Consider the following 55,169-nt stretch of genomic DNA (forward strand, 5'->3'; position numbering starts at 1 on the left):
TAATTTAAATATATTATTATATATGTAATTTTATGTCGGTTTATTATTTTTCACATATTATTCTAAAACAAGACTGATTAATAGATTTAATGGCTATCATTTGCCATGATAATAAAATTTCGACTTTCGAAAAGTATAAAAACTAAAATGATCAAATCGAGAAAATAGACTAAATCTACAAGTTTACAAATAGTACCACAGGACCACTAATGAATTTAACTAAACATATTTAATCGCTACGATTGAATCAAGATTGAAAATTTAAATTTTAAAAATATAAAGACTAAAATTAACCAAATTAAAGTACAAACCCTAAATCCATAACTTACACAAAATAGATGGACTAATAGCAATATTTAGCCTTTTCATTTTATGTCTTTATTCCATTTGATAAATAAAATGAATTTAGATCTATCAAATTATATCGTTTTTATTGCTTAGATTCTCAAAGTGTGTTTTTCTTTTCAAATGAAATATCTAATTATAAATTCCGTTTCTTTTTATACAATTTTAAGTAAAATGAGACAAAATCGATAACTTAAATATAACTTTTGACAAGAAAAACTCCAAGTCTTTGAGTAGAAAAGTTAGTATAGTTTGAAAGTTGATATTATTGTTAAGCCAGAATAAAATGGGTTAATATGCAAATTTACCACTATGTTTTAGATAAAATTAAAAATTGTCACTATATTTTACTTTTGTTAATTCTTGCCATTCTACTTTTTGAACTAAAGGTAAATTCACCATTCAACTTCAACTCAATATTGAAATTCACCACCTCACTTTTCTTTGTTTGAATTTTAAAACTAAAGGATGGTTTTTATTATTATTAGAATTTACTGTTTAATTCAAATTCAAATTAACTTGAAGTTAAATTTAACAAAAACAATTAAAATATTTTATTTAAATAAATAAAACAATTAATTAACATGACATTCATCAAATTTAGTCTCTGTATTTTTGAATTAGTTAATTTTAACCTTTATACTTTTCAAAATTAAAATTTTAGTCATAACCCAAACAAGTAGTAGTTAAATTCAATGATTAGTCTTATACTATGTGTACAATTGTAGACGTAGTCCATATTCTCCAACTGGATCATTCTCAGTCCTTCTACTTTTCAATATTTGAAATTTCAATTTTGGTGCAAATGATAGTTGTCAATTTATTAACTGGATTTAAGTGAGTAATATATGAAAATAACAAGTTAAAATGCATTTTACATATGATCATATATTTGTCCAATCATATTTTGAAAATAGCAGAACCCAACTTAACAAATTTAATGGTTGTTGTTTAATGAGGACTGAAATTTTTAAAAATTAAAAAGTATAGAGACTAAAAATCACCAAAATAAAGTGCAACGGCTAAATCCACAACTTTTGTAAAGTACAGGGACTAATATCAGAATTTAACCTAAAATCTCGTACAAGGACAATCCAAACTGTAGGATACAATTATCCTATCAACCAAACACAACCTAAAAAATACATCCCCTTTATCTACCCAAAACCCTAGTCAATATTCTTCTTCATTTCAGCTTCAGCGCCGGCGCCTTCCACTATCCCCCCCCACAAGCGGAGCGGCGCTCAAAGAGTATCAGCACCTTCAAAGAACCACAACTCAAGTAAGCCCTTAGTGCTCTTCTCCTTTTAATAAACTATTATATGCGTATATAACTACGTATAGTAATGTCTGGCTCTGTTTACTTTTTTGTGCATGCAGAGCAATGGCGGACAAGGCTGTTACCATAAGAACTCGGAAGTTCATGACCAACAGGCTCCTTTCAAGGAAACAATTCGTGGGTTATTTTTTATTTTTTATTTATTTCATTATGACAAGTTCTAGCTTTCATTCGTTTTTTTTTCTCTTTCTTAGATTGCTTTATATTGTTTGTTTACTGAGAAATGTAGGAAGAGATTTGACTAAATGGGGTTTCGGTAAAAACTTGAAAGCTATCTTTTTTTTTTTTTTTTTGCCACAGATCATAGATGTTCTTCATCCTGGAAGACCAAATGTTTCAAAGGTATTTTAATAAGTTATTTCTGTTTTTAAGGTTCGAAGGTTATTTGTGTTTAACTAGCTTAAGTATGAACTGGAACGTAGGCTGAGTTGAAGGAGAAATTGGCTAGGATGTATGAAGTAAAAGACCAAAATTCCATTTTTGTATTCAAGTTCCGTACTCACTTTGGAGGAGGGAAGTCAACTGGTTTTGGGCTTATTTATGACTCAGTTGAGAATGCAAAGAAGTATGAGCCTAAGTACCGCTTGATCAGGGTAAAATCACTGCCTTTTTTCAAAGTTTAAGCATTATCAGTTAGATTAATGACCATTTATTATTCATTTGAAGTTCTTTATACTTACTGTGGCATTTGATTTGTCTAGTTGAACAATTACTTGGTATTATTTAGGTCTTCAAAAGTTCAAGTTTATGTATCTCATTTAATTGGAAACATTGCATTTGTTTTAGAACTTCTACGATTTGGTACCCTTAGTTTTAGATTATTCTTTTCAATTCAAAATATTCAGATTCTTAGTAGTTTGATGGATGACATGAACTTACTCCATAAGTGTGGTTCATTCTTTCATATACATCTTAGAATATGAGTAATGTATGTTGGGAAGCAATAATTTGCTTATCATGAATAACTTTGCTAGAGATAAGGTGCCAAGAATTCATGATAGATGGCATGGCATCACTATGCTATTGGATTTTGGTTATTTTGGCTTATTGCTTGAGTCTAGTTGTTATCTCATGGATTGATAGTTATACTTTCGGTCAAGTTCGTAGTGTAGAAATAAGTTAAGAGAAGTCATTAAAACAAGCTGAATTTCCTATATCATTGGGGTCTTTACTTTTGTATGAAGAATGCTCCTTTGTTTCAGACGGGAATGCAATGCATGCAACCTTTCTCTCTTTACCTCCATTCCCTTCTTGCTTACACAAGTTGAGTGCATGTGCTAATGCACATACACAGTTTGTGCATTGATTCTGAAGTTCTTTTCTTCCAATGATAGAACGGACTTGATACCAAGGTTGAAAAGTCTAGAAAGCAGATGAAGGAAAGGAAAAACAGGGCTAAAAAAGTCAGAGGTGTTAAGAAGGTAATTGGGGTGTTTGTTTTTTCAACTGTTCTTTCTTGAATTTATTTTGTCTATTATTTGTGACTTTTCCCACATTGCAGACCAAGGCTGGAGAGGCTGCCAAGAAGAAGTGAGATCCCCATAGATATGAACTAAGTTTCATGCAGCAATACAATCAAGCCCCTACTTATTTACCTCCATTTATATTGTTTGCCATTGAACTTCAAACGTGTAATGCTGAGTTCATTCTTCTTTTGAATATCCATTTGGATTTTTGTATTATGGACCTACTTTACCTGTTCCTATGGAGATTTTAACTTGAAATGAATTTTTGGGGTTGGAAATTGAAATCTGAATCAGTACCATGTTATGTTACCTAATGCTTTGGAAATTGCTTTTACCAATTATTGGTCCTTTCTTTTTCTTTGAAAGAAATATTAAAAATTAAGGTGATGTTAGAATTATGTGTATGGTTTTTTATCTTTTGTAAAAGAATTGTTTTAATTGATAACCAAATGTAATTAAGTAATTTTAAAAAATTGTATTGGACACTTTATAAAAGATATTTCTTCTTGAAAATGTTTCATTAATGTTGGTGTTATAGTGCATTAACACAATCTCAATTCTTACATAAATAATTGTTCTAACATAAAGATTTAGTATAAATTTAAATATGAAATTAATAAAATTAATAAAAATATTTTTTCAAAATAAGTAAAATTGTTTTTCCTTTGGATGAAAATAAATCATATGATTAAAATTACAGAGCAAAATTAATTTATCCCTTCAAATGGGGCTTTCTATTTGGTTTTATCCTCCGAAGATAATTTTGGAATATTAATTTAGGCATAATTTTGCTAATTTAACTCTTATTCCATTTTTGGAGTTAAATTTGACATTCAACTTTTAAAAATTAAATTTAACCATCAAATTTTAAATACAACAACTTACAGGATAATTTACTTGTGCTCCATGCTAATCTTTTTATGAATTTTTATTTTTATTTTTGATTTTTATAAATTTTGATATTATGTTAGTATGATATGCACATAAACTGTTATACACGTTGTCATGCCAACAACATTAAAAATTAATATTTTAGTCGTAATTTCTATTAGAAAAAGCGATTTAACTATTTTTTGAAAGGTTAAAAGCTAAATTTAGCTTAAAAAAAATAATTGTCAAATTAATAAAAAATATAAATATTGAAACCTAAAATAATAAAGAGTTGGTGAGTTTGAATGTAGAATAATAGATGTTCTAATAGTGTATCAGGCAGGCTTATAAACTACGAAAGAGGGAACAATCCCAAGTTTTGCTGTATCAGCCAACCACACATCATCCTTGGCGGTGTCATAAGGAGTAAAGCTTCTAGTCTCCATATTATATACACCCACATTTTTGGTACTCTTCAATGCATACGAACCATTTGGAGCCATTGATGCATATAAAAAGGCCTCGTAGTCATCTATTAAGTATATGCAATTTGGTTGACATCCACAAAAATCGGATGCCACCACAGATAATGAGCTGCTGTCACCCACAAACAAAGCACAGTCTTCTATGCTTTTCATCTCCCTCCATTCCCATTCTTCTGAATCTAACTTCAGATTGCAAACTCCGACTCCTCTTGTGTAATTATATCCCCCATGCCAATCCCACCTCTTTATTACTTCAACCAGCAATAGTTCCCCTGTAGGTGACTCCACAATATATTTTGTTTCGAAATTTTCTAGTTCTACCGTGTGATTTATAGGCAAATATTTGGAAAACGATCCATCAACCTCGTTAAAATAAATAACTTCACCCTTATAATCAACTGCACAAAAGTTATCCCGGTAGTATATAAGATCATGAAGTACGCCCCAATTATGGTTAACGTAAGTCCATTTTTTTTCTTTGCTTGGTTTAATATATGCTACGTGATGATCGGCACGAAATATGGCCATGACCATGTAATCGTCGGGGCTTGATGTTGGATTAGCAGAAAGTACAACCTTGCGAATGTAATCAAAATTACTACATGGTGGATCCAACGGTGGAAGAGTAATGTAAGTATTTGGATCACAACCAATTTGTTTCCCGGGGACCAAACACAGTGGGTTGAGTAAACGAACAACTAAATCGTCGTCCACGGTGACTAACCATCCGTTGGAAGAGCCGACAAATCGGTCAACAGATGGTACTTGAAATGGCAAGGGAAGAAGCTTGTTGTCTTTGATGCTATATAGGTTCCAAACATCTTGGGCATTGAGGGACAATGAGCATGGGATGCTTTAGGGACAACAAGTAGTTGATGTTCTCCGTCGCAACATCGTGCCACGCCGTGCATGTTGCACCGAATCGGAAATAGTCCGACACCGAAGCCAACCTTTGTAATATCAAATCAACAAGCTCATTAGGTAGTCCTGCCCAATCTGTAAGTAACAAAACCAAACATTATTCAAGTTACAAAGTTGCTTCTTTAAAATAATTAATAGTTTAAGAATACAATAACTCACCTGAATTCATGCTTATCTACTTTAATGAAAACTACGATAATATATGCTTTCCGCCGTAGAGAGAATTTAGTTTCGTGAGATAGCAGCTCAAGTTCTTAATTATGTGTTAATACATATGCATATATATAAGTTGGAAAGAAGCGTAATTAGATCCAAACTTCAAATCTGTGTTCAATTAGGATTCATTGAAACCCAATTCGAATTTATAAACAAGAGTAATTAGACCCAAACTCCATTACTTATTGAATTAGGATTCACTGAAACCCAATTCGAATTTATAAACAAGAGTAATTAGACCCAAACTCCATTACGTTATTGAATTAGGATTTTTGAAACCTAATTTGAATTTATAAAATATTATATGAAATCCAACGAAAATCCTTACACAAATCTGATTTCATTAGAACAAAATTGACTAGACTAATATTACATATATAATAAAATTAAATATAATAATATAATATAATTGTTTAAATTTAATTTTTAATAAAAGTCTAAAATATTAAACTAAAAGTAATATATATTTTAAAAATATTATAGACAAGTTTAAAACATGTTTGAATTAGTCATTTATAAATATAAAAGAATTTGTGTAATATTTAGTTAAATGATTATAATTATTTATTTTAATAAGGGCTGATATTATCCTAAACTATAATGTAATCTTGAAAAGGAAAATCAACCTCAGAAATCAAGTGTCGATAATAATAAAATTAACAATTAATTTAATATTTTGAGTTACAATCTCAATGGTAATTATAATATATATAAATTATTGAAAATTTAAATATAATATTTATAATAAAACTCGAAAAAATTAAAGTTCTAAACATAGAGAAAGTGCAGTAATCATTTCTTGTTTAACTTAAATCCACAGCAAGATCTCCCACCCGCTATTTCCACGCGCTTATCCTCACGTTCGGAAGTCACTCCCCTCGCTAATCATTCTATTTAATTTTGAAGAATTAAAAAAGTAAAAAAGCCGATTAGAAAAAAAAGCGAGTCAAACGGTAAAAACAACCACTAAGGAACCAGGGCTAATGAGAGATTGCCACGTAAACAAGCGACAATGAAAATCGTGGGCCAGGCCTGACGTGCAAGATCCAAACGGCGTCGTTTCGTCCTGCTCCCGGCTTTGTAACAGCAAGATTTGGAGGGAAAAACGATAACGACAGATTAATTAATCAATCAACCAAAAGGAAATGCATAAGAAATAAATAAATAAAAACTAATATTAATTAATTAATTAATTTCACAAATAAAAATTGCTTTGCTTTGTTTTTGTTTTTTTTTTCAATTTTATATATACAACGCCGAAATTTCTATCTCTCGTTCTCTCTCTTCCTCTTCGTTTCTCTCTCTTTTTCTCCTGTCGCTTTTTCGCCGGAAAATTGCGTCAGCGATCGCCGGTGAATCGCCGTCCTTAAAGAAAACGTTTTTATCTACAGCAAGGTATCATTTTTGTTCCAAGCTATTATCTCGTTTAAAAAATCTGAAATTTGTTTCTTTTTTAAAATTCATTTTGGTTTTCTGTTTCTTTGTCCTGGGAATTCTTTATAGATCTGGCGGATGGGAGGGATTTAGTTTTGTTATGTTGATTTTACGGATATTGTTTTGAATTTGTGATGAATTTGTGGGAAAGGAGAGGAATTTAGGGTTCTGTTTTTATTTTGATGGAAGAGCGGATGAGATCTGGTGAGCATTCTGGGATTATGGTAAAGAATAGGAGCCAATCAGGATGTTTGATTGTAAGGAAGAAAGGTGATGGTTTGGGTGGGGGCGGTTCTGTGGGGACCCGAAAGGTTTATAAATCTAAAAAGGAGAAGAAGAGGCCTAGGATGATTATGAGTGATTCGGGTTCTAGTGATGAACTAGTGATGCCACCTCGAAGGAGGGCTGGGCCGAAATCTCCTCAATTTTGTAATGGTTTAGCTGTTTATGAAGAAAGTGAAATTGGTAGGAAGAGGAATAGAGAGGAGAAAATAAGGCTTAGTGAGGATGGTTTTATTGGGAGGAATGGGGAGGATTTGAGTGAGAGTGAGAGTAAGAGGAATAGATTAGATGTGTTTGACTTTGATGAGTATGACAGACTTGAAGAGGAGATGATTATGAGGAGGAACCGATTTAATTATGGTGCAGAAGAGATTGGAGATAGGAGATTGTTTGGTTCAATGCCTGCAGTTGCTCGGAGGAGTATTGAGAGAGAATGTGAGAGTGGTCCGAGCAATAATGCCTTTCTTGAGAAGAAGAAGAAGAAGAAGAAGAAAAAAAATGATTTGTACTTTGATAAGAGTGATGGGATGAGCTGGGGTGATCATGATGATATTAGGAACAAGTTTAGGAAGGATAGGGATGGTGGTCGGCTGCATTACCCCTTGTTGAGGGAGAGGTATATGGCTGATTCAGATGAAGCTATCAGGGTTCAAGGAAAAAATGGTGTTTTGAAGGTAATTGTGAACAAGAAAAAGAAGGTGGGTGAACCTCTGAAGAATTTTGATCGCTTGGAAGCTGAGGAAGCCCGCAGTGGTTCAAGGATTGGTGATACAGTTAGGATGAACTTGCATGTTCATCCGTCCTTGTACTCTGAGTTGAAAGTTCTTGAGGAACCTGTTTCACTTGCTAGGAAAGAGAAAAAGAAAATGAATTTACTAAAGACACCGGCAACTGGGAAGAATAAGGTTTCTGAATGGGATTCAGATGATAACAATACATCTCTGCAGCTAGGATCAAAGAATATGGAAGCTTCTAACTCAAAAAAGAGGGTAAGTAGAAAAGAGGAAAAAACACAAATAGAGTCGCTTCTGCCTACCAGAAACAAAGAAGGAAAAATTAGGCGAGGATGTGGCACAGAGAAACAGAAATTACGTGAACGAATAAGGGGGATGCTCCAGGAAGCAGGCTGGACAATAGATTATAGACCAAGGAGAAACAGGGACTACTTGGATGCGGTGTACATCAATCCTGCTGGAACTGCCTACTGGTCCATCATCAAGGCATATGATGCACTTCTAAAGCAGCTAGATGAGGAAGACGAGGGCAAACCTGGTGGAGATAGTTCTGCATTTACCCCATTATCAGATGAAGTACTCAACCAATTAACCAGGAAAACACGAAAGAAGATGGAAAGGGAAATGAAAAAGAAGCAAAGATATGACAGTGAGAGTGAGAATGCACAAGAAGCTGTTGCTCGAAAATCTTCAAGTACCAGGCATGAAGATGAGAGTATGGATAGTGCAATTCATGAAGAGAAACTAAGTTCCTTCTTTAAACCTGGTAAGTCATCCAAAAATGGTGCCTTAAGTGCAACCACAAAAGGTCAAAGTTCTCTTCATGTGCCTGATAGTTATGAAAACCCATCCTCTACATCCAATTCTCATCTTATTCGTGGAAGAAAAAGTAGAAAACTTGGCAGATGCACATTGTTGGTACGTGGTTCCAATGCAGCTCTGAGTTCAGAGGGGGATGACTTTGTTCCATATTCTGGGAAAAGAACACTGCTTTCCTCACTAATTGATTCTGGAGAAGTGGAGTTGAGCCAAAAGGTGCAGTATATGAACCGTAGGAGAACAAAAGTTTTGCTAGAGGGATGGATCGCTAGGGATGGTATCCATTGTGGTTGTTGTAGTAAAATCCTCTCAGTTTCAAAATTTGAGATTCATGCTGGAAGCAAATTGCGCCAGCCATTTCAGAATATATACTTGGGCTCTGGTGTTTCTCTACTTCAGTGCCAAGTAGATGCCTGGAACAGACAAGAGGAGTCTGAGCAGATTGGTTTCCATTCTGTTGACGTTGATGGTGATGACCCCAATGATGATACTTGTGGCATTTGTGGAGATGGTGGGGATCTAATCTGTTGCGACAGTTGCCCCTCAACATTTCATCAGAGCTGCTTAAATATAGAGGTATTTCTGCATTGTTTGTGCATCTGCTATACAGTGTTTTAATTTACAAATGGCGGTTGTTCCTTTGTTTTTATTTTTTCCTAGAAGTTTTACTTGTAAGCTTCTGGGTCAATGCGTGCCTTGGAGTTGAAGAGATTTTTGTGAGTGTTGAATATAGGGGATACATGAGGCCAGGGTCAACAGAACTCCAGTTCAAGGATCTTGGGCACTCAAGTTTAAGTAGACAAATTATTCATTTTCTCCTTCCCTCCCCCCTCCCTGGCCCATGTCCAACCCTCTTCTTGCTCCCTCTTGAGAAACAGCGGCTGTGTTACTTGAATAGAGTCAATTACTCAAGTTAGATCTAGTATCCTGGTGTTAATACAATTTCTTTCTTTAAATATAATTGTTACATTCATTTTTAAGGTTTTAGTTACTGAGCTTATGGTTAGGGTCCTAAATATTTTTAGTGTCAAACAAAATTTAAGGATATTCTTAAACTTCCTTTGATTGACATTGGACATGTAATTTTAGGCAGACACATGAAGGCTTGTCTTTTTTCCTTTTCTTTTTTTTTTTTAACTTTAGAAGCGCACCTTTTCTTGAATTTTTTTCTGGCTGACTGTTATTAAGACGTTCCTGAGTTGATATCAGCAATGTTTTGGTTCTTATGCTAGAAATGCTTGTCAGTGGCTTAATGCTGTTCCCAGAAATGATTGTGCTGTTAAAACATAGTTGTAATGTTGTATACATAACTTGTTTTTATCCTATTATTTAAAAAGCGTTGGCTTTTAGTTGTTTTCCAAAAAATGAAGTGAAAAATGACTTCTCCTGCTCATATTATTTGCTTCTTTTTTCTTTTTTTTTTGAATCAGTTCTCCTAGTAGAAAGCTTGCTCTTTTGGACCTTTTGTGCTTGTTGACTGATACTGTTTAGTAGTTGTCACAAACTTAGCTTCTTCATGTTAACTTATACTGCTTAGCAATTGAATACAAACTTAGCTTAACTTGCTTTTTATACACATACACTTGTGCAGTTTTTACCAGCGGGTGATTGGCACTGTCCAAATTGCACATGCAAATTTTGTGGTAATGGCAGTGACATTGCTCAAGAGGATAATTTAATTGATTATGCAATTCTCTCTTGCAGCCTGTGCGAGAAAAAATGTACTGTTTTCTTGTTTTTGTTTTTCTCAACTCTTGAAGTTTCAAGTTTCTGCATGGTTTACTCAATTTCTTTTCAGTAATGTTTTGATCATTTGCACTATTGCAGACCACGAATCATGCATGGAATTGACAGAGGAGCATCATATTGATTCCAACAGTTTAGTTCTTCCTTTTTGTGGGCAGACATGCAGAGAGGTAATATGCTTTTCTTCTGTTGGCATTGTGATGCTGAATATTTTGTTTACAAGTTAAACCAAAAATTAGGGGAAATCTATCAGAGAAGTGAACATGCCCTTTAGAAACCATCTTTAAAAGATGTTAAACCTGTTTTATATCTTGCATTATATTGTAGAGAAGGCAGAATGTTCGTCAGAAAGTATTTTGGTTTTATTCATGACATGATGATATTGACACATTGTTGATATGCTTGTGGCTAACCAAAAATTTTATTATGAACTCTATTGAGGATCAAATGTTCTTTGCATGTTATGTTCACTTTTTCGGTAATATTTTTTAACAGAAACGGTTCGTCTAGGGTTGTAATGTGTTTTCTGGTATTGTATATTATGGCATTTGACATTTGACGTTGGATTTTGTTTTTCTATTTTGCCCCTTAATCTTTTTATGTCTCTGAATCCCTCCTCTGTATTTGGGTATCATTAGTTGTTCTTACAAATGTACAATGTTGGTAAGACAACGATATTCCTGTGTCACTGTAGGTAACTGTAGAGTTGTTGTCATGAAGTGTAGCAATAAATTTTCTATATTTTGTATGTGGTGCTTCGTTTTTGTTATAGTATTATTAAAACAGAAAGGTTGTGTTTCAGGTGTGTAATATATGTTAATCTGGTAGATTTATCTTATGTTATATCATTTGATTAGGAATTTGTTTTCTAGGTTTTTTCCCTGACTGATTTGATGCATTCTGAAGGCCTAGTTTCTATCTCCTCTTCTTCTATAGGGTTTGTTCTAGTTTGTGTTGTCTATTTTTTTTTTCTATTATATTATGAAGGGATGTCAGATATGTGAAGGCAAATGTTCAGAAATGTGTTTGTTGTTCCTACAGCTGTTTGAGCATTTACAGAAGTATCTAGGGGTCAAACATGAGCTAGAAGCAGGATTTTCATGGTCTCTTCTTCAAAGAACAAATGCAGATTCTGATACAATTGCCAGGGGACTTCCACAGAGGGTGGAATGCAATTCTAAACTAGCTGTTGCACTGAATGTGATGGATGAATGCTTTTTGCCCATTGTTGACAGGAGGAGTGGGATCAACTTAATCAATAATGTTGTTTATAACTGTGGGTAAGCATTTGATACTGATTTTAAAGTGGTATTTGTTTCATTAGTTTTTTCCTTAATATTGGCATATTTCTAGTAGCTGATTGCACTTGAATTATTTTGTCTTTTAGATTAATTTTTATTCATAAGTATGAACATTGTATTATGTGTTTGCATGCAAATTTATGATCCATTTATTGCATTTCTCGTCAGATTATGGATGTACTTCCAGCAAACTGTCTGATGGTTATACTTTGACGGTATCCCGTGTTTTTCTGTATTATAACAATTTAGGATCCTAGGGATAAATCTCATACTTAACTGGTTTTTGAACTGTAGTTTACAGTTTAAAATTACATCGAGTTCTTGTTTCTGTTATGATTTCAGTTAATATTTCTATCCAGTATCACTTTCTGCTTGGATCACATATCGAGTATTCTTCTGTACTCTGTTTGTATTTTTTGTCTTGCACATCAATTTTCTAACCATTTGCAAATGCTACTTTTTATCTTTAAAGGTCCAACTTCAACCGACTGAACTATAGCGGCTTCTACACTGCTATTCTGGAGAGAGGTGATGAAATAATTTCTGCAGCATCAATCAGGTACACGATTTTTTGGCATACTATGCTACTCTTTTCTCTCCTTGCAGCTATTTATCTTTGGTTGGGTGGATAAACATGGTGAGGACCAGAACCGCCTAACATGACATAAGACCCTGACTCCTGGAGTAGATATATCCTTGGATATATCCGGTTCAGTGGGTTTTGATGCAAACATCTTGGTTATATCCTTCATATAAATGCTTACCAATTTGATGTCTTATTGGCCTATTTAGGTTCCATGGAACTAAGCTAGCAGAGATGCCATTCATTGGCACTCGCCATATATATAGGCGCCAGGGAATGTGTCGTCGTCTTTTCTCAGCTATTGAGATGGTAAGCTGTGAGGAGTACTTTATATAACGTATTATATTTCTGTATTATTTATTTCTTATTATCCTTTAGCTTAAATTTGTCGTCATCTTTTCGTGTTTGAAGGCTCTCTGCTCTCTCAGGGTTGAGAAACTAGTCATTCCTGCAATTGCTGAACTTACACATACATGGACTTCAGTTTTTGGTTTCAGTCCTATAGAGGAATCACTCAAGCAAGATATGAGATCCATGAATATGCTGGTTTTCCCTGGTATAGATATGCTGCAGAAGCTACTTCTGGAGCAAGGAAACACGAAAACAAGCTTGACTGCTGCTACAGGTTTTTAGTTAATGCAACCGTTGCCATTGTTTTAAGTTATGTTTATTCATTGCTCTTTAACTTGTCAAATTTTCATGTAGTTAAGAAGCAAACTGAATCAGGATCTACGGAATGTATCACACCTGAGGTGGCTAACAAATTTAAACCCGGTTCCTTGTTTGGGCATGATACTGAATCTGCAGCTGCAGATTCAGATTCCCAGTGTCCGAATGTTTCTATCAATGATACTTGTGGGACTAGTGGTTCCTTGGACGCATCAGTCGAACCTAATGAATCTGCGATGAACAGTATACCTGATGTTAACCCTAGCTCAATCCACGATGCCAACGAGACAGAAATTAAGGCAGGATTGGATTCTCCAGCAGAAAATAATACTCAGTCTTGTATGGAGGGTATGGATGATACAAGCGTACGTGTTATTGAAACTCAAGTCACAACCTCTGATAACGGAACTGATTCACTGTCAGGGGACAAGGCAACTGAGTCTGCTTCGGAGAACAAAAACCATGCGACCTCCTCTACAGACGATAGTGCAGTAGACATGGGAAATCAAGCAGTATTAGACTCTCCAATCCCAAAAATTACTCCATCCTGTGAAGAGGTGGATACGGATGCAGCTGCCCTAGCTTCTACTTCTGATGTCAAAACTGAGCTCATGGTTGATGAGACTATTTGTACCAATTCTGAATCAGGGGAATAATCTGTCTTCTTGTTTTATGATGAAAGTCGTGACGCTCAATAGAGAGACGGAAAAGAAGATAGAATTAGATCCTTTTCCTGATGAAGATGACATTCAATCTTCAAAATGAAGTGAGAACAGTAATGTTCATCCGGTCGATAACGTAGCTGTTTCTGATGAACTCGAAGTCCGAGTTTGAGTTGAGAAAACCACCACGCTTGCTGATGATACCGAGCAGAGTCTGCTTCCCCTGAGAAAATCATTAATCTCTGGAGCAAGTACACCCCAAGTTCTGATCCATCAGGTATGGCAAATAAATCAGCATTGGGTCTCTGGCAATCAAGATTCTACTTTCTGAGGAGCGTGATGTGTGTAATTTTTTTTTATAATGGGGGCAGCTCAGCCCCCCACTGAAAATCATTTTTAACTTTTGGGGTCTAAAATGTAATTTCCACAAGTTTTAGAAAATAATTTTAACTTTTTTTTCTCCCACAAATTTTAAATTCCATAAGACTTTTGGAAAATTCTGTCACGGGAGGAGGTGCCAAGACTTTGATTTGTTGGAATGTCTTCTTTATAAATTAATTCAGTAATTTCATTAATTAAGTTCCAATTAAGTCCAATATTAATTCACTCTCTTAATAGCTCGATAACTACTTAACCAACTTTATCTGAATTGTTTGATTTAGGTTATTTTATTTATTACTCCATTTAACTATTACAATCATTTATCTTCAATTTGATTCAATATAAAATCAAATAATCCTTCCATCTATGTTTGATAAATTATATTAATATTAAAATGTGTATCTTTTATTTTTATTTTTGGAATTCAATTAGATTTTAAAATTCAAGTTCAATGTTCATCATAACATTTTTTAATTACATGCGTATTTCTTTTAAATGTCACAAAAAATTAATAAAAAATTAACAATCTCATACAATTGAAAATGAATTTTAAAATCTAAAAAGTAAATTACTAAATTTAAAATATATATATATATATATAAGAATTAAATTCTAAAAATTTTAAATATTTTAACCTAAAAACAAATATTAAGTTTTAGTTTGAAAAATCATAATTAACGACGCCGTATCTGTTTTCGCCCTGCCATCCGTCTCTGTTTGTATTTTCTTCCCACTCCCCCTCTCTCTCAGAGCATCCACAAATGGAGCTTTCCATTTCTTCTCGCCTACTCAACACCTCCTCCGCCGCCGCCGCAACTGCGCTACTAAAGTCCAAGCCCAGAGTTCATAATAGACATACCTCAATCCCTCTTCTCCCTCTCAAACACCCATTCTCCCCTCTCACTTTGAAACAAATGAGTAACAATTCCCAGTCAACGCTTTCTTGTTCCTCTCTTCCCCAAAACAACACCCCTCCTGCCCCATCTTCCCCTTCAACCGCATCAGGTAAATGAAACCCAAATCCAAAATACCATAAAGATCATTGCTTTTAATTTATCTCATCATTTTTTTATTAAATCTCTTGGGGAGTGGATTAGGTCGGATTGGAGAAGTGAAAAGGGTAACGAAAGAGACGAATGTGTGGGTTAAGATAAACTTGGATGGCACCGGAGTTGCTAATTCTAGTACAAGTATTCCCTTTCTCGATCATATGTTGGATGTATGCTTCTTTGTTTTTTCCTATTTGCCCTTTTTTGGATTGAATTTTTTTTTCATGAGCTACTAATTGATTTACTTTCGTGGTTTTTCTAATCTTAGCAATTAGCCTCTCATGGTCTGTTCGATGTGCACGTCAAGGCTACTGGCGATATTCATATTGATGATCATCACACCAATGAAGATGTTGCCCTTGCTCTTGGGACGGTGTGGTTTCCCCGCATTTTACATGAATTTTATTACTGAAATCATCCAGGAAGAATGGACACCTTAATTTCTTGCAAGTTTTATGAATATCATATTAGTTTATGTCAGTAGTTCAAGATTTTGATTTGCATTGCTTAGTGAGTTATCTGTCTCCTTTCAGGCATTGCTTCAGTCACTTGGTGATCGTAAAGGGATTAACCGGTTTGGTGATTTTTCAGCTCCTCTCGATGAAGCATTGATACATGTTTCACTGGTATGACATTGTATTGCATGGTTATTTCTTAAGCATGATCTTATGGTACTATTTGAAACTCGAAACTGTTGATTTCTGTTTTGATTCCAATATATTTCCTGATATTAGATGTATAGGTTCAGTGCTTAATCCTAAGGCTTAATCCTTGAACTTTATAATGTGGCATGATAATATGATGGTTCTATGAAATAGTATTGAATTTATGCGAATGTAATTCTTCAGAAAACCATGTTTCATAGTGAATGTTCGAATTCATAACGATGCTAATTTCTGTATTGTTTTTGTCCTAGGATTTATCTGGCCGACCGCATTTAAGTTATGATTTAAACATTCCCACTGCAAGAGTTGGAACATATGACACTCAGGTAATACCTCGTTCTTCATATTCTTCTGGTACAATAATATCTGTTTTGTCTACTACAGGGGAAACTTGTCAATGGGGTTTCATCGTTTTATATTGCTGTCTTAAGCGGGTAGCTTCTGTATTATTGCTTGTTTTCGAAGTATATTAATGCTGAATTTCACCGACACATTCTTAAAATCTAATATTCACAGTTAGTGGAGCATTTTTTCCAGTCATTGGTCAATACTTCTGGCATGACACTACACATAAGGCAGGTAGTAATACGCTCATCCTTAAAGGAACTCTTGTTCCTACTAAATTCATGCTTGTACAAGTTCTTTTTCAGAGCATTAATTGCCCTTTTATAGTACTGCTAAGAAATTTTGCAAGTAATTGAGCCTAAGCACATATGTTAGCTTATCAATCAGCCATATCGTTCTTTTCATATTTACAGCTTGCTGGAAAAAATTCGCATCATATAATCGAGGCAACCTTTAAGGCTTTCGCTAGGGCTCTTAGGCAGGCAACAGAGTATGATCCACGTCGCCTTGGGACTATACCGAGGTTCGGTTCCCTGCTATTCTGATCAACTAAATGCTGATCCTTATACTTATCATACCCTTTCTAAAGTAGATGTCCAGTTTTTTAATAGTTAAGATAGTCATTATGTTGCATTAGTTTTTTGTTGTACTAATCATATAGATTATAGGGGCATATTTGATTGATTTCAAAAGTAAATTTCTTGATTAAATGAGTTCATTGGTTTCAAGGACGAATCCAAAGGGGCAGGCAGGGCTTCGTCCCCCTTGGATAAGATGGTGAAATTGTGTTTCTGGACCCTCTTGAAAATTAGCAATTTGATTTTTATCCTGACCCCACCCAAGAATTTCTGGCTTTGCCCCCGCTTGGTTTTCTTTAATTTATTCATAATTTCATAATCACATCCCATTTCATGTTACAAATGTGCTTCCATTATTCTAAAGTTGTGAGCCATTTGCCTTATGCAGCTCAAAAGGAGTTCTATCAAGATCTTGATGTTTTCCTTGGATGTTTATTTTAGTTTGAAGCTTTGGGTATTTGAGAAATTAAGATGTGAGGCTCAAACGTGTTGCTTTGGTTTTTTGGTTTCCCTCTTAATATTCCATGAACATGAATTTGTATTAGAAATTACAATGTATTGTAATTGGAATTCCCCCTATTTTGTATGTCGTGAATCATGATGATGAACTATGCTTTACTTCAGAGTAATTTGCATTGAACCAATGTTATGCTGGGCAGTTTTTTTTATATAAACATGATGGTTTTTTAAAGAAAATGACAAAAATACAAGGAAATCGGTATTATTTAGGAAGAGATTTATCACGCAACTTACACATTCATGGTGCGGTTAAAAAATAAATATTTTTATTAAAAATTCACATGGTTACAATGGCAAAATTAATTGTCTATCATGCTTGGTGTTTAAGGTTCTAAGTCTTAGTATAATTAATTTTTTTTATTAATTTATTGTATAAAAATATGTATATGTGAGGATAATTTAGTGATTTTATGACTGAGTTAACGTTCGTTAATTCCGTAAAATATTTAATATAAGTATGGATAGATTAAGAATCACATAATGAGGGTAAATTATATACGTAAGCATGATTTCACTTAAGTTGATCCTCGGTTGATTCACAATGAAAGATAGATTGATGATTTAAGAACCGCATAACCAGGGTTTTATATATATTTTTCTCTGGAGGGGGGGGAAGAGTGGGCATTGGGCAAAGATCAGTCGCGCCACAGGAATAGAGGTTTCAAATAAACCACGTCTGACCTCATTAATGGTTCTCTTGTTTGGTCCTTAAATTTTCTGTAAGTTCTTTCTCAAGCCCATTGTGATTGGGTTTAGACGGGCTTAAAAAGCCCATTTCTATTCCAAAAAATAAGAATATTTTATGATTAAAATATATTATTTTAAAATAGTAATTTGTTGTAGTCCGAATGGAAATTGCCTTCCAAGGCCTGGTCCACCTGGCCAGCAGTTAGCCCAGGCCTTGTACATATCTAGCTGTAAAGGTATCATCGATGATATACGAGATAACGAGTTCAAGGTAGCATGTTTTAATATTATTATGTTTCTTTTCACATGGTTCACTTGAAATTGGGTGGGCATCTGTCTCTTACTGATAAAATGTTGATCTTTTTCATGCTTAGATCATTCACTCATTGTAGACATTCCATGGTCTGTTTCTTGTGCTCATATTCTTGCATGCTTAGATCATTCGTTGTAAAATTATAAAACCACTAGCAGCATATGGAAACCACGTGCTCTTCAATCCAGGCATTATGAATAAATTTATCTCATTTTCATCTTTCTTAGAACTATGCTTTTCACCTGTCGAAATTCAAGTTCTAGATTGAAATATGTAGGTGGTTGGCTGGATGTGTGCATGCCATTGTGTTACTATTTGGTGCCAACCAGTGAATCCCAAATAAGTGAGCCCGTACATGTTTTGGCTTGCACCATGTGAGTGTTTTAACATCTTGTCAGCAGCCATTGTCTGTGCAAAAACCTTTTGAGGGGTCTTATGTTGGGAGTAGAAAACACAGTTACTAGATTTGTCTACTGCTGAATCTAGAAGATGCTTTCTATGGCTAATATCAACCCTGGTAGAGAAGGTCATCTGGGTATTATAGTGGTCAAATCTGCCGATGATCAGTCGGGCCTGAAGGATGCTATCAGGTATGCTGAATGTTTTGAGAAGGAACCCCATGGTCAGAAAAGTTGGTCCCATATACAGCCCTTGACACTAGGCAAGGAAGGATATATGATTAGTCTCATGAAGGTGAATGAGAGGACTGGAGAGAAAAAAAAAAGGACCTTTTATGGAACCTTGGAACAGTTGCTGATCCAAATAAGGTTGATTTTGATATGAGGAAGAGGGCTGTGATTGAAAATCAGAGAGTAGTAAATTCTGGCCAACATCGCAAAGTACAACTATTTAATCCCGTGAATAACTGGTCCATAGATTTCTATCAAAAGAAAACTGGTCCGTAGATATTCCCATTTCATGGTGCTGTAAGGAAATGAGTTTCTGGGTCCAGTTGTTTTAATGGATGACATTATTAGGTGTTAGACTTGAGTTGCCAAAAACATATAGCTTGTTTTATCAAGGTTAAGGTTTTAGATCTTGGACTGTGGACTAGCTTCTGAGTCTGTGGAGATTTTGCAATTTTGCATATATTATGGTGGGATTGTGACCAAAATCCTTTATGACATCTAATCAATTGATGACAGTGGCATGGTTAGCTTTACTACCACATGGCCTTTATACTCATTTTTTATCTTTTTTTTCAATTATCATGGTAGACATGATAATTTGCCATGTATTTATGTTGGGACTATGATATTTTTAAAAGTTATTTTTTGTGTATTGTGTTAAAAGAGTGAACAATAATGCAAATCAAGAGTTTAAGTTTGTCTTAACTATTGTGTTCTTCCATGAAAGAAGAATGAAGAGCAGGTATGGCTTTGGTTATTGGATATTGATGCTTAGGATTTTTTTGGATGGCCAAATGGCTAATGGTTTAGGCTGATGATATGATCTTGCTTTGTTTGCATTGTACATAAAATCTATACTTTGATTATTCTATTCCTATGCCAACTTCCATTCTTTCATTATTTATGAAGTAAATAATGATACTATTTATGTTTATTCATGTGAATTAGTAGTCCTTTCACCATCATCCAGTCATTGAAATCAACAATGGGTGGTGGTGGTGAATGGATATGGATTTGAGAATCAGCAGTGCCAATGAAAGGGGCAGGGCGGCCTTGAAAATGGGATCCTAGCACTAGTTAAGGCATGTTGTCAAAAAGCCTAGCCTAGCAACACAAATACTAGCTAGAGTTGATTGGGTAATTAAAAGTTAGATTGTAATTTACCCCTCTACTAAAAAAAAAAGGGGTAAATTAATATTTATACGGTAGATCAGATAGTAAATTAGCCATGTCTAATAAAAATTTTATTCATTTGTATTGTTAAAAACTGACGTGATTGATGAAATAATCATATACATACCACGTGTACTTCATACCGATGTACAAGTCTAGTTTTCTACTAGTATAAATAGATAAATTTTTTAACAGAATAATCAGTTTGCTCTTAAATCTGATATATAGGAACTAATTGACTCAATTTTTAAGTAGAGTGGGTAAAATACAATCCAACTCCTAGAACAAAGGACTCCATAATAATTTCATTCTAATTAAAATATAAAAGCTCAAGTATGGTTGTAAATTGTTTGAGTTATGTATTAAGGTATTAGAATTTGATCATTGAGTAACTAAGGGTGAGTTTTGATGGGCGATGTGTTTACCTGTATTTTTTGTAAAAACAATGATGGTAGTGAGATTAGATATTGTAGCGAAACTGTAGCATGAGATAAAAGTAAGCTAAACGTATCGCATCACCCATTGAAACCCACACTTAGAAAGGTTAACATATACGAAGGTACCTAAATTTGGCAACTTGTACCTACTTGTTACATCAACTTAATATTAATTTATATACTTATTAAAATATGTTGACATGACATTGACGATCAATAATATTATGACACATGGTAATCGCACATTTTGACATGTGATAATTTTTTAATAAATTTTAAATATTTTTATTGCCACATCATCATATTAGTGTTAGTGAATTACTTAAATGAATATAAAAAAATTACAATTTTCAAATTTAAATATCAACTAAGTTAAAAAAAAAAGTTTAGGACTTAGAAACATATAAATTGGGTGAAGAATGAAGAGAGAACGGGTAGTGGAATTGGACAGTGATTAGCAAGAAGAAGATGAATGGTAGTAGTAGCATGACAAGTTACGAAAATGGAGGGATTTCCCAACCTATTTAATCAAGCAAGCAATCTAAAAAAAATTCAAAAAAATTTGAACCAACCATGTCTTATCATTGTCACATCTTCAAATATCATTGTCATTCTCGCATGTAAACACCAACTGGGGGCGGTTCGCATGGAACATTACATTTAACCCTTTTATATTTATTTCTTTCCTACAAATTAGGAATTATCATTTTTATGTTTTGAAATGAAAATTATAATTATTAAAGTCACAACATTTGATTTGGTGTTGAGGGTCGAAATTTTAAAAAAATAGGGTAGAAATTAAATTTTATTTTTTATAATAATAAAATGTAATTTACTATTTTATCATTTTAATGAGTTCACCTTTATTAATTTAAATTTTAAAAAATTTTAAAAAAATTAAATAAAAATATTTTCATTTTGGAGAAAGTTTGGGCCCTAGCAACTTCTTAGTTACGCCCTTGGTGTTGAGGTCAACAAGGTATTTCAATAAATTAGAAAATTAATTAATTAATTTATAATAAAAGCCTCTCTGTATTTTATTTTCTCTATTTAGAAAATAAATTTATTTTTTAAAATTTTATTTATTTGTATTATTAAAATTGAAACGAATAATAGAATAATAGACAAAATCATGCGACACTCTTTGAAACGTGGATAAACTAATTTATTATTTTTAAATATAAAAACAAAATATAATTTAACCTCGGGTATTCATGGGGATTGTAGTACTCAAGTAGAGTAATTAGGCTTTATTCGAAGGATATTTCTAAGCTCTCTGCGGAGTTGATGATAAAGTTTAGCGATACTTAAATACATCAAAATCTAATTTACATATTCGTATATATATATTTGAAGCTGTTTTTGAAATGAAAAATTATGGTAACCCTACATATTTCAATTCCACCAAATGGGAAACATCATGATAGCCACCCTCATCCTCACGTGTCCAACGTTACACCTTTCAAACCAAGGGTTCCACACGCCATAATGGACCCCATCGTCTCTGTCTCTGTTCAATGAACAAACCCTTTCTAAAAATATTTATTTGTTAAAATAAGTTTTTTTAATTATTTTTTAGAATATATTTTTCATTTATATGTGTCGAGTTTAATATAATGTTAAATCACCGTAAGAGTGTGTTTCTTACATGTCAAGAGTGAAGGACTGTAAAGTAAAATCAACTCGACTCTCTCGACGTGTCATGTTTAAAATTATGAAGTTTGATTATAGATTTTATTTTTCTATATGATTAAATCAACTCATTTAATATAAAAAAAATCAACTTTTCTCTTATAAATATCCTACACATTTCTCTTTTCTTCTCTATGAAAGTAATCTTAAACTTTTCCAAAAAAAATTGTTAATTTCTATTTTCTTCGAGAAAAAAATGGTTGCTTTTATGGCAAACTTTCTAATTCAGTCTTTTCAATTTTGTACTTATGAAAACATTTTTGAGATTTTTTAAATTAAATATTAATTTTTGTGATATTTTGGATAGTAAAAAAATTTAGTTGTTTCTGTTCACCAAAATATAAAATTTCTGGAGGTTGATAGACAGTAAACCACTTGAACCACTTGAAGAGAGTTGGTTTTGATGTGGCATCTATGATGACATAGTTCATTATGACATTGGAGTTGCTTTTCATTTTTTATACGAGGAAGTGACTATAACGCTGAAAAATATTGTTTTAATAACTGACCTTCTAATCAATAAGTAATTTGTAGTTGCAGCTAGTAACATCAACTTGAAGCATGAGTGTTAGTAGTTGTTGGGTGTCATGTTACCTAAAAAAAATTAAATGAGAACCGGGTGAAGTGAACTTGATTGGAGAGACGTCCTACGGATTCATATGCGAAAGCTTGGATACTTTGAATGCTAAGAGGAATATTGTTGCTAGACAAGTCTTGCAACAAGGTCCATACCATGTATCTACCTTTACTAGATTATTTTGAGACAATTGATAAATTCAACTGGGGTTCAACGACACTAATGTATCTGTATAAGGTGCTTTGCAAGATGACTCAATAACCAATCAATGAAATAAATGGTTAGCCCACATCCCTTTCTAACTATGAGAGTTCCCTTTTGATAGAATGTAAATAAATAATTGTATGTAACATCTTAAGATGTATTCAATTATCAATATTTATAAACCCCTATTGCACTACATATTTGGATATATTTAAGAACCACTCAAATCATGTGTGTTATAGAAGAGACTTTACTTTGATGTGACGAGAAATCGATCAACAAGCCAGATATTTTGATGTTGTATTCACATCCAACGCAACTCAATATTCTTGTTAATGACTAGAATTGCATTTGTGTATGTTTACAATTCCTATGGATGTCATACCTAGATAGAATGATGTTTGCTATCATATTTGGGATAACTTTTGAGCAATGAGTTATTCACGGTGCAGTGTCCATCATTTGTTTCCACATTGTGGAGTGCTGGTACCTTGATTGGGTAAAACAATAGTTTAGGCTCGTGCAAGATATTTTAGGTGACCCATAACACATCGATTTTGTATGATATAATTGAGGGGTAGAAAAACATCAGTCGGTGGAACATGTTTTTACGTTCGAAAAAATTTATACCTAGTGGCTTAGCCAAATAGGTCACGGGTTATAGTTTTTAGATGATTAAATGACTGCTAAGATCATCAAAAGTCATCGAGCAGACAAATGTTAAGGATCACGAAAATGGGTTAAGGCTTTTCACACACCTAAGCTCTAAAGTTTGCAACTATTGTGACATGGATGACCCTTGACATACATTATCGTATTTATGTTAGTAGCTTGGATTAATCACTAAGGTTCATCATTGTTGTAGAAATAAAGAAATGAATTGTGTTAAATCTTTTAGGGAAATGTAATATTAATTTTCTTGTATTTAAATAAACTTTCTTCGATTAGATGTCTTATATAAATTTAACTTTGTATTCTATTTTCTCCTTGCTATTTATCCAATATTTTGTCGACATAAATACTAAAATTGAAAACAAAATTAATGAAAATGAACCATAAAAAATAATTAAAATGGATTCCTAATGTAATAAAAAAGTATTGGCAAATGCTATTGTTACGCCACCACCTCAACTTGGACACATGGCAACTTTGGAAGCAACCAAAGAGACACTCATGGATGACCCTCTGCCTTATACCATCCAGATGGTTACTTTATGATCAACCACCCACGAGAAGGTCATCTGTCATTACCCATCCAGTCGCGTCCTTCCCTTGAAGGAGGTTATCTAAGGATCATTAAAGTCCAGCTACCTGTACTACATCGACAAGATAATGTCATAGTCGTGCACAATAGGAAACCTTATCTCAAGACTGTTGGTAACATGATGCAACTGGACAGGAGACTTCCTACCTATAAGTATCCTATGGCACGAAATAGGAAGGGATCTCATTTTTCCATACCAATAACCCTAGATTACAACAGAACACAACTTCTTCCTCCTCCTCGTCTTCTTTCGCCTGTTTCTTACTCCTCCTCATTGAGAATTTTGACTCTCCGCCTATCATAGGTAAATTGACCTCCATGCATTCGCTACCATCTCCTTCGTATCTTAACCTTACTGATACCTAGTATCAATAGTTATAATAAATCAAAATGAATTAATAAAAATACAACAAAAGTGGAAAAATTTCATGTAACATCCCCAATACCCTTGAGTTATGAACCATGTTAAATCAAGAGTAAATATTTTAGAATTTGAGAAGGTTATAAGATAGAAGTTAGTTATAATAAATCAAAATGAATTAATAAAAATACAACAAAAGTGGAAAAAATTCATGTAGCATCCCCAATACCCTTGAGTTATGAACCATGTTAAATCAAGAGTAAATATATTAGAATTTGAGAAGGTTATAAGATAGAAGTTATCTTTGTTAGTTGAGGGTGAAGATAGATACAGAGGGTAATTGAAAAGGCTCACATATTGTGAAAGTAAATCTAAGGTATTGACTAAATTGTAAGAGAGAGAAAAGTATTGGGACAAAAGTGAGAAAATTAAGAGTTGAAATGATTAGATTGAATTGAAGGAGAAAGGATGAGAGACTAAAGGTGAATTTTTTACCAAAATAGGGTGTGACTCATGAATGGTACTCTAGAGAAAGTTTAGGAACTAAATGGTCAATCTATAATTTAGATAATTGTTACATGTTAATGATTAATGACTAAATTGGTGTAAAATGGTAACGGGTGAAAATATTTTAATATCTATTGTTTTTTATTATTAAATTAATATATATTATTTTAGAATAGTTTAGCAAGGTGATTATATTCACTCATTTATCCCCCATTCTCACCTACTCTCTTTTCTCCACCTTTACAAATTTTGTTTTTTTATTACAAATAGGTCCTTTTCTCATATCTCTTAAGTATATATAACGTACCTAGGTGAATGTTTATGTAAGTAAATAGGGAACTAATTGATTCTCACACTTGTGTTTGATGTGCTTTGGTAAGTAAATATAATGTATTATTTGGTATATGAGTTATGGCTAGTGTTTGAAATGATTATGAATGATTTTGGTATGGTTTCGATGTATTTGAAAATAGAACTTTTAGGTCCTCTGTCTCAAGTCTCGAGACATACAAACTTTGAAGCTAAAAATCCACAGTAATTGAATCATGCATTGAGACATAAGCCTCTAACATTAATTAAAAAGATGAATTAGAAAAAACTTGAAAACAATATATTTATTAATTAAAAACATTAATTAAAAATTAAAACAACATGAAATAAAAAATACAAATGCAAATAGGAGATGAATCGAATCTAAGACTCAAGGACAAAACTACTAATATTTAATTGTCTAACCAAAAGAATTGAAATGTTAAAAGAAAACGTGTTTTGTAGAAAGCGTTTTCGACATGTCAGCTGAAAATGCTCCCTGCAGATTGTGTTTTTTGTTTCTCCCTCCAAAATCGACATTTTCCCCTTATTTAGGAAAAAAAACGATTTACTTTGCTAAATATGTTTTAAAACTGACATTTTTTTAATTTACTCAGATGTCACATTTAAAAATTATAATTATTATATTTATTTAAAAGATTTATTTATTAGTGTAATTATTGTGATTATTATGAGTTATAAATTATGGTCGGTGATGCAATAACTTTTAATGAATTATTATAATTTATAAATTTATTTTATAAATATATATTTACTAATTGATATATAAATTGTAATGAAAATAAAATGATTATAATTTAACATAGTTTTATAAAATTGAGACTAAAATATTGAGACAACTAAACTTGTCAAAATTTTATAACAAAGACAATTACGTAAAATGTGTTTTAACTAATTTCAGATGTAGTCAACTAAACATAAAAATTTTACATTTCAATCAAATGAACCAAATAAGGTAAGGTAACATATCTAACAATATATTTATTTGTTTATTATTATAAGTTGAAAATTTTAATATTTACTTTATTATATCACATTTTGTATATTAAATTTTGCTTGAAATATTATTTTATAAAGATTTATAATTTTTTTATTGTTTTAGTAAAATTACTTTCAAGCCATAACAGATAACATGTTTTAATATTAAAAACATATTTGTTTTAAGAAAAAACAAATTCTATAATAATAAAATAATTTAATAAAATATACTTATATTTCATAAATTAAATATATCAACCAAATAAATATTCTTATATTATTAGAAATAATATTATATTTTGTTAATCTTTAAGACCTATGAGCTAAGCTATTTGTCAAATTTGGCAGGATTGATATTTTCAAGCTGAGTTTGAGATCAGTGTTCCAATTTTTTTAATAGGGTCAATTTAACCGGTTTAAGTGTTTATAATTTGTATTTATTTCTCCTTTTGTGTATATGTTTTTTTTTTTTTTACTTTTTTCTGACGCATCCCATGTGGGTACGTGGACTGCAGTCCCCACTAGACCACCACCTTTTACTTTCCCTCAGCTTTTTTTCCACTTATTTCTTTTGCTTTTTCCGGTTTTCGAGAAAAGCATTCCACTCACTTACATTTTTTTTAAACACTAACAACCAAACACCCTCCTTATCCTTAGCCTACGCACCACTTCACTCTATCTGCGCATTTTAGTCTCACCCCTTTATCCTACGCACCATCGTGTATGGTAGGCTTATTATTGCCCATTGCTTGTCATCATTTTTTTCCTCTACTCGTCGTTACACGCGTCGTCCTATGAATTACCCACGTCATCGTCTCTTAAGCCTTTTTTACTTCCTGTTTTTCTCCGTTGTTAGGGTTTCTAGTTTCTTTCTTTGAAAGAACTATTTCTTTCTTTTTTTTCTTTTCGGTTTTCGGCTACTGAGTCACCAAACGAGTTAAGGAAAAGAGAGACGAGTTTCACCAAACCATGGGGTCGATCCCCGATCCTGGCGAGTTGACCGAGTTAACCCAGCCGAGTTTCGATGAGTTCCAGCGTCAAACGTCTCTGATGACCAGCTGTACTCTCCTCTGGAAAGAACTGTCGGATCACATAAATTCACTTGAGCAGAACCTGATGAAGCAGTCGGAGACCTTGAAACGCAAAATCGAGGCACTGGACTCGGAAACCAAGGCTTCACTCGACTCACTCAAGAAGCGGGAACTCAGTATCGAGGACAGTGTCAAGATCGCACTCAGCCGAGTCGAGTTCAACACCAAAGCTGCCATGAGGACCCTTGGAGACGACGTTGAAGACAATCCGGACGGTGAGGTCGACGACGGAGACGGACTTTTGCAACACCTGAAATCAACGTGCTTGAAAATGGAAGCTAAAGAGTTCTGGAGCTTCGTGATCGGAAAAAAGAAAGAAATCGATTTGTTAAGAGAGAAAATCCCTGCAGCTTTATCGGAATGCATCGATCCGGCGAGGTTTGTTATGGAGGCCATATCGGAGGTATTTCCGGTGGACAAAAGAGGGAATGAGGGAGGAAGTGATTTAGCTTGGGCTTGTGTTTTGATTCTGGAAAGCTTAATCCCGGTGGTGGTTGATCCGGTAATCGGAAAATCAAGGATCCTTGTTACGCCTAGTATGAAAGAGCAGGCCAAAGAAATCGCGGAGACATGGAAAAAGAGCCTTGAAGAGAGAGGAGGGATTGAAAATGTGAAAACCCCTGATGTTCATACTTTTTTGCAGCATTTGGTTACGTTTGGGATTGTTAAGAAAGAGGATCTGGAGTTTTATAGGAAACTTGTCGTTGCTTCTGCTTGGAGAAAACAAATGCCCAAACTCGCCGTTTCGCTTGGCCTCGGCGATCAGATGCCTGGTAAGATTTTCTTGTTTTCTTACCTGAGATTAAATTACTCTTCTTAATTTATGTTTTCATTAATTCCTGGTGTTGCTTATAAGAGGGGCTTGTTGTATTAAAGGACTTAAACTTTTTAAATCTCAAGCACTGAAATGTTTAAGTTTCACTGTGATGTTGTGATGGCGGCGGCAGAACTTTCTGAATTAACATGGGTGTTGTGAATATAAGATTTTTAGGACATTTAATGAGCTATGTTGCTTTTAGAGTAAGTTTCATATGCCGGTTTTTGTATCCTTTGGTAGATAGTTTTTTCTTATATTTGTAGGGTTTGATATGTATGAACATATGTGATCCAGCTAAGGTGAAGAGTCATGAGCAATAGTTGACTAGCATAGTTAAGTGCGTTATAATCTAGGATGTTAATAAGCTTTTGCTTGTTCTTTTAACATGTAGCTGAAGCATGTCCCTTTTTATTTGTTAGATTACATGCTTTGAAGCTGGTTCGTGCTTGTCTAATTTGCTCCTTGGTAATTTGATTGATATGAGATGAGTGAAGCTAAGCTAAACGGTCATGGGATTGGATATGTATAATTTTTTTAGAGTGGTTCTGCTAGATTGTTACAGAGAAAAAAAATTTGAGTCACTGGTGTTGGTTTTAATCTCTGTATCATTATTTGATCAACATGTGCAACGCTCCATTTAAAAAGACTGTTTTTAGTGCATTTTTCACCATACGAATTTGCAGTGATTCATAGGTTGAGTTTATAATGTCTTTAATTAATGTATACAGACATGATTGAAGAATTGATCAGCAAGGGACAGCAGCTTGATGCAGTTCATTTTACTTATGAAGTTGGCCTTGTGGACAAGTTCCCCCCTGTGCCCCTGCTGAAATCTTTCTTGAGGGATGCAAAGAAGGCTGCATCTTCTATTTTAGATGATCCCAATAATTCTGGCCGGGCTGCGGTATGCTCATATTTACTCATACTGATAGTTTGTCTCGTACCGATGATTTGTTTTACCATTTACTCTACAATTTTAATGATTTTGGATTATACACTTTTTACTTAATTGAATGCTTGATGCAAGGTTTGCCTCCTGGGGTTTGCTGTAAGCTGTAAGCTGATTGCTGAATTCTTTTGTTTTCATTCCAGTCTTATATTTTCCTGCCGGCTGAAATAAATTAAAATCTGATGTTTTTATATGATAAAGCATGCCTAATATGGTTAATGGTATTGTCATTTCATATTCTCGTTGGCAGAGGGGATTAGGGATGTGAAATAATTACTGGATTAGATCTAAGGAAAGAGGCATCTTTAAATTGTCTGCGATTCTATTCATCTTCTATTGGTGCTAAAATCCCATGTAAATGACTATCAATTATTGACAAATAGGCTGATGAGATTGTTGGTCGTCTATAGCTTTCTCTTAAATTTTATTTTTCATTTGATTTTCTTGGCCAATAATTTTTTCTTCATTTCTAATGGTTACATTTCAATTAATTAGGTAATCTTTCTTCTTGATTTTTGCAGCAACTTGCTGCACGCAAAGAGCAATCAGCACTTCGGGCTGTCATCAAGTGCATTGAAGAGTACAAACTCGAGGCTGAGTTTCCGCCTGAAAACCTCAAGAAACGCCTTGAGCAGCTAGAGAAGACCAAGACTGAGAAGAGAAAACCAGTTGTAGTCCCTGCTAACAAGCGAACGCGTGTAAATAATGGTGGTCCGATGCCTCCTGCTAAAGCTGGCCGTTTGACGAATGCATATGTCTCATCTTTCCCGGCACCTCCTCCATTTGTAAGGTCTCCCTCCCACACCCAGTACCCTGCTCCAGTCCCAGGATACCCATCCCCACCTCCCATGTATGGAAGCAGGAGCCCACCCACCAACCCCTATGCTTACTCACCAGAAGCAGCCCCTCCTCCCCTTGCTGGTTCATACCCTGGAGCTCCCATGAACTATCCTGCATACGGGGGCTACGGTAATGGTTTGGCACCAGCATATCAGCAGGCTTACTACCGATAGACAACGATGACACTACTCTGGCGATGGTAACCACTGATACGCTGACTACCGACCCATCTAAGTTTTTATTTCTAAATGGTTTGTTTGTAATCACTAACCGTTTAATGGTAGCGATATCTGTGTGTTTAATTAATAACTGCCGTGCTTCTTGCTTTTGCCCAAAGTAAGAAGCTGTATCTCTAATGTTGATCAGAACTCTAGTACTAGGTGATTGTGAAGTAGTAATCATGATGGTAAGCATAACAATGTCTAAACTCGAGACTACCCCCATGTAGGATTTAGTTGTAGAAAAATGTTGTACTGTTTATCTGATCTGAGCCTTTTACTTTTACATCCCGTTGTGCTTTTTAATTGCTTCTCAAAGGGGAACCAAATGCCATTTATTGATGTCTTAATCATTGCTAGACAGTCTTTGATTCCATTGAACATGCATATTCGTTTATATGGAAGCTGAGACTGTTGTGGGGACTTTAAAGGTACCCCATTTCTCTCTTTATGTGTTTGTGTCCTTTGGATGACCTTTAAGCAAAGTAAGCCTGAATGCCGACTGTCTCACATTCAATGCCTTACTTACAAGTACACTTTTTTTCTTCACTTCAGCTTTCTCCTTTTTTTTCCCAGCTGTTTGCATCCCATAGAGCCATCAGACATTAAAGTAGGCTTTACTCATCAAAAAACTTTTTATCTTCATACTTGTAAAGCATCTCTTACTTGGGGTACCAACTATTCGATGATTTGCGACTTAAAGCTTCCTCAGTGCTGAAGTTTTGTTCCTTTCCATCGACTCAACCCCAAATCCAACGGCTTTTCATTGCTTAGAAACCATTGCATTCCCATATCCTAGTTTCCTTTCTGGGTAGTGTTTGCTCCAGCAACCACATCAGCAAATTAATCCACTAGGATCCATCTTTCTCCTGAACGTATTGAACCTGGCAAGTTTCATAGGGTTTAGTTCATTGCTTGGAATCAAGAAACCTGATAACATTGACAGTCAAATTCCACTCTGTTAGCGATGGTCTCAATTATTGAACAGGATGGTCTTCTCACGATGGTCTCAACGCTAACAATTCGCAGTAGAGAATATAATTTATTAGGGTTAATAGGCAAATTTATCCGGAAAGTATACTTCATTTTGGTTGATCTTTGTCATTATCTTTATGAACTAGAGATAGATTTACCTCTGTACTTTTAACTCCATATTGGAATTTGTGGTTTTACTTTTATTTGATTGAATTTTGCCATTTTTATTAACTTTTCTATTCAATTTTAATTTAAAATAGTTTGAAGAGAAAATTTAATGTTTTTCATAATTTTCTTTAATATTTAACAATAATAATTAATATAATATTAAATATAATAAACTTTTTTTCTTTTAGGATATATGTATTTTATTTTTCAAGTTTCTATTTCAGTAAATAGAAATTCTTATTTAGTTTACTAAATTTTAATATTTATAAGTTAAATTATTGTTAACTATTAAAATAAAATATTTGAAGAATTTTTCTTATCAGATTATGTTCCCAAATTATCAAAATTAATAATGAGCGGTAAATTTAAATAAAATTTAAAGTTTGGTGATAAAATTTAATTACATAAGAGTAAACTCACTCATGGTTTCAAATTATAATGAAAAATATCAATACTCACCTATAATATATACACTTTAATCTAATTTATTATAAATTTATTGAATAAAACAAATAATTCATTAACGTTACAATTTATTTATTTATTTATACTTAATGTATTTTTATGTAAACAAAATTATGTTTTAGTTTCAAACAACTTTTACTATTTCAATAAATAGTACGAAGGGAGAAAACATACCCTTTCAAGTTATATTTCATATAAGTAACTTCTTTACACCAGACGATCTCACGTTTTTAGAAACTTTGGTGGTAAAATAACTATGAAGCCACGGGTAGCTTAATTCTTTTTATTAGATCAAAGTGTAAGTTGACTTTTTTTTTAATTTCATACAATTATTGGATTAATTAAGTAGTTATACATGACGTGTCATATACATTTCTTGTTGACATACATAAACCAATTTTTAACCTTAAAAATAAATTAAATTTTCAACAAAAGATTGGATTCTAAAACAACTAATTTGGTTTTTTTTTTTAATAAAGAAAACAAAATGCAATAGAATCTCCGCTTTGGTTCCATTGGAGGAGTGGCTGTTTTCTTATTTGTCTTCTGGAATGTCAAGAGAGTGTGTATGATAAACTAGCTTTCAGCCTTCAGATGTTTGCTTAGTTGATGAAACAAGTGCATCCTCCACAAGCTTTCTGTGTTTCAGTTTTCCAAGCAGCTGGTAATGGTCGCTTTGTTACTTATATTTAGTCAATAATACCCGCATTCTCAGCTGCACCTAAACTACTAGTTGCTGAAATATCATGAAATAAAGATGAGAATGCAGTGCACATTTTATATTCTTAGAAGAATACATAAATAAAGGATCAATTCAACACCATTCTCTTCCTCCTCAATCCGGGAAAATAACCTATGAAGATATTAAATAAGTTTTAACTCCAATTCATTCAAGATAAAAACACAGCATCCAACATACAGACACACACAAAAACAGTTCCAGTGTCAATCATTAGCTGTTTTTAACTGCAAAGAAAGCAGTTCTTCTTCAGGGATAGTCTTGATATGGCAATCTGAAGTTGGATAAGCTACACAAAGTAATGCAAACCCACGGTCTATAACATCATCACTAAGCATACCTTCACTTTGATCAACGGTTCCACTTAGGAGCTTAGCAGGGCAAGTCATGCAAACCCCAAGTTGACAATCATATGGCACGGTTATGCCCAAGTCCAATGCCTTTGATAGTATGGTCTCATCCTCTTCCACCTCTAGCTCGGTAGACTTGCCTTCATGCTCCAATACAACTTTGTAAGACCTTGCTATCAAAGTCGACAATCTTTTGAAAGACCCATGGTGGGTTTTGGGGTTGAACTTCGATTGGGAGGTTGAAATTGTGGTGGGGTGTTTTGGTTTGTTGACAATTAAGGGAGGAGTACAAGGAGATGGAGTGAAATGAAGGGTAGCCATTGTTTTTTCCCTTTTGCTGCTGAGGACAGCGAGAAGCTTGTTTTCAGGGTTAGGGGAGTGTGTGGTGTTGGAAAAAAGATAAGGTTTTCCCCTATTTTTTAATTATAAAGTATACTTGGGTAAACTGAACCAACAGTCCCTAAATTTTGTTTAAATTTTCATTTCAGTCATTCAACTTTTAAAGGTTATATGATAGACACTAACATTATCGAATTGTTATATTTTAGTCACCCAATTTTTATTAACCCTTAAAAATGATGATGTGACATGTTAACTCAACAGATCAATAACTAACTTGGTACATGTAGCCAAAATATTAGTTTTGTACTTTTATATATATTTTAACGATGTAATCTTTTCAAAAAAATATGATTCTTTTAGAACCTTTTAGAATTATTGTTAAGTAAATATATAAAATACAAAACTAATATTTTACCTACACTTCAGGGATCAATTTAGTTATTAATCCTTGAGTTAAACATGTTATGTCATCATTTTGTTAAAGAGTAGCGGGAGTCATCAAACGAGTGATCAAAATGTAACAATTTGACAATGTTAGTGACTATACGTAATTTTAAACAAAATTTAGAGCCTGTTGATGCAATTTTCCCAATATAACTTACCTTAAAAACTACTACTTGTCTTCTAAATTTTTCCATAAAATCTAAGAAGACCAAATAATCATGGATCAGGTCACAGATTCATCAATCAATCTAAAAAATTGGTTTAATCAGTTAATACCAATTTTCAATTTAATCACTTCAAAGCTATACTTCAGATGGTACCTGCAAATCGAATCAAATTAAACACTACAATTTCAAGATTATTTTAGATTTTTTGGAATTAAAAAAATCAATTAAGGACCGAAATTGATCCATTTTCCAAAATTGTTGCAATTTAAAACCTCTCACTGTTGAATTTGAGCCTCAAAACAGGTTAGATTCAGAAAAGGCCCCTCCTTTCTTTCTATTTTGAGAAAAAAATTAATTAAAGACAACATATATATTTCTGATTAATTATATAATATATTCATATTCATAGCTCTACAGTCTACACCATCCGTTACAGTCCATCAGCTCTTTAGAGTTTAGACCAAGTCAATTATTTAATCTATTCTATTCTATTCTATTTTATATTTAATTTTTCTCTTATTCTTCTTTTTTTTTTTTTCGAAAAGAGATTTTTTTTTATTAAGGTTGATTGATTTTTTGTGTGTTTTATAGGTTTTTTTTTTCTTCATTTCAGTTATCTGGAAAATGGCGAACGATAGTGTTGGGATTGCCAAAGATGTCACCGAAGTAAAATTTCTCTTCCCTTCTTTTATGTTTAAATACTGCATTATTTTGACCTTCCTTTTTAATTGTTGCAATGATTTATTTACTGTTTATCCTTTTTTTTTAATTTTTCGGGGTTTGTTTAATTTTAGTTGATTGGCAAAACTCCATTGGTATATCTTAACAAAGTGGTGGATGGTTGTGTTGCTCGCATTGCTGCTAAGCTTGAAATCATGGAACCCTGTTCTAGTGTCAAAGACAGGTTACCCCCATTTTCCTTTAAATCCACTTTTTGTGGTTCATTGCTGTTTATGATTAGTGTGTTTATCATGCTAGAAGCTTCATTTCCTTATTTAAATTTCTGGGTTTTGTTTATTTATTGGAAACAACTTATATATATTTGTGATGGTGTAGGATTGGTTATAGCATGATCTTAGATGCTGAGAAAAAGGATCTTATTACCCCTGGAAAGGTTAGTAGCTTGTGTTGTTAACTACTAATAAATCTCCAATATGGTTTCTTGTTTATGTTATGTTGAGTGTCAGATACGCGTATGTTTAATTTCGAATCATGTTTAAATGTGTCTGATAAGGTACTTTAAAGGAAATGAAGTGTATTAGTGATAGTATTTGGCCTTAATTGCTATGGGATTGTTGATTATGATTTAAATGTTACGAACATTGTTTTTCCAAAACGGTTGTTTGAAGAGTGTCCTCATCGAACCTACAAGCGGAAACACTGGGATAGGGTTAGCGTTTGTGGCTGCCGCAAAGCAATACAGGCTTATCATTACGATGCCTGCTTCGATGAGTCTCGAAAGAAGGATCATTCTCCGAGCATTTGGAGCTGAGTTGGTTCTCACCGATCCTGCCAAGGGCATGAAAGGTGCTGTACAAAAAGCAGAGGAGATATTAGCCAAAACACCTAATGCATACATGCTGCAGCAGTTTGAAAACCCTGCAAACCCGAAGGTGATCTTGAAACTATGTTTTGATGGATCCAATTGTTGGTTGAAGAAGTCTGTTAACATACACTGTTGTTGGTATAGATCCACTACGAGACTACTGGACCTGAGATATGGAAAGGCACGGGAGGTAAAATCGATGCACTTGTTTCAGGCATAGGTACCGGTGGTACCATAACAGGTGCAGGCAAATATCTTAAGGAGCAGAATCCCAACATAAAGGTAAGCTGGTATATACTATATGCAGTGTTAATGCAGGTAAATGAATGACAATCTGTTTATAACATCAACTTCCTCATCAGTTTCGTTCTTTTATATGGTTTAGCTTTATGGAGTTGAACCAGTTGAAAGTCCTGTTCTCTCGGGAGGAAAGCCTGGTATGTTACGAATCACCCAATCATTGCTTATAATTAAGTTGCAGTTGGCATTTTTCTGCAAAATGGAAGATTGAAATGGTGTACTTTTATGATTATAGGCCTCGAGCCTGCTATCGTTGGCCTTCTCTATGATATTACTATAGGCAAGAAAACAAGTTTATTGTTTAGCTGACTGTTTGGTTTGTTTCATGCTTATATATCAAGGTCCACATAAGATCCAAGGAATAGGTGCTGGTTTTGTCCCTGGTGTTTTGAATGTCAGCATCGTCAATGAAGTTGTTCAAGTAAGGGTTCGGAACGATAATCATGCTTCGAGATTGATCCCTCTTTGGGCCGTGGCTCGTTCTTATTGTCGTTTTGAATTTGCAGGTATCAAGCGATGAAGCTATTGAAACTGCAAAGCTTCTGGCATTAAAGGAAGGTTTACTCGTAAGTTCTTCCATCCTTCAAAAATTTATAACCTTGGGATCGATCTTATGCATATCTTTTCTCCGTCCGGTTGGCTTACAGGTCGGAATATCATCGGGTGCCGCCACCGCAGCCGCGATTAAAATTGCAAAAAGACCCGAGAATGCGGGAAAACTCATCGTTGTAAGTTCAATTTTGGGTCTAATTCAACCTGGCAAACCAATGTCTACCCTCTATTAACATCTATAAATTTCTCTGATTCTGTTCTATAACATCAATGCAGGCAATATTTCCAAGCTTTGGGGAAAGATATTTATCATCAGTGCTGTTTGAATCAGTAAGAAAGGAAGCAGAAAACATGACATTTGAGCCATGAGCTTTTAATTTTCAACAAAGAATCAGAACAAGTTTCCATGACTGATTATTATCAAAAAATTTAATTGGGATTTTAGCTTTGCATTGTAGCTATGTAATGAAGTAAATTAGAGACCCAATTGCAAATAAAATAGCAGAAATAAGAAATTACATTATAAAAGGGTTCAATTGCAATAAAATATGTATCAGATTCAGCTGAAGAAATCTTGGACGCCTTTACCGGCGAAAACCCGATCGGAAAGCTCAGCCAAAACGGCATTAACAGTGAGTAAAACGACACTAGAGCCAGCAATAACACCGAGAACAACGCTGGTGGTACCCAAAACTTTACCAAATGCAGGCCACTCGATTTCCCTTATCTCCTCCGCCACTCCGCCGGCGAGACTGTTATCACTATTATTCGCTTCTCTCTCCTTCATCGCCTTCTTTATCTCTGCTCCAATGGCACTCAGCTCGCTTTCCTCGCTCGATTCCAGTTCCGTCTCCACTTCCTTGGCGGTCAACGTGTCTTCCGTGCTCTCCTTGCTTTCTTCGATGGCCTTGGCGGTGAAAGACCGATGTTTGTTTGAATTGCCGGTGATTTTGAGAAGAGGCTTGGTTTTGGAAGGGAATGAGAAGAAACGGTGACCGGAAGGTACTGGTTTCCGTGGCGAGTAGGTTGGAGGAGCGGCCGTTTTCGTCGACGATGCGACGGGGAATAGCAGAGGCGCGGCCATTTTTCGCCGGGGTTTAATGATTGAAAGTATGCTGAGTTTTTTTTTTTGGATAAACTAATTAAATATGGGAGATTCGGTTCATGGGGGGTCTAAGGGATTGGGTGCATGCACCGGTTGATTTTCTTTTTTTTTTTTTTGAGCGCGTGGTTGCCCAAATACTTGTGGAAGAAAATAAAAAAGAAAAAATCCCTTAAGAAAACACGACGACCGATAAGAGTCTCAGTCTCGTGTGAACTTGCTCCCTCGATACTGCCGTGGCGCCTTCTCTTGGCTATGGCTATTTTGAGGCCTTACGCTTTTCACTCTATATCTTAAAGGAAGAGAGAGTTTGAGAGATTACAAGATTTCAGAGCTTTTGCTAAGGTTTGCTCAGTTTTTTCTATCTATGAGAATGAAAGGAGAGTCTGAGGTTCTTATATAGAGGCCACAAAATCTTCAAATTTCGTGTCTTCTGGTATCTTTTCATATTCTGTAGTGTGTGTCTATATACTTCTTGGGCTTATTGGATCTGCCTTTTCTATTATGTTGGCCTTACAAGCCATATCGAGCCACCATTGATCCCAACCTTCGGAGGGCCTTTCGTCAAATTGGCTAAGCCCATTAATTATTGCCGAAATGTCGATTATCTTATCTTCTCTGGTTATGGGTTGCCCTGCTACAGCTCCAGCATATGAAGTCATTTCTTTTTTATTTCTAGCTTCTCTTCGAGATTCTTCGAGGTGTTTTATCAGCTCGTTGTTCCGTTCTCGTTCAGCCTGGAGTTGTTTTTGTAGATGAAGATTCTGTCGCTTGAGTTGTAGGATTTGATCTCAAAGGGCTGTTGTTTCTGCAGTTGTATTTAGGTTGAGGCGATGCTCAAACATATTTGGACAAAAAATACAATGTTTCAACAAAATTGAAGTCTATAATAATCCTCATACTGGAATCGAGACTAGAGGTGCTCATGGGCCGGGCGGCCCGGTCGGGCCCGATAGCCCGCCCGAAATATGGGAGGATTCGGATAAAAATATAAGCCCGAAATATGGGTTTGGGCAAAAAAACGAGGTCCGTTTAGAAAATGGGCTAGGCATCGGGCAACACTTTTTAAATCCGGGTCCGGCCCGGCCCAACCCGAATATAATAAATAAATATATTTTTATTTTAAAATGTTTTTAAAATGTTTTTTTTTATTTTTTTATTTTTAAAATAAATTTTTGGTGTTTATTTAAAAAATAGGTCAGGTCGGGCCCGAACCTAGGATGTGGGCCAAATTTTTTTTAGCCTGATCCGGCCATGAACACCTCTAATCGAGACATCTGTCGAGAATTATTTGAAAATTTTAAATCCCTAAAAAGTATGTATCAAAATGTAACCCAACTTGTGGAAATGACATATCTAACTTTTTTTTTATCTAAATATTTAATATTTCAAATCACAATTCTTTTGTAAATAATAAATTATTACTAAATCATTTTAAATTAATAAAACATAAAATTATAAAATTGGATTTTAAAATTCAAATTAATCTATTAAAAGATAACACTTAAGATTTTACTTTTAAAATTTTAAATTTTTTGCAGTTCCATTACTCTTTTCTAAAAATATTGTTTTTCCTACTAAAAATATTTTTATAATAATAAACAATAAATATTTTTTATTATAGAAACAGTAGTTATGCTATAATTTGGTTCAATGTAACTTTGTTGAAATAATAATTAATTTTTAAATATATTCAATATACAATACAGTTTTACTTTATGTAATTAGTGCAAAGTAACATTATTCAAAATAATGACTAATTAACATAATTAGCTCTAATATTATTTAAGTAATAATTAAGATACTTAGAATTTTATTCCAGTAATAATTCTATTTTATATCAATAAAATTAGCACGATTTTTGTTTTCATCAAAATATTTAATTAATAATTGTAAATTTTAATTATCACAATTTTATCCCTATATTTTATGGTTAGAGTTTTATTCAAGTAATAACTCTATTCTAAATTTGACATAACTTTTTAACTAATAATTATAGTTTAAATTATAATTATTAAATATATAATTATCACAACCTTTTAAACTAATAATAATTCAAAATTAAATATTATAATTATTTTTAAATATGAATTTTATAATACGATAAAAGAATAAAGGATATTTTCGTCAATTTTAACCCTCTCTAAATTCGTATTTATATATATTATAGATTATAAATATTGACATATTACATAAATGTTTTAATAAATATTTTTAGGTGATATGAATACCCATCGTGTAATAATAAGTAAACCTAAGAGTAGAAAAGTTAAACCTAGGACCTGTTTTTTCAGGAAAGAACTTGTGTGTTTTACCATATTTGAATACGCGTCGATCTCATGTGAATGTTCTTTTAAAGTACCATAATCTCTGTACTTTGTTTTAAAAAGTGATTTACTTATATTCGTTAAATTAAAATAAATTAATTATTTTGATAAAAATTTTATCTATTTTACTGTTAAGAATTAATTAATGTGCATTAATATGATGTACACGTGTCATTTGTTTAATTATTCTATTAATCATTTAGTTTTAATATTATAAATAAATAAATTTTTAACATAAAGAACTAGTACGATCTTTAAACTAACATGTAGGACTAAATTATCTATTTTTAAATAAAAATAAAATACAATCTAACTTTTAATACAAGAACCTTCATTATATTTTTACCGAGTTTTTTTTTTTTGTTTATTAATAATATATAAATAATGAATTTACATTTGTGTATTTGCCTCCAAATCCTCTCTTTATCAACCTAAGGAAGGTACAAGTAAAAACCCACATAATGATAAGGTGCCTGCCAATTGACAAGTTTGTAGGCATCCTAATTTTAGCAGTAAAAGATAATTATTTAGACTTTTGTGGACATTTATTAACATAATGAAATAGTTTGTTGACAGAAGAACCTATCTCCTTCTAATCATGCATATCTTCAATATTATATATTTCTCTTTCTTTGCATAAACATATATGTAATCAATGAAAGCATGAGTTTTTCCATGTTAAAAGTATCATTTATGTTGCTTTTATAAAATATAAATTTTATTTCATTTAATTTTAATTTTTAAGTATAATATATTTTACCAATGCATTCAACAGCATTAATTTTTTTCAAATACTTCCTCATCCTATGCATGTAGGTTAAAATTAAAAAATTAAATTAATTGATAATTAAAAGAAAAATTATAGATGTGTGTAACTCCAAAGAAATACCCTTAATGAAGTAACCCCAAGGGTTTTTAGTTCTTATATGTAAAGAGATGCATTTAGTTTATATATTTTAATTTGGTCAAATTTAGTGAATGTAATTTTTTCAATGATCAATTTTGGTCTTAATATTTTCAAGATTTGAAATTCAAATATGATCTAAATAGTATCAACTAATTTTATTTGATTAATTGTTGCTATTATACTTTGATTTGACACCAATGAAAATAGTTAAATCCGTTAATTGTTTTGAGTAATTTGTGAATATAGTAAGCTGACGTGACATTACGCATGCTATTTGTTGCACCAGATCCTGAAAATAGCACAATTTAATAAACTTAACAACTACCATTTGATCAAGAGTCAATATTGCAATTTTAAATATTAAAAATGCAATGACTAAAATAATTGAATTAAAATACAAAGATTAAATCCATGACTTATTCATAGTATAGGGACTAATAGTAGAATTTAACCAAATTATATTTTCTTTTTGCAATTAAGTATCCATTTATTCAAATAACATTTTTACAAATATGTAATTTACCCGTATAAACTTTTGATGCATTATTTATTTCTAATTTTATAAAATTATTTTATTTTTGTTTAATTAAATCAATGTCTAGTTAATTTATAACACCAACACAATAAAATAATTTAATAATAGAATATAAAACATTATGATTAATTCTTAAATAATATAAAAGATAAAAACAATAAAACAAATACACATCATTCATTTTGCAATACTTGTGAAAGACTATTGATACAATAATAATTCACTCTCCTTTCTTTAATTTTGGAATTTAGTCCTTCAAATTTTTCATATTTCAAAATTCAAATCTAATTGTTAATACCATCAAATTACTTTTATTAAATTTGTTTAGTTGACATTTCAAAATTGAAAATGAATAAAACCAAATATATATATGAGAAATGATTATATGAAACTGTGATTGTACGTCATCCATATCCCATACTAATAGAAAAATGACAAATCAGATTTTTCCTCCTAATTTTCAATTTTTTTTCCTCCTCGAAAAATGGAAATCAAGAGGAAAAAATTTAATTTGTCATTGTCCAATTGAAAAGGATTAGAAATGACGTGGAATCATAGTTCTATTTTAATTATTTAGAAATTTCATTGATTGTCCAATGAGAAAGCAAAGGCTGTATGGTCAATGAGCAGTGAATCATATCACTTGGGAAGGTCTAGGAAGATAGATATATTGCCAAATCCAAACTTCATTATCTATATAAAATATACGATATGAAATGTCGATATCATGCATTAGGGTGAAGACAATAGCAAATGGATTTAAAATTTTGGCGTGCAATGGAAATGTGCAGTGTCCAATGTCATATGCAATTACAAGAAGCCAATGGCCTATTCAAATACAATTCCATGAAAAAGGAAATGTCACTCCAAACCCAACAAAACCGTGAAAATGAAAATTACCCAATTCCCGAGGAACTAAATTCCAAAAATCACCATTGATATACTAACTTAGTTAACTCTCCATATGCATACAATTTTGACAGAATCCTCTGCTCTGCTCTGCACTGCACATTTTTCCTTCTTTTCTTTTCCTTTTTTTTTTTTTATGTTTTCAAAGAAATTAAAAACTTCGACCTTGCTAATTAATTATTCATGTCATATAAATTTGTTATATTTTTATATATTTAATTTAATTTAAAAAAATTAATGTATCATTCATGTCTGTTTTATAATTTATGAAAATAATTTTTCAAATTTATAATCGCTCCTTTCAACTACGTTAAAGATTCTATCGTTGTTATAAATTATACTATCATCAAACCTATATGTAATAGATTCTACCATTAATTTTTCTTTCGGGACCTTTGATGTTTGACAATCACAATAAAAAAGGTGTGAATGTAAACCTAACAAATATAATCTGAATTTTAATCATACTTTTCCCATAATTCTGTTCATCATTAGTGATTTTAAACCTAAAAAACTTTGGGAGTACATTATGTGGAAGTGGGGTTTGGTTGAGCCGTTTAAAAGATCTGTAGGACGAAGAAATCAGTTTAGAGAGCTGATCTCTTCCGACCTGACTCTAGTGTTTCAGTTCTCTCTGGCATCATTATTTATTATTATTTCTGCAATTATTTGATTTCAGTCATGTCTTATCATGTTTGTTTTTTGGTTTCTACTCTCACGTTTCCAATTTTGGCATATTACTTCCTCTCACACTCAATTTTATTTATTAATCGAATTTCAGCTCACTTAAAAAAATTTATTTTATATTTAAAATAAATTATATTAGCCTATTAACTTTTAACTCGATTAGAATCGACATTATTATTAATGTAGGAGGATACGAATTTGATTGTGCTGAAGTGCATTATCCTCCTATTCAAGGGTTGAGGAAGGGTTATGAGTAGTTCTAGGCATTGTATCAAATAAAAACCTACAATGAAATTAATGTTAAATTTTTATTATTATTTGAAGGCACTTTAGTCTTTTTATTTTAACAAAAACCAATAAAAATGAAATTTTGAATTCACATCAATTAGATTAATAAAACATTAATTTACCACTTAATAATGTTGTTAACTTATTATATCCATTAGTTGTATCTATCTATCTATATTAATAACGTTGTTAATTTAGTTAGAGGTACAATTCAACTCGATACCAACTCATGATTGATGACAAAACCATGACAACCAATTGAAGTGTATTTAGTATCGTTAATATGTTATATTTATGCGTTTAAAATTGTTTTACTCACAATTTAATTTATTTTTTATTTTAAAATCATACATATTTCATGTGTTATTATGATTAATTAATTTCATACCATATGTTTCATTATTTGTTATATATTATTTTAAATATATATTTATATTTTAGATACGTGGTTTGACAAAATTTTTAATATATGTTAACTACCTGCTCTTTCATTTAGTATTTACCATTCAAATAGTTCAAAGAAATAAAATTGAGTTGAGGTAGTATCATTTAAGAAAAAAGAGTATTTATTATTAGGGTTTTCAGATAGATTAATTTCAAATCGAATCTAATTTGAAAATACCTAATTAAAACAATTAAATTGATTCAATTTTAATTCTCTTAAACAATCTATTCAATGAATTGTAAAAGTTGAAGTAACTCTCAAGACCAAAAATTTGTCATTAATCTAGTGGTAAAATCAAGTAATGGGAATTTTTAAATTATCAAAATTGAATTTTTATTAATGTATTATTTTATATCTGCATACTTTTTAAAGGATTTATATTGAAATTTCACCAATTTTTGGGGAGTCAAGACTTGTTTGCCCCTCTAACATCGTCTTTCAATGTTTTTAAAACCGGATTAATAATCAAATCGATTTGATCAATTTAATAAAAAAAATCATAAAATTAAGAATTCAGTTCAACTAGTTTGCATTAATGGATTCACTACTCTTCTCTAAATCAATATCTTAATCGATTCTCGATCCAATCCGGTTCATACAACTTTGCGGTCCCTGATTGAAACAACATGCAAACATAGTAAGCCAAAAACAATATTAAAATTGTTTTATTGAAGCCTATACCTTAAAAGCCAAAAACAAGACCTTTGCTTCATTAATCGGGATTTACTCGCTATTATTATACCTAAATATAACCCTAAACCCTACATTTGGCCTCGTATTATTAATCTAATCTTGGGTAACCCATGTTCCTCACTTAAAATAAGTTGCTGTTGTGTTTCCAAATAAAGATGGCTGTCTATTTGTCTTAATACAAAACAAAGTTGCACGATGTTGACATTGGGTTTTGGGGATTATTTTTTTCATCCCACCAAATGTGACTTAAAAAATAAAAAAGGGGGACTTAAATTATTTTATTAGTGGAAACACTTAAGGACAAATGGTCTGGTTTTAACCTTACCTAAACCAACTAACTTTAGGGATTTTGTTAGTTAATTAAAAAGGTGAAAATTTATATTGTTAATTCATTCTTTTATTTCTCTTTACTTGAAGTTGTTAGCATATCTCTTTGGATCCTATTAGTTTGTCTCCCTTTTCAGTCTTCTAAGCACTTATAAAATATGTAAAGAGCAAACCAGACTCTCAATTTTCTCAATATTCTCCATCTTTCTTCCTCCATGCAATTTTTAGGGCTATTTTCAATTAATATTATTAAAATTATTGTATTATCCCTTTAGCGGCTACCTAGTCTACAATTTGCATTGGATATGTATAATTTAAACCAACTTGTTTTAAAAGATAAAAATAATTTTAAAGAATAATTTATAATATATATTCATATATATAAACCACAAGTTTGGAAGAGAATGTCATTTATTTTTGTTATCATGTTATTAAATTTATATTTTAAAATAATTATAATATTTAATTTAGAATTATTAGTTTAAAAATTGAAGTAAATTGTATAATTGTATATTTTTTTACTAATTTTAAAATAAAATTATTACTTAAATACAACTATAAATATAAAATTTTTACAGGAAAATTTTTTTGGCAATTGTAATTAGTTAAAATATTTTGACTAAAAATAAATTTGTGATGATTTTATTGATGTAAAATAAAGTTATTACCTAATCATATTAATTATCATTTAATTAATTAATATTAGAGTTAATAATGTTAATTAGTTATTATTTTGAATAATATTACTTTACATTAATTACATAAAGTAAATATATATTATATGTTGAATGATTTAAAATTTTTATTACAATATTTGAATTATATTAATAATTTAAATAAAATACAATTTTACATTAATTGTTGTAATTAAAAATATAATATTTGAACAATTAATTAAATATTAAACGTGTAAATGTGGGATTAGAAGCTAATATGGAAAAAGTGGTAGATGGTTGATATATAAGACGCTACTTCTTAAAAGGGTAAAAGTATTATGGAAGCTTGAATTGCATTTTGCCACCTCTACTAAAAAATATACAAATTAGTCTTTACACGTTAACAATTTCATTAATTTCTATTGTTAAAATCTAATCCATTTACGTCATCATGAGGTAAATGTGGCACGCCACGTTAAACTATCCAGTTATTCCGTCAGTTTTTAACAATAGAAATTGATTAAATTTTAACAAAAAGACTAATTTACTATCTGATTTAACGTACAATGACTATTTTACTCATTTTTTAAGTTAAAAAAATAAATAAAATGCAATATAACTTCTAAAATAAATGGCTCCATATTACTTTTACATCTTACAAGTGATTGTACCAATCTATTATAGTTAAATTATAGCATCGTTAAAACCACCCTTTATTGTTCAATTTATGATTGTTATCCTTAACATACTCAATTTCGAAAAATATTATGTGAAATAGTTATGACACGTCAACATATATATAATTCATGAAATAAATTGAATGAAAGTGATAAATAATTACATGGCATAAAACCACGAGGTCCAAGTATTTTTTAATTAAAATAATTATTTTAATAACCATAAATTTAATGACATGTAAGAGAATTTTAGTTTTGATTTTTAAAATTCATATTAGTTGAGCAATGAATTTTTTATACATAAATTCAATAATAGGATGATGGAAATCACAATTTGGGCACCTACTTCTTCTACTATATGTGATTGCAATTAACATGGCTAACCCTTTGAACAAGAATATCATTTTCATTTATAAATTTTGTTTTTAACTTTATTTTTTATTTACTCAACATATTATTTCTGCACCCCAAAGATTGTCATTGAATAATACAAACATGCTTAGAATTGGGACTTTCAATTATTACAATGGCATCAACTACATGGACCCGACATGTAGCAGCTAACTTGTCCTAAATACTAACACAATAAAAACAGCCAACCTCGTGATTTTGTACGCAAAATTTTCTCATCAATGGACCACAAAAACAACAATTATAAACCAACTGTCTCACCAGTTTCACAACACTTAAAAAGGAAAAAAAATGGTTAAAATGTGCACTTTTCAAAAATTAAGAATTTAATTTTTTAATTTCAAAATTGAAGTCTAACCATTAATACTATTAAATTTTTTAGTTAAATTTGTTACTCTGACATTTTTAAAATAAAAATATTTATTTGGTAATAATATAATAAAAAATAAGTTCTAATTAACTTAAATTTAACAAAAAATATAACAGTGATAATAGTTCAATCTTAATTTTAAAATTAAAATTAAAATCCGAAAAAGTAAAAGTACTAAATTTCATAAAATTAAAGTATAGAGACTGGATTCTTAATTTTCAAGAAGTACACAGACTTTTAACCAAAAAAAAATTACACCAAGTGCAAAACATTTATATATATATATATAACATAGCCAAATGACAGTGGCTCGAGACATCAACATCCCATGCAACAAAAGTCCAAAAAAGAACAAAAACAACCGCCAATATCTTTCATTTTCTTTTTCTAAATTATTAACTATTTTTACTAGGAATTAATGAAAAGGATAAAAAAAAAGAGAATCACCGGCGGTGGTTTTCGGGTGTATCGGATTCCGGCGACGATGAGAGTAGACAGACAATGATATCAGCAAAAGCACTAACGATGAACTTGTGGGTGTTTTTGGGGTTTAAAGTAAGGTAACAGATGAGTAGTTCATGCAGGAAGTCCCAGTCTTTGTTCACATCGGTTAAGTTCCTCGCTTCGATCATTTCTTGCATTGAAAACCTGAAATCTCTGTATGGGTCCGGCGAGTATTTCTTGACAGCAACGCCACCGTCCATCGGCGGTGGTTGAGGCGGTGTTTCGGTCGTCGTCTCGGTGTTAGGTTCAGCTTCGGGCCTTGTATCGGGTGACTCGATGATGGAGTTAGAACGACCTGGAGAAGAGAAGAAGAAACGGTGGGAAGCGTATACGGTGGCGAAATCAGGTGTGGCGTCGGCGTCGGAGTCGGAATCGGTGGTGCGAACGGAAGGTGTTAAAAGGGAAGTGGAAGCTGATGATGTTGAAAGGTCGTAAAGGGAGTTAAAGTTCTTGGGAAACGATGAAGGATCTTGTTTTATTGATGATGATGGGAGTAAGATTGAAGATTCGTCCATTGATTTAAGATTTGTGAAGCAGAGATGAAACATTTTCAAGAACATATTCGACATTTTTCTTTTTGTTGTTGTAAGAAGAAGGGAGAGTAGGAGAGATTTTGAAGATGATTGAAAAAGGGCTCTGAAAGTGGTGGCGATGTGGGGGTTTTATCGGCTGAAAAAAAACACAAGCCTGAGCTGCTTAAGAAAAATAGATTAGAAAAGTAGTGTTTGGTCTGACTCATTTGATATCCGTATGGGTTATTAAACTCGATTTTCAATTTTTTAGATTAAAACTTAAAAATTTACTATATTTGTATTACTATTTATTATTTTGCGGTTAGGGGTGAATTTATTTATTTTTAAACAATTATAGTAACGGAATTATAATTTTTTAAAATTTTAAAAATATTTTTATCATATATTAATTTATAATTTTATAATTTTAAAAAAATTAAATATATGTTTTTTTTTAGGGTCAAATTTACAATTTTTCATTTTTTAGGCTAGCACCTACATGCTCCCGTTTGCATTTTCTGCAACTATTTGCCTCTTGAGAATGCGCATCTTACCACAGCATGCACACATATTAACAATTAAATTTATTTTTATTATATATTATAACGAAAAAATATATTAAAATTAATGAAAATAAATTTATTTTTAAAAACTGCTGACTTAGTTCGGTTAATATCGATATTGTTATTAATATAAAAAGATGTAAGTTCAAGTGTGTCAAAAAAAAAAAAAATTGAGTGTCAATAGCAACATTTTCTTTTTGTTTGGATCTAAAAGCATTTTTAAAGTTTTTAGATGGAATAGGGTTAATTTAATATTTTTATTACGATTGGAAAATATTGTGAAAAAAGTTTAGTTTCTAAATTATAAGTATTTAGCAGTGTTGTTAAAAGTGCTATAATAAATTAAATATACATTTTAGGCATACGTTGAAAAGTAAAAATAAATTAACTTAAATGATATTCAAATTCATTAATATTACGATATGTAAAATATAACTTTTAAATAATCAAATATATACTATATTTTAAAAAGTTTTAGATGAAAATGGTTAATTTAGTGTTACTGGTAAGGTTGAAAATGTTTTGAAAAAAATACTTTAAAAATTGTTGTAAAACTGTAGTTTCAAAATTCTAGCCACTCTAGTTTCTAGTTCCTAATATTATAGTATATGAACTATATAAAATTTTTAAATATATTTAGGTAAGTAATATAAATTTATTGTAAAATTTAATTTGAATATATAAAATATTAAATATTTGAAATAAAATTAAAAAATAAACAATTATAAACTTAAATAGAAATATTAAATATATATTTAGTGTTTGCAATTTAAAGTAAATTAAGTACAGTACAAAGTTTTATAAATAAAAGCCAAAAACAATTTATGTATGCTTGGTTGAGTATTAAATGAAATTGGGGAGAGAGAGTGAAAAAATAAAAGAAGAAAAATGATAAATTTTCATTTCGGTATATATAAAATAAAAGAGATATATATTAAAAAAAACAAAACATTTTTTCGCTGTATCAAACAAATTCTTTTATTATGTACACATAAATTTTAGTAAATTAACATCAGCTTTTAAGTAAGTTATAATTTTTTTAATTTCATTAAATTGATCATTAAGATGTAGACCATTTTCTTTGTCATAATTAGTTGAGTTCAGCATCAGAGTTTTTCAATTAAGCGGTTGTGATGCTTTATTATCATCTTAAACAAAATTGATACATTAAAATTGAAAGTAAATTTAAAATTAAAGGGTCCTAATAATTTGAAAATATTAAATAATAAAATATTTTAAATGTTACAAAATATTTTACATATTCTTTCTATTAAAAGGGTAAATATACAGTTTAATATTTAAACTAGACTTCAAAATTCAAGTTGATACTTAAGGTTTTTTATTTATTTAATTAGGTATTTAAACTTGATTTTAAGATTTAATTTTGTATAAAGTTTATTCAAGTCCAATTAAGTACTTAAACTCAGTTTCCTTGTTCAAATCAATACTTAAACTTCGATAAGTCTTATTTAAACCGGTTTGAACTATGAAATCATGTTCGAGTACAATGTGTAATTATCGAATTAAAAAATAAAAATAAATACTTTTATTTGGATTAACTCATCTTCAAAATATGACCTTCGGACATAGAATTATGGAAGTACATTTTTAAAGGGTAGAAAAGTAATTTCCTCTTCCTTATCTCTTCTAGGTTCTTCTTCTCTGTAACAGATAGGCGACTTAGCACTAGCTGTTGTTGTTGTAGTTGTGGGTTTTACATTTTGCCCTTTGTAACAAAATCCAATTTTTCTTTTAAGACATATATTATCTCTCAGAAGACTCAAAGTCATTGATCTGGTATTTTTCTACTACATTTGTCAGCTTGTTAGATCTAACTACTGAAAGCTCTCTCCTTTGTTGTCTTCAAACAGTTCTTTACCATTTCTACTGTTTAAAGATTTAATTTTGACTTGTGGGTTAGAGTTCAAAAGATCAAAATTTTAATCTTTGGGGGTGTTATTTTTTTTCTTCAGGTTAAAAGTGGGATTATTTTTGGGTTCTAATGATGTCAATTCCTTCACCTTCTCATATGGGTACTCCCCCTCATTCTGAGAACCCTCATATGGATACTACTCCCCCTCTTGATAACCCCCATGACATGGGTAGTTCACACATAGATATTCAACAAGATCTCAACTCTCATATGGATACTCCCCCTCATACTGAAAACCCTAATGATATGGGCAGTCCACATATAGATATTCATCAAGATCTGTTTCCAGAGTAAGTTTTTTTTTGGTTCTCAATTTCTTACTTATCTGCTGTTGGATGAGTTTAATTCATGTTTTTATATAGAAATTTAGGTTTGTTTCTTAAATATTTCATGTTCAAAATAGTTTGAATTTAATGAATTGAAGGTTAGTTTACCATAAAATTGAAGAATTTTCTTTGCTTTAAGAAAGCATGGAAATCCTTATAGTTTAGTATGGTTTACTAGATCTCAATGATGCATGGTCTTTTTTGGGGGGCATTTTGTGATCTAACCCTATTTTAAAAATGTAAAAACCACCTGTAATTGGAAACTATTTACAGTAAGTAGCTACTGGGGAATCTTATATCTTTGAACCCTGTGATAAACCGTCATTCTCGTTCCAAAATCGCCTCGTTGTTCCTGTGTATTCATCAGTTAGTGAGCATAGCAGCGTAATGGCACATTAGTAGCTTCAACGTATCTCGATATTAAGTTTAAAGGTGTAGATTATGTTTTCTTGACTGCTGTTTTATCCCCATTGCAGTTACTATGGTGGAACAGCTCCGGCTTCGGCTCCGGCTCCGGCTCCTGCCCTGGATTCTGCTCCATCTGAGCCAAAACATGAATTTGAGGGAAATGATAACCATAATGGAAATAATGATAGTGCTCCTGTAATTAAAGATAATAATTCCCCTCCACCAGTTCCACCTGGTAGTAGTGGGGAAGGATTACCTTATGCTCCTATACATTGGCCAAATGCTGGTGATATTTGGACCTGGAAAGTGGGGAGGAGAGTCAACAGTGCTGGCTTCTATGGCGATAGATTTCTCCATGTTCCAGAAAGTCTTCGAAAGCCAAATAGTCCAAAAGTCTTTGCGAGCAAGCCAGCACTTGAACGTTTTATCCGGTTGAATTTCCCGGATGCAGATGTTAATGCGTTCTTTGCTTCATTTGTTTGGAAGATCCCTGCCATTGTGGAATCTCCTACTAAAGGTTTGCTAAAAAACATATAGGTTTTACGTTTGTGGTGCCCTTTATCATCTTGTGAGGAAATTCGATATCTAACTTTTTTTCACAGGATGTAAGTTGCAATGCATATTGATTATATAAGATTTAGTGTCAAATTAGAGGTTCTCTTTAGGTTAGCTTAGCCCAGGTTGATTTGGTTTAACCATTAAGATTTGTTCAAGGTGAATTGGTGTGGAGTCAAATCTTTAAATTTCATGTTGGTAGGTTAAGAGTTTTGAAATGCATTAGTAATGGAAGAAACAAAGAGCAATTACGGGGGATGCTTTTGTGGACCGAACCTATGTTAGGAAAGGCCATTAATTTCGATTCTCTAATGAAGGCTTAGGTTCTTTCTCTTGTGATTCTATTTCAGTTGATTTTGTTCTTAGGTTCGTTGATTGCGATTTTTTTCAATGAATTTCCTTCCTTTCTAGAGTTAGGTTTTCTATTTATCTAACAAGTCTGGTCCGGATGTACCGAATAATAAAACCTAAGCAAAATTTCTTTAAAACCCTAAATTGATCTAGGTCTCCCTCTAATGAGTCCTAAGGTTTAGTGTCTTTTTTGTATTTGAACTGTCAAACCACAATAGATCATTACAAAAATCGAGCTAAGGGCACGTGTTTTTAACATATTTCCTCTTTACCCTGTCTAGGTACCTTATACAAGCTAGTATCGGTCTAGGCTTTCTGCTTAAAATTCTACGAAAATTCTTTGGAGTTCCTTTACTTGTTCAATAAGCTTCTTTAGATTTGCCATGTTTGTATCATATAGCAAAGTTTATATAAAAAAATTTAACACATAAACAAGAATTTTCTTTTGAAGAAAACGGCCCCATGACTCGACCTCACCTGATCATAATGGCCTTTTGCGCTGCGCCTTAGTGCCTAGGCGCTCGACTTGACATCACTGTTAAATATATGCATGTTGGAAACATTTTTATCCGACACTCTTGCCAAATTTTACTCATCCTCATCAAATATGTTTGTCAAAGGTCGTTGATTGCAGGCCTTAAAGACCTATAAACTAAGAATTAATCTGTTTCTTATTGCTACTGCTGATGACCTTATAGGCTTCTTTTTTCTCGTATTATGTCTGCTTTGATGAACTGTATGTTATGATGAACATTCATGGTAACGACCGTCGCCTTGGAAGTTGCAAATGAGGAGGTACTGCCATAATGGCATAATAGCTCTAGAACAGTCGTACCTGAATTAAGGTCGGTGTTTAGCTATGTGTCGGTTAGGTTGTGAATGTATGTGCCTGTGGACATCCTTTAAGTAGCCAGTAGGCATTCCAAGTGTTGAGTTTGAGATGAAGTGTCATTATCCAAATTGATCCATTTCCATTCATTTTTGTTTCATCTAGGGATAGGGAATTGTTGACGTAGTAGTCCATGTTATACTCATGCAAAATTCTTTGTTCTTCTTTTCTGGCCTATTTATCACTCCTCCTGAAGTTCGAAGTTGCAGGATGTTCATTTTCTTTTCATTGCTTAGCTAAAATACTTTTACCTTTTATGTGATGAATGCCACCTCTCATCCTTTCAGTGGCAGCAGCGCCTGCAGCACCAGCAGAAGGAACAGAAGATGATAAACAAGAAAGTGACACAAAAGGTCTCCGTAGAACCCAAAGGAAGAGGGCTCCCCCTCCTCCCCCATTCAGTACTCCGAGTTCCATCGAAGGTAAAAAAATCCGGTGTTCGTGTATGTTGCTTTGTTCTTTGGTTACTTATGGTTTCTTCTGTGCCTATTAATCAAATCTCTCTTCCTGGAAGCTGAAGGTGACGCAATGTTCATTTTCTCTTAATTGCTTAGCTGAAATACCTTTTTTCTTTAATGTGATGAATGCCAACTCTCATCCTTTCATCGCCAGCAGCGCCAGAAGAAGGAACGGAAGATGTTAAACAAGAAAGTAACTCAAAAACTCCCCGTAGAACCCAAAGGAAGAGGGCTCCCCCGGCTCCCCCAGTGAGTACTCCGAATTCCAGTAATGGTAAAAAAATGCAGAAGAATAGTAAAGGATCAACCAAAACTAAGCGACCAACTCGCCAGCGCGGTAAAGAGTCTGCCCCACCCCCAGCTGAAACTGAAGATATGAATAGCGGTCTTGATTTGTCTTTCTTAGACAATGAAACGGGAAGAGGTTAGAATTGGGAATGCTTACAATTTTCCTGAAAACAGTTTCTTGTTTCTTCCTTTCATTCACCTTTTGAAATGGTTGCAGCGGAATTCGACAACTACCTCAGTTCTTTGGATGAAATCCTTGCTCAGCCTTTCTCTGAAGAACCATTTTCGCATCCAGCAGAGATGCAAAACTCGTTTGCAGGAGACAGCGAAATGGCTGAAGCTCGAAGGAAACTATCTTCCCTTCTCGATATGGATTTCCCTTCATTGATTTGCTTCAAAGACCTCGAAGAACTCGCGGGTCTAGCATCCAAACTCCGAAAAGACCCCACTCTTACCGCCGAACAACTCGTGAAGCTGAAGTTAATAGAAGAGATCCCATCATTTTGCGAGGTGTTCCTCGAAAACAGGGAAGTAATGGAACAGGCAGATAAGTTCTTTAGAGGCCTTGACGACAACAGGGCCAAGGTCTCTTCCCTGAAACAAGAATACAGCGAGTTAAAACAACAGGTAACAAACCTAGAGTCCGAGGTAGATTCCAACACAATGACCGTGCAAGATATCGACAACCAGATAGCACAACTCAAAGCACATCGAGCCGAGCTCACGAAACTGATAGACAAAAAGAAAAGAGACAAGGATGAATTGACATATAACCAAAAGTTGGTGGCAAACTCGATACCGAAAGTGGTGCATGAGGTACAGCTTGCTAATGCTAAAAAACCAGAATGGGAGCTAAAGAAGGAAAATGCATTAAAGCGTGAAGGTGAAATACTAGCTAAATTTGCTCCTTTAAAAGGGTTTTCCCTTTGAAAGAAATTATGTGTTATCATATCATTGTCTGTTGGTAATATCTTGAACACCATAGGTATGGGACTAGTTTTATATTTATTTAGTGATAATAAAAAAACAGTGGTAGCTTTGCTGAGACTGCAATTTGGTAGTGTATTGCTTTTGAGGATTGTTGTAACTTGTTAACTTTGGCTAGTGCCCCCTTTCTACTTTTCAACGCTCAAAACTCAGTAATTACTGTTTCTAGTTTTAACTTTTTGTAATAATGTTAATGACAAATTATTTGGTCCAATAAAATTTGATATTTTAATCTCAACGGCTGAGTAATAAAATTCAAATTTGATTTAATTTGTGATGTTGGGACCAATTGAATCGCGTAAATTTGATCAAAGTTATAAAATAAGGTTTAAATATTCATTTAATTCTTAAATTCATCATTTTTTCTTAAGTTGGTACTCGTGACATGATAATATAGACATAGTTTTTTAAAAAAAATTAAATGTTTTAAAATATATATATCAATTTTTAAAACCATAAAAAATTATAAATAAAAAATACTAAAAGTTTTTAAAGTTCCAAAAATTAAATTAAATTGGGTTGAATTTTTAAATTTTT

General features: G+C 32.5%; 10 protein-coding genes across 15 annotated transcripts; 6 read left to right on the plus strand and 4 right to left on the minus strand.

Moving 5' to 3' along the window:
- Window positions 1–1,465: 1,465 nt before the first annotated feature.
- Window positions 1,466–3,459, plus strand: LOC105800517 (40S ribosomal protein S24-1). Its single transcript, XM_012631707.2, has 6 exons — window positions 1,466–1,627; window positions 1,726–1,801; window positions 1,985–2,026; window positions 2,107–2,277; window positions 3,019–3,105; window positions 3,186–3,459. The coding sequence occupies exons 2-6, from the start codon at window positions 1,730–1,732 to the stop codon at window positions 3,216–3,218; spliced, it is 405 nt and encodes a 134-aa protein (XP_012487161.1). The 5' UTR covers window positions 1,466–1,627; window positions 1,726–1,729; the 3' UTR covers window positions 3,219–3,459.
- Window positions 3,460–4,355: 896 nt separating this feature from the next.
- Window positions 4,356–5,595, minus strand: LOC105797758 (putative F-box protein At5g60060). The gene is made up of 3 exons (XM_052621304.1): window positions 5,586–5,595; window positions 5,456–5,501; window positions 4,356–5,307 (listed from the first exon to the last, which is right to left on the minus strand). Exons 1-3 carry the CDS (start codon window positions 5,593–5,595, stop codon window positions 4,356–4,358), a joined length of 1,008 nt encoding a protein of 335 aa, XP_052477264.1.
- A 1,276-nt stretch (window positions 5,596–6,871) lies between these two features.
- Window positions 6,872–14,447, plus strand: LOC105800518 (uncharacterized). The gene is made up of 9 exons (XM_052620490.1): window positions 6,872–7,037; window positions 7,146–9,487; window positions 10,503–10,632; window positions 10,739–10,827; window positions 11,699–11,937; window positions 12,431–12,517; window positions 12,751–12,850; window positions 12,953–13,166; window positions 13,247–14,447. The coding sequence occupies exons 2-9, from the start codon at window positions 7,259–7,261 to the stop codon at window positions 13,864–13,866; spliced, it is 3,708 nt and encodes a 1,235-aa protein (XP_052476450.1). The 5' UTR covers window positions 6,872–7,037; window positions 7,146–7,258; the 3' UTR covers window positions 13,867–14,447.
- Window positions 14,448–14,927: 480 nt separating this feature from the next.
- Window positions 14,928–17,513, plus strand: LOC105800519 (imidazoleglycerol-phosphate dehydratase 1, chloroplastic). 2 transcript variants are annotated; one of them, XR_001135818.2, is made up of 8 exons: window positions 14,928–15,258; window positions 15,351–15,472; window positions 15,571–15,675; window positions 15,836–15,928; window positions 16,219–16,293; window positions 16,484–16,542; window positions 16,726–16,835; window positions 17,279–17,513. XR_001135818.2 is itself a non-coding variant. In XM_012631709.2 (8 exons), exons 1-8 carry the CDS (start codon window positions 15,015–15,017, stop codon window positions 17,304–17,306), a joined length of 840 nt encoding a protein of 279 aa, XP_012487163.1. In that variant the 5' UTR covers window positions 14,929–15,014; the 3' UTR covers window positions 17,307–17,513. The 2 variants fall into 2 exon arrangements, 1 of the variants encoding a protein (XP_012487163.1); XM_012631709.2 differs by having other exon boundaries at window positions 14,929–15,258; window positions 16,484–16,546.
- A 9,872-nt stretch (window positions 17,514–27,385) lies between these two features.
- On the plus strand, window positions 27,386–30,762 carry LOC105800520 (FRIGIDA-like protein 4a). The gene is made up of 3 exons (XM_012631710.2): window positions 27,386–28,425; window positions 29,198–29,373; window positions 29,940–30,762. Exons 1-3 carry the CDS (start codon window positions 27,531–27,533, stop codon window positions 30,429–30,431), a joined length of 1,563 nt encoding a protein of 520 aa, XP_012487164.1. The 5' UTR covers window positions 27,386–27,530; the 3' UTR covers window positions 30,432–30,762.
- A 1,663-nt stretch (window positions 30,763–32,425) lies between these two features.
- On the minus strand, window positions 32,426–33,582 carry LOC105800521 (ferredoxin C 1, chloroplastic). Of its 2 annotated transcripts, XM_052620499.1 has the most exons (2): window positions 33,164–33,582; window positions 32,426–32,820 (listed from the first exon to the last, which is right to left on the minus strand). In XM_052620499.1, the coding sequence occupies exons 1-2, from the start codon at window positions 33,492–33,494 to the stop codon at window positions 32,774–32,776; spliced, it is 378 nt and encodes a 125-aa protein (XP_052476459.1). In that variant the 5' UTR covers window positions 33,495–33,582; the 3' UTR covers window positions 32,426–32,773. The 2 variants fall into 2 exon arrangements, with proteins under 2 accessions (XP_052476459.1, XP_012487165.1); XM_012631711.2 differs by lacking the exon at window positions 32,426–32,820 and having other exon boundaries at window positions 32,947–33,580.
- Window positions 33,583–34,411: 829 nt separating this feature from the next.
- LOC105800522 (cysteine synthase) lies at window positions 34,412–36,985 on the plus strand. Of its 3 annotated transcripts, none has more exons than XM_052621333.1 (11): window positions 34,412–34,429; window positions 34,740–34,792; window positions 34,921–35,030; window positions 35,183–35,240; window positions 35,476–35,739; window positions 35,817–35,954; window positions 36,058–36,109; window positions 36,314–36,393; window positions 36,479–36,538; window positions 36,620–36,700; window positions 36,801–36,985. In XM_052621333.1, exons 2-11 carry the CDS (start codon window positions 34,751–34,753, stop codon window positions 36,891–36,893), a joined length of 978 nt encoding a protein of 325 aa, XP_052477293.1. In that variant the 5' UTR covers window positions 34,412–34,429; window positions 34,740–34,750; the 3' UTR covers window positions 36,894–36,985. The 3 variants fall into 3 exon arrangements, with proteins under 3 accessions (XP_052477293.1, XP_012487166.1, XP_052477292.1); XM_012631712.2 differs by lacking the exon at window positions 34,412–34,429 and adding an exon at window positions 34,463–34,590; XM_052621332.1 differs by lacking the exon at window positions 34,412–34,429 and adding an exon at window positions 34,561–34,579.
- Window positions 36,986–36,999: 14 nt separating this feature from the next.
- Window positions 37,000–38,003, minus strand: LOC105800523 (preprotein translocase subunit SECE1). The gene has a single exon (XM_012631713.2). It carries the CDS (start codon window positions 37,606–37,608, stop codon window positions 37,084–37,086), a length of 525 nt encoding a protein of 174 aa, XP_012487167.1. The 5' UTR covers window positions 37,609–38,003; the 3' UTR covers window positions 37,000–37,083.
- Window positions 38,004–47,066: 9,063 nt separating this feature from the next.
- LOC105800524 (transcription repressor OFP12) lies at window positions 47,067–48,090 on the minus strand. The gene has a single exon (XM_012631714.2). The coding sequence runs from the start codon at window positions 47,929–47,931 to the stop codon at window positions 47,302–47,304; it is 630 nt and encodes a 209-aa protein (XP_012487168.1). The 5' UTR covers window positions 47,932–48,090; the 3' UTR covers window positions 47,067–47,301.
- Window positions 48,091–50,077: 1,987 nt separating this feature from the next.
- LOC105800525 (uncharacterized) lies at window positions 50,078–54,870 on the plus strand. 2 transcript variants are annotated; one of them, XM_052620864.1, is made up of 6 exons: window positions 50,078–50,234; window positions 50,411–50,660; window positions 51,173–51,621; window positions 53,187–53,321; window positions 53,512–53,781; window positions 53,863–54,870. In XM_052620864.1, exons 2-6 carry the CDS (start codon window positions 50,440–50,442, stop codon window positions 54,573–54,575), a joined length of 1,788 nt encoding a protein of 595 aa, XP_052476824.1. In that variant the 5' UTR covers window positions 50,078–50,234; window positions 50,411–50,439; the 3' UTR covers window positions 54,576–54,870. The 2 variants fall into 2 exon arrangements, with proteins under 2 accessions (XP_052476824.1, XP_052476825.1); XM_052620865.1 differs by having other exon boundaries at window positions 50,120–50,660; window positions 53,515–53,781.
- The last annotated feature ends 299 nt before the right edge of the window (window positions 54,871–55,169 follow it).

The sequence above is a fragment of the Gossypium raimondii genome, chromosome 9 (genome assembly GCF_025698545.1).
Source record: "Gossypium raimondii isolate GPD5lz chromosome 9, ASM2569854v1, whole genome shotgun sequence".
Lineage (NCBI taxonomy): Eukaryota > Viridiplantae > Streptophyta > Magnoliopsida > Malvales > Malvaceae > Gossypium > Gossypium raimondii.

What these genes read in the sequence shown, in the direction of transcription:
- LOC105800517 (XM_012631707.2), top strand. Translation starts at nt 1,730, where the DNA reads ATGGCGGACAAGGCTGTTACCATAAGAACTCGGAAGTTCATGACCAAC. An exon ending in TCCTTTCAAGGAAACAATTC is followed by an intron (nt 1,802 to 1,984) that starts GTGGGTTATTTT and finishes TTTTTGCCACAG; the next exon opens with ATCATAGATGTTCTTCATCC. An exon ending in GAAGACCAAATGTTTCAAAG is followed by an intron (nt 2,027 to 2,106) that starts GTATTTTAATAA and finishes ACTGGAACGTAG; the next exon opens with GCTGAGTTGAAGGAGAAATT.
- LOC105797758 (XM_052621304.1), bottom strand. An exon ending in GTTGATTTGATATTACAAAG is followed by an intron (nt 5,308 to 5,455) that starts GTTGGCTTCGGT and finishes GAACCTATATAG; the next exon opens with CATCAAAGACAACAAGCTTC.
- LOC105800518 (XM_052620490.1), top strand. Translation starts at nt 7,259, where the DNA reads ATGGAAGAGCGGATGAGATCTGGTGAGCATTCTGGGATTATGGTAAAG. An exon ending in AGAGCTGCTTAAATATAGAG is followed by an intron (nt 9,488 to 10,502) that starts GTATTTCTGCAT and finishes ACACTTGTGCAG; the next exon opens with TTTTTACCAGCGGGTGATTG. An exon ending in GTGGGCAGACATGCAGAGAG is followed by an intron (nt 10,828 to 11,698) that starts GTAATATGCTTT and finishes TTGTTCCTACAG; the next exon opens with CTGTTTGAGCATTTACAGAA.
- LOC105800519 (XM_012631709.2), top strand. Translation starts at nt 15,015, where the DNA reads ATGGAGCTTTCCATTTCTTCTCGCCTACTCAACACCTCCTCCGCCGCC. An exon ending in TTCCCCTTCAACCGCATCAG is followed by an intron (nt 15,259 to 15,350) that starts GTAAATGAAACC and finishes GGAGTGGATTAG; the next exon opens with GTCGGATTGGAGAAGTGAAA. An exon ending in CATTGATACATGTTTCACTG is followed by an intron (nt 15,929 to 16,218) that starts GTATGACATTGT and finishes TTTTTGTCCTAG; the next exon opens with GATTTATCTGGCCGACCGCA.
- LOC105800520 (XM_012631710.2), top strand. Translation starts at nt 27,531, where the DNA reads ATGGGGTCGATCCCCGATCCTGGCGAGTTGACCGAGTTAACCCAGCCG. An exon ending in CCTCGGCGATCAGATGCCTG is followed by an intron (nt 28,426 to 29,197) that starts GTAAGATTTTCT and finishes TAATGTATACAG; the next exon opens with ACATGATTGAAGAATTGATC. An exon ending in ATAATTCTGGCCGGGCTGCG is followed by an intron (nt 29,374 to 29,939) that starts GTATGCTCATAT and finishes TGATTTTTGCAG; the next exon opens with CAACTTGCTGCACGCAAAGA.
- LOC105800521 (XM_012631711.2), bottom strand. Translation starts at nt 33,494, where the DNA reads ATGGCTACCCTTCATTTCACTCCATCTCCTTGTACTCCTCCCTTAATT.
- LOC105800522 (XM_052621333.1), top strand. Translation starts at nt 34,751, where the DNA reads ATGGCGAACGATAGTGTTGGGATTGCCAAAGATGTCACCGAA. An exon ending in TTGCCAAAGATGTCACCGAA is followed by an intron (nt 34,793 to 34,920) that starts GTAAAATTTCTC and finishes GTTTAATTTTAG; the next exon opens with TTGATTGGCAAAACTCCATT. An exon ending in TCGTCAATGAAGTTGTTCAA is followed by an intron (nt 36,394 to 36,478) that starts GTAAGGGTTCGG and finishes TTGAATTTGCAG; the next exon opens with GTATCAAGCGATGAAGCTAT.
- LOC105800523 (XM_012631713.2), bottom strand. Translation starts at nt 37,608, where the DNA reads ATGGCCGCGCCTCTGCTATTCCCCGTCGCATCGTCGACGAAAACGGCC.
- LOC105800524 (XM_012631714.2), bottom strand. Translation starts at nt 47,931, where the DNA reads ATGTCGAATATGTTCTTGAAAATGTTTCATCTCTGCTTCACAAATCTT.
- LOC105800525 (XM_052620864.1), top strand. Translation starts at nt 50,440, where the DNA reads ATGATGTCAATTCCTTCACCTTCTCATATGGGTACTCCCCCTCATTCT. An exon ending in CATCAAGATCTGTTTCCAGA is followed by an intron (nt 50,661 to 51,172) that starts GTAAGTTTTTTT and finishes TCCCCATTGCAG; the next exon opens with TTACTATGGTGGAACAGCTC. An exon ending in AGACAATGAAACGGGAAGAG is followed by an intron (nt 53,782 to 53,862) that starts GTTAGAATTGGG and finishes AAATGGTTGCAG; the next exon opens with CGGAATTCGACAACTACCTC.